Genomic DNA, 72,089 nt, shown 5'->3' on the forward strand with positions numbered 1-72,089 from the left:
TCTTATGCAAGCACTAGACTTGGTGGAAATGGATACTAAGGAAGAACACAAGCCTCCAACTGTGTGTGGACTTAAATTTGTCATGAAAAGGCACAAGCATTTTTCTGGTCTAGGAGAAAGACAGGATTTTATACAATGAGTTTCTTGATTGTTGGAAATAATTTTTTCCTTAATTTTCTCTTCTACCACTACTCTCTGCCTAGAAATCTTAAGATGGGGACATGGAATAAGTACATTTCTTGAAGTGAAATCATCCCAGTTATTGTGTTTTATATTAGCAGACAACCTAAACAAGGAATCACTTAAAGTAAATTCCAGTCAGTTACTGTATATCTCTAGACTCTAAAACTAGAAAGGATCACACTGATTGTTTCATCTGACATTCTTATAAATAAACTGTGGAATTTTCCCCAGATGTGGAATTAAAATAAATAATTCTAAAAATTCAAACAAAAGCAACAGAAGAGACGAAATCCAATATAATCATCCTGAGCCAAGCTTTTTTTAATAGCTGTTCATCTTTCCCAAGGAACATGTCATTAGGAGCAGTAAAGTTATGGCTGGAGGACAATTCCTTTATGAAGTATGATGGTTGCAAGTGGAACTGAAAATGTTGAGGAGAATCTACAAAAAGATCACCGTATGAATTTTTAGTGGACGATAAAAGGAAGAGATTGTTACAAAGTACAACAATAGTCCTCTAACCATAATGATCCCAGTCCAGCCACATGCTGTTGAACACACAGTGCTGCATAGACAGTTTTCACAGCATAAAATAGGATGGAAATTATGTCATATTGCTCACCTCCCCGTGACAGACTACTCACCATGATACTCTGTTTTCCATCACATATTTCATAATTTAATGGCAAAATATGGTCCTTTGCTTTCACTAAACCAAAGACTAATGACTCAAGAGGATTTTAACTGTGAAACCATCTCCTTTCCATCTCTCATTCTTTCCTTATTGATTGGAAAACTAGGTAAATTTGAATCTAAGAAATTAATTTAAAAAATAACAATAGCAGCATCATAACCCCAGGACATTTAAGAACAACCACTTCTTTTTCCGTCTAAAAACACAGCTGTTCTACCCTTTATCTCTCTGAGTGAAAAAGGGACCAAAATATTGCATTACTCTTCCCTCCTTGGTATCTACATCTCTGCTGTGTATGGGCCCCAACTCCAGATTTCCACACGATGGAGTTCAGTCAAATAAAGCATCATTGACCTTGCATTCTCAAAAGCCAAAAGGTCAAGTAGAAAAGGATCATCACCAAGAAATATAAGGTTCTGAGACAGGAAATCTGAAGCTATATTTCTTTAACCCCCAGCTTGCACCTAAACTACAAGGGAATTCTCCTTATCAAGACATTAAAAGGTTTAGTTAGGTAAGTAATACGGATAATAATGATCTGCTCACAGCAGAACTCATTTGCCTATACCAATACATCACTGAAACGTTCTTATGATGGAGAAGGAATTCTTACCGGTTATATTAATTACAAGAGTTAATCTATAATACCATGGCAAAGACCCTTTCAGACACAAATTCAAATCCTTTAAATATCATAGTCTCATTTCAATATTTGTGCAACAAAACATACATACATGAAACATTCATATTTACAGACGGAATGAATGTTACTGATGGAAAAAAAGAGACAGAAAATACCTCTTACCTATACCAACTCCTCTATTAGTTTTTTTGATGGCCTTCAAGATAGATCTCTTTTTGGGAAACCGGCTACTGTTACATGATGCTATTTAAGTGAATTGTCTATCTAGCCTAGTTAATACCCCCCTATTCATTTTTCTTACTTTTTAATGATAAGGGAGGTTCCTTTGTAGTGACCAGATTGGCCCCACTTTAATCATTTCCTATTGTTTCTGTAAATGGGAAGATTTAACAATTCAATGACTATGTTGACTCATAATCGGCATGGGGGAAACAATGTTGTAACTCATCAAATGTAATCAGCTGCTAATTGAAAGGAAATGAAACTTCAAAATTATGTGTCACCTTCCAATGAGTCAGTATAACAAAGGCTGTTTATACCTTCTGTGAGCCTGAAGCTCTTCACAGACTCCAAACTGTCCTCGAAGGTGGACATCAGTAGTTATTCAGTACCAGAGGATACTGCAGATATTCCTGGGAAAAGCATACGGTTTTACTAGGCAAATAATTTGACTTTCCGAAATGAACAATCACAGGAAACAGACATACCAGAAGGATGCAATTGTCCTGAATTTCAGACAAAAAGAATAGACCTAATAGGTCTCAATAATAACATGCCACTATAAATATACATGTGTAAATATGTATACATTTACACAAGTTATTCTGCATCTTCAAACTAATTTCTCTTAATATAAGATCTACCTCAACACTCTTAATATCAAGGGACAAGACAGCTTCAGAACACACCATCAGCTCCACTTCTCCGTTTTTGTGCATATACTAAGAGCTATCTCTACTCAATAGCCGAAAATCATACTGCATACCAATAGCTGGATCAATACATATACCGTAATCTATTTTTTCTAAAACTACTGTTCTTTCTTTGGTCAGATTTAAAGAAACATTTTTCAGAAATCTCTGCGAAATTCCTATATGAAAAATATGCACCTTTAACATTCATCACCTTAAGTACCAAAGGACAGCAGTTACATATAAACTTTTAGAGCCTTTTTCTTTCATTTTTCCATATTTCCTTGATTCGTGACTATTCATGCAGACTAATTTGCATTCATGAGTGAAATGTTACCGGCCATAATGTTAAAAACAACAAATTGTCATAAAGCAATGTGATCTGCTCCTCAGTTTATGATTATTTTCTACAAGAAATAAAAAAAAAAAAAATCCCAAAAGAACTAATTCAGGGAGTCCTTCAATCTGTATTTCTCTACTTAGAATAAATATGACATGCAGAAATAGCAATAACGACGCTATTGCAGATGTTCTGTCCTATATCAGGTCTTGGAACCAAAGACACTCCATGTGGTAAATGTGCATGTTGCTATGTATATATGCTAAACACATATGATGTCCTCAGACTAGAATGTGATGTGAAAACTGTTGTGGGAACAAAACCAAAACTTTATGCAATTTAGCTGCAATGAAAACTACAGTAAATTATAGCCTGAACTAGAATTACTCATTGTGTCTTAGTATTAAAAGTAATCACTTTCAACTTTGGCGAAAGGGTAGATTTTGAAAATGCTGCTATATCAAATGTAGAATGCAGGGATGCTGCTGGTTCAACAGGCAAGTTTTGTGTGGAAAGTAAGAAGAGGGGTCTTCAGACACCCTAACCTATACAAGCACCTTTCTACTTTAAGTCAATTAAATTTTTTAAAAAGTGTATTCAGGAGATTTCTTTTCACTCCATCGAAGAACATATGTGCTGAAACTTCAGATGTTGCCACAAAATTAGATTTTCATCCTTTGGTCAGATCTACCCATAATTTCTTGCCTGAGTCCTTTTCAGTGGCAAATGAAAACAAAAATGTTAATTATTACATGTAAATGTCTTTTTTTTTTTTTTTCTTTTAAACTGTTGGCAATTTAAAGCCAGAAAAGTTAGGGGTGTATTTCTGCTAACCAAAATTCATATGCTGTGTTAACTTTTACTGCATGACTTCCTGAATTTTTTAGAAGGGGAAACTGCTTGAGACAGTGCCCATAACCACACCATTTCTGAATGAGTGAGATTCATATGCAAGTAGCTTTCTTGAGCAAAAACGAAGGCTGGTATTTTGGAAAAAGGGCAGCTGTCTTTGTGAACAAGAGAAGACACAGATATAAGAAATATTGAGAACAGGATTTCATAGGTATTTCAGCAGAAGAAAAATCCATGCAAAGTTAAATCTATAGTGATGTTAACGGTAGTGTAGTCTTCTCTCTAAAGAACACATTAAAATTTACATCATGGGTTGATGACACAGGGAGTTCAGTAGCAATGCTGGTTTAAAATCTCTGGGCTTTTTTCCTGTCTCTTGGCAAAATTTGCTGCCAGTCTCATTGTGTTGACAACTCATGGAGCTGTGCTGTGAGCATTTCATAGAAGCTGAAAAAACAACCCTCTCCCTCTTTCTTTTTCTCTGCTTTTATTTTGTTTTGTTTTGGTTTTGGCTTTGTTTTGTTGTTTTTTGTGGTGTTTATTTGGGTTTTTTGTTTGTTTTTTGTTGTTGTTGTTTTTTTTTTTTTTTTTATGGCTGACAAGTTATGCACTCTGACCTCCTGCAAGGGACAGAAAACAAGAAGCAAGTGCAAGACCCAAACCCATGATTCACAGTAGTGTCTTCAAACCCCAATAGATATTTAGTTCAGAGGCTGACAGACACAACATACCCTCTGCCATTTCATACAGTCAACCTGAAGAAATGGGATGATCATAGCAGATTGTATGTCAAGAAGCACAATTCTGAGAGCAAGCACATACCCAAACAAAATATGCCATCCCCTTTACTGAGCAAATATCACCCCATAGTCTCTCCACAGAAGATACAAGGGCTAGGCTTTTCCATCTGCTGCTCTTTCAAAGGGGAAAGGAAAGAATATCTGCAGCTAACCCCAGGACAAGAGGGAAGAGCCTAAAAAGGGATGGTGTGAGATGAAACATCAGGAATTTTTTTGGAGAGTCCACTAGAACGGATGGAGGCAAAGATTCAACCAGCACAACGAGCTTCTGACAGCAGAGGTAAAAAGGCACTACTTGCACTCTTAAATTTTACAGGCGCCATCTCTCTTATTCCATGTACTCACCTGTAACCAGCTCTTGAGGAAGCTGTTTTTCCACATATGCAACAATTTTTGTGAACAACAGGTGAGAGAGAGGACCCTCTCAGACCTAAGCATTCCAAAAGAACAAGTCCCTTTGAGTTTGTATCAGAAAGTGAAAAGTAAAGAAGGGTTGTGTGCAGGATAAGAATAGAATTGTATTGCATACTAGCGATTCAAGTAGAAGCCTTTGTGACATGGTTACCAAGATCAGTCCCAGGAAATGTCTCAGCCCAACCAAAACACAGATATGACTGTATAAATTACTGTGATTAGGATTTGAATTATAATGGAAGATATCTATAATGATAATTTAATTAGGGTTCTCTGCAGAGGATACCTGATAAAAAAGTGTATTCTGGCCTGAAAAACTGAAAGTGTCGTGCTCTTGGAAGACTGTTTTAATATGCAATGAATCTTTAAGGTTGTGATCTGGAAGTAAAGCACCTTTGATGAAGATGATTGTGATAGGCTTACAAAACTGTTATATTCGAGATTGTTATAAGTCTCTTTAATTGTTCTCTACAGCCTCTGTATTAAATAATCATATAAGATTATTATTATACTCTCAGCTAAAGGTTCAAATTAGGTTAACTTTAAGTATACATTCCCTTTCCTTGTTTGTTTCTCTTTTCCTCAAAGGGTCAATTAAAACTAGAATAAAGATGTTTTAACTGTCAGAAATCAGCAACTCTATAGCTACTGGCTGCATCTTTACTTGAAAAAAAGTGGAAATCAGTTTGGTACAGAAAGTTTTCTTTTAATTAAAAGTAACTGGGAGCAACTTCAAAAGACAGTTATAGACAAAATAATCTGTCAGGAGAACACTACTTATTGGCACGCACTGGAAAAAAAAAGCCCAAGTACAAAGAGGTGCCACTATGACATATTTCAGAGGGAGGGGTTGGTTTTGTTTTAAAGTTTAAGATGTAAAAAGATTTTACTTTAAGAGTTTGAACAACATCCATCATTTAATGAGAATACAACAACAAGGTCTAAAACATAGAACAAAGAATCCATTCCTAATTAAGTTTGTAGTAGTTGATCCTATAAATTTTACACCACAAACTCATTGTTCTATAATCAGAAAGAAAACACTGTAATTTTGTTGTAGATATACTTCTTCATATCTAAAACCCAGAATGTTGCCTTTAAATTAAAAAGCCAGCTCACTGAAAAGGGAATGGTGAGCGGGACTTCCAAGATGCAGCTGAAGGCAGTCATATTAAAGGAGGGACAAAAAGGAAAAGTCTACTTTGTAGGACCCTTTGCAGGAACTAACATGCTGTGACATATTCTAGGAGATTTACTGTTTATGCAAAAGACCTATTTGCTAAATACTAATACGTTTGTCTTAATAGCTTCCATTTCTCTTAAGTGCTCCTATGTTTCAAAAGATTCTGACTAAGTAAAGGACAGAAGATTTGTTATGATGAAAGTGGTCTAGCTCATAAATGCCTTAATTAAAGGAATATGATCAACTTAGAACAGTTTGCACATAGGTATATAGTAGAGTGTTTTATTCGTTCTCCTAAGCAGCATTTTTCTAAATATAAATTAAAGCTTTTTGTGGGAAACCACAGTGTATATGTTTTGTTTACTTTGTATATTAGACTGCTGTTTGGTTTAAATTAATTTTACTAGATATCTTCTGTGTGGCACTGCATAAGTGTGCTCTTAATTTCTCATCTTTCGGTATAGCTTTCAAAAAGTAACAATGAAAGAACCTTTTTTTTTCCAATAGAAAAATTACCATAAATCAGCAAAAAGTGGCACACAGGCTAAAGGGCAGAGACAGTACCTGCAAGTTCTTTTAACAAAATTGACAGTATACTTTTCATGTCACAGTAAATTTCTACTAAGATAATTAAACTGTTATTTTTAATGTTTCTAACCAATGTATGAGAAAAATACAGACTAGACTGCTAGCCTGAAGAATAGTGTCCAGAAGCATTTTGTCACCCTTGACCTTGTCTGAAAGCTTAGTTTCCAGAGATTCCTTGTTTTCTGAGAACTTCCTAGCAAAAATGCATTAACAATGAGTTCTGGTCTGTATCATCCTGCAATACCACTTGTCTTGCACAGAAATGAAAACAAAAATGCTTACTTGCATAACCCACAATGCCATTTTCTTTTTGTTCCCATGGTCTTTGGTCTTGGTTAATATGCTTATCAAAAGAACATTGGAATGTTACCAGCTTCGCTTGAAATAAGCAATATGGCCTCTTAAAAGAATATGACTGTTCACTTCTTTGATTTAGTATTTAAAGACTCTTTTTATTTTTATTATTAAGTAGCCAACTAAAATCATAACTGACAAATCAACAGGGTAGGGTTGAGGCTATTAATGATAGTTCATCACAGGTAAATTTGGTCCAAACACTTCTTTCTGTTATTTGTGAGAATGTGTTCCAAATAAAAACTCTCTGCAGCTTTAAACATCAACTACAATCATTTCCACTGACCTCAGAGTTTGATCCAGAGCCTGTTAAAACCATATAAGTCTGGAGGCCCTTCAGGAGCAAGTGTTCTTCGTAGCAGTCTGCCCTCTTTTTAGCCACAGAATCCAAACAACATCTTTTCACATGCATTTCCTTCACAGGTAAGAATAACACGGAGGAGCAAGCCAGCACACCCAGGGAACTACTCCTCTGGTCAATTCATTTGTCTGAATTCATTTTCATGCTGTGCTCTTTCCTTCCTTCCTCTTTTCACCCCATCTTCATATGAAGTGAATGCATCCCTTGGATGTATTCATTGTATCTTTAAAGCAAAGATACAATTAATTTGAGATCATAAAGATTTCCTAAGAATTTACATAATACCTTGATCTAACATATTTTAGGGGGGAAAAAAAAAAAAAGAGAAGAGTCCAAGATACTGCAAAGGATTTACTTAAATAATTGAAGGGTGCAGCAGTTCGCCTTGAAGCATCTGCTTTGCTACTATGTAGGCCTATAAGGTTATATATAACTATATAAGGTTAATGCCATCTGTGTGGTTTGATCAACATTTAGAGAAGAGATTATTCCTTCCCTGCATCCATGTTTCTAAGAATTGGAACAATCTAGATTCTACAGGCTTGGAATTGGAGGATATAGTTAGACTTTTCCCCGCCCTCAGAGATCATTCCAATGTAGCACTTACACCATCCTGTCTGGTATGGCAGATTTTTCTGACCTATGTTTAAGGAATAAGACATGACAGGTAGTGCATTTTTTGAGGATTATTATATGCCTTAGGTAGTGTGATAAAGCAAGAAGTTGAAGAGTTTCCTTTAAGTGTCTTTTTGCTATTATGAAATGGAATTTATAAATCAAAGGAAAGAGAAAGAGAGTGTCAGAGTCCTGCCCTTTAAGGGCATTACTGACATGGCCATGACATCAGTGACAGCCAGTGAGGAAGCTCTGACTATGTTCAGACTTTTAAAGCCATCCCATAACCACAATCAAAGGAGAATTTTGCCTTCAAAGTTTGCATCAATATTGTAGTGATAATTGACAATGGACTCTCTACCTAATATTATCAATGAATCTGGATACAACTAAGAAAAGGTTTTGACTACTTTTGCTTTAATAATGAGAAGTGATCACAGTTTTAATGTCATTAATATCATGCAAATGATCTCGAATGCACAGGTCAAGTACTACTAAACAGAGGATAACAGGATGAAGCATTTACTGGAGTTTCTGTTGAGGTCTTTTACAGAACTTGACCATACTTTTCTACTTTCTAGAAAATTACTGCTAGAAACATCCAAAGCAAAGGGTTGGACTAATGAATAAGCAGATAACTGTGTTTGTGTGCAGGGAACTTATTTACCTATTATTTGCTTTATTACAAAATTTCAGTTTAGTTTTCTTTTGTTTACCTGTTCAGCTATGTATGTTTGCAGATTTCAGTTGAGTTGTTTTTCAGATACTGTGATTATAAGTTAAAAACAAGCTAGTTTTTTTCCTGTTCACTTTTATTCGTTATCAGCAATATAACAAAATTTGAGATTTTGAATATAACAAATTCATTAATCAAATTAGAACCTGGAATACTATAATACGAAGTACTTTCTCAGATCTGTACCCAGATGACATCATAGCCTAAATTTACCATAAAGTGTTGGAGATGGTTTTGTTGGTTTTTTGTGTTGGGATTTTGTTTGGTTGGTTTTTTGTTATTTGCAGCGTAGAATCAGACAAAATTTAGAAGACAAAACTGCTTCCAATTGGGTTTTCAAGCTAATACATACCCCCCTGCACTCCTGTCATTTTCCCATCACTCCTCAGTCTTTTATTGTGGAAGGTCAAACAAAACTTCTCCCTTTGGTTTATGACATATAATTTTACCATCAGGATAACCTAAAATTAAGCTTGTAGTCTGCAACCTCATTTAACCAAAATAAATTATCCTGCAATGAGCCAGCATTTCCATCAGGGTTCTATAGCCATTATGCAGGACTTGGCCCACCACAGAGTTAGGTCATGATGAATGGTGGCCACAAACATTCTAGGAGTTCAGCATCCACAAAACCCAGCTTCACTGTGGGACAAAAATATTGTTTTCCTACAGTTGGTAGTGCTGGCTTTCACTTCTGACACTTTCCCTGAAACCTGCCCACAGGATGGATGTGTGATATCCTGTCACCAAACAGCAGCTTTACAAGAGGAGGAGCTTAATTTTCTGTAATGTACGATTAAGGAGTGCTTTCCTAAACATAATGTAGCATGTGAGAATGTAGAACAACAGGAAACATTTCAATTATATGCATGCTTCTCTTGATGAATACTATTCTACAAAGAAATTCAGCTTGTATCATGCTTCCAGTAAAGCACGAGTGGAAGAGAAGAGAGCTGAAATTCTAATAACATCTTTCAAAATACAATATCTGTTTATCTGTAGACAGGCCAGAATTCTTGGCAATTTTCAGCTGTCAGAGTTTAGGAAAGAAATTGCCTCAATTACTCATAAGTGAAGTCCCAACATTCTCTGACATTTTAGGGGGTTTTGTTTGGTTTTGTTTTCAAAAGAAGGAAACTAAAGTGAAAATGAATCTTTGGATTTCTATATGGTTCTATATTTATAATTGTTGAAATTTTTTCACTAAATTAACATGCAACAATCAAAACAAAAATCTAAGCAAGTTGAATGAGGACTCTGGTAGTTACCTGGAGCATATTCACATAATTGAAGTGCTCCAAGAGACTTCTATTATACTGTTATATCTTAAATAAAATTGTCTACTGCAGAACTTCCAAGCTAAAGTTATGCCATATCAGGTTATGTCTTATCCTTTCTTTAACCAACCTCTCTAGATATTCCTCTATTGACTGTCTCATTACACTGAAAATTATACAAGATTGACCTAAGATGATTTGGCTTAAAACAAAGAGCTACAGAATTAATTACTGGTCTACATGTATTTTAAGAGGAGAAGCATATATTGTGAGAATTATTGTGAGGCGAAGAAGAAACATGAGATAACCAGTAAAAAATGGTAACACACAAGCAAGAAAAAAAATTAAGTGGAATATAAGGAGAGTTTTCTGGGCTACCCACTTCTTCCTCCAAGCTACTACTTTGGGTGCCTCACAATTTTCTCCCAAATAAGAGAAACCTTCATGATTATTGTCTTACAGAGATTTATCACAATTCATACTGATTCTGTGCCACACAAAATTCCAGGAGGGGAACATTCATAATATTTTACTTTGAATCCATCCTGAACTAGATACAGTTTATCAGATGTTGTGAAGCGTAACCAGTCTGCTCTTTGTAAACCAAAGGGAAGCCTCCCTAAACAGGCTCCCTAAATGTTCTCCTCTCACCGTTTTGCACAGGATAGTGTGTTTCAGATTAAGTCTAAGCTGCCAAATGCCAGGCCTTAGCATTTTAGATCCGTACACGTGATACACAGTGTTGGAACATCTATTAACATGAACTGCATACATCAGTTGTCATTCATTTATGTAGGAAGTGGATGGATCAGAGTCTGACTCTTAGTTACTTCTTTATAGACATGAATTTTACATATTTTCAAAATGAACGTTCTTCAGCACCAATAGTGATTTAAGGACATCACCATAACACAAATTACGCATATGAAGTAAGAGCCTTAGTAGTTTGCAGTGCAACACCCACACTGCTTCACAATTCAGCAACAAATGGGTTTTGATCTAATTTTTTAATGGTCCTTTAATGATTGAGGTATCTTTTATCTGTATTTTGTTCCTTACAAATACATTACCTTTGGATTGGACAGTGTGATGAAGAATCTATTTTTTCAGGCTTTTTACTTGGATGAGAACCAGTGTATTCCTATAGAAGAGCACTGAGTAATCATGTGCAAAATAGGACCACCCAACATCTGTCTACATTCACTTGGAAGTCAGTTTTATATTCCTCTGCTAAAGGAATATTGCAGGAAATTTATACCGAATACATGGGTGGGGTGGGATAGAATCCTTCCTCTTCGCTTAATCACATTCAGGGAAGAGTGATGATCCATTTTGTCTGGTTCTCTCCATTACTCTTTCTAAAATTAACTCACATCTGACATTATAACATATGTTAAATATTATGTAAGTGGTCTGTTCTATATTTGGTTTATTCAGTCATAAATCCTGGCATGCATGCAGCACAAAAAAAGTAGCGCTTTGAGGGGAGGGGGGGAAGGCAAGAAACCCACACCAAAAACCCCCACAACCTTGTGCAGACAAAACAAAATTGGTAAAAGTTGGATTATTCCCCTTTCCTCCCGAGTTCATAAAGAAGCTGTAATAATCCACTGACATGAAAACTCACAAGACTTTATCCACTAGGGAAAATATTTTGCAGGTGAATATGTTCTTTTACTTTGTAGAAATGGAATTTTCACAGTCCAAGAGAGCTTAAGAGCTACAGTTATTTGTGCTGAAATAGGTTCCAGTCTGGCATGACCAAGGTGTGTCTGTGAACATGTGAAGGTCAATGCGTAATGGCCACAACAATGAGTTAGAAGCTCTCTCCTTGCCTTTCTTACTGCTCTTATTTTCTACTGTTTTGTCAAGAATATAAAGATATCCCTATAGCTGGGAAAATAAGGTTTTGACTGGTAGTAAAATTTGGGTTTTGAGTCAGTCTTTTTGCTTTCCCAGCATATTTCCCTGAAAGTTGTACACTGTTTAGTACAAAATTTCCAGCACTGTCTTATATCAATATTATTGGTATCATACAATTTGGTATGGCTGAAATAAGATAGAGGCACTAAATTATATATAGAACACCACTTTTATTTTGAGTCCACTGACTTTTCTTTATACCCACTGGTTTGAACTATTTAAGAGCTGAAGGATTTCATACCACAAATGCCTACATAGCTGTAGTGAACAGAGGGTCTAACAGCTACAAAAATGCTTTGACAGTTAGAGGTAGTGTAAAAAGTGTATCTTCCCTTGTGCTCCTTAGATACTATTTTCTGAAAATAGTTTGATAGTGTCAGAGACATGACAAGTTCAGTTCTGAAGAAACTTGTTTACAGGTGTTGCCCTCAAAAGACAGACACAGACAGCTCAAGTGACGATGGTAGCAACACAAAGGTTTGGGTTTTTAAAGAAATTTCAATCAGTTGACAACAACGTACCTAAATATCTTCAGCAGAGAAGTTAGATTGTCCAATCCTTTTATTTCAGGAATTGTCAGGGGCAAGAACAACTCAGAAAGTGGGATACTGTCTAACAATGGTGCTTTACCCACTCACCTCTGAAGCAAGTGCCAATTATGAAGAAACACTTGCTTCCCAGCTCTTCTCCTGGCAGCTCAAAAAGGCCCTGTTTCTCAGGAAGGTGTGCCTGCCATTTCCTTATACTTCTCCAGAAAACAGCATAGGTATTTCTTTGATATTTTTCAATAGCTATGGCTCTAGATTCACTCACTTTTCAGCGCTTTCTGATGGTATGGAGGACTGATACATTTGCTTATAACTCAGGAAGATATTTTATGGACAGCAACAAGGGCAGAATATGAAGATCTCTCACAGAAAATTCAGCAAGTAAAAAGTTGTAAATCATCAGGAAGGATAGCTCTGTAATTAATTCATTCCTCCTATCACAAGCCCTGAACTGAAATAGCTGTTCTTAAAAAGTGAACAAAACCACAGGTAAATAAGATTTTTTTTATGTAGTAGAAGTTATCCAAAATCTACATTTACATCTCCCTTATATCAAATTATTTCATAGCTATAATTATCTCCTAATTACATGTTTATTTCTGAATAGAAATAAGTCCAAGCCACATACAATTACTTCTTGGTCACTGATGCTGAAAGAAAGAGCTTTATAACATTTAAAGCCACGATGAAACTTTGCAAAAAAGCACCAAAAGATTTACTCTGACCTATGTAACAAATTGTGAGAACTTGACTACATTCAGCTGCAATTGGGGCCTGAATGGATGGTTCATATTCTAAAGTGATTCTATCATGTTGAGCTACTGAAAAAATATTGGAAAACATTACCACCATTGTTCTGAATGAGAAATATTTTGCTTTTTTTTTTTACTACAATATGACAGACGATGGTCTAACATGATGGCTCAGAGAAGCAGAGATCAGATGTTAGTAGCACAGGCTGCAGGAATGAGAATTAAGTGTGTAATAGCCTGCTTTATCTTTCTTGACAGGCAGCTGGGCCTTCAACAAATGTTATTCTCTTACCACCATACAAGACACTTCAAATACAGAATATGTAGATTTCCCAGTCCTGGTGTACTGGTTTTTATGAATTGACATTACCTAAGCTATTATGCAAGAACAAAAGCTACTCTTTAGTCACTGCTAAAAGCTAGTTTTCCATTCTCTTGTTACCCTTTTTTCTTGAGTATGCAGAACACTGACAATTATTACTAACTGACCTAACACTGATCTAGACTCTGTTGCTGCCTAGTGAGCTGAGTCAGAGAGAAGAGAGCTAATTATTACAGGAGGGAGAAGAGAAATTAAAGATATAATATTGGAAAAACAATGCTAAAGAGCAATAGCCTGAAAGAACAAGATAGACAGATACCTAGTGAAAGAAAAAAGGGATCAAGAGTCCTGCTTTGACTTAAAAATGAGTTTGCTACTGTTAAGAAATCTACTGTAGCATCTTATGAACAAATTTCATCATATCAAAGAGACTACACATTTCAGTTTTACGTATAAAAATATCTTTCTGTTCCAGCAACATTGCTGTGGAGAAAAAAAAACAAACTCTCACAAACTTGTAACTTATAATGACACAGTAACTTAAAATGACACAGTAAATTATTTCTTTTAAAGCCCTTCAAAGTATATTTAATGCACAATTTGAAGTCACAGGAGGAATTAAAAAATGAATATTTGCAATATGGAACAAATGAAAGGAATAAAATTAAGACTGGGTGGGTAGCATGAGCAGGGTGGAGTGACAATGATGAAGAATTATACAAGGAAGAAGGGAGTTGACTGGGTTCCTAAGCAGTTCACATTCATATGCTTCAATATTTAGATTTCTTTCAAATGTATAGAAAATTTTTAAAGCAAGTGTAATTTTTATTGAAGAAGAGGGATGGAGAGAGCAGGAAAAGGAGTAGAAGCAGCCCTTGGGTGGATGCCACCTAAACCAGGCTTTTTAGACTTGGTTCCTTTTCATGGGAATTACCCCTCTTCACCCTGCCCCCAACTGGCAATTAATAGGCATACATGAACACACAGACAACATGCCAACACACAGAGGATGCTGTAAAAAAGCTGCAGTCATGGGTGTTATTCCAAAACATACAGAAGGGCCTTACTAATAGCTTTGTGAACAAGTTAACAAGGAGCAGAATCACAGCCTTTTTGCCAGCTATTAAACTTAAATCAACAAAGCTTCTTTAGCCCAAGCAAAATAAAATCACAATCAAAAAATAAAATCAAAAAACAGCATTATAGTTTCATCTACTCCAGGATCTCAGCTAAATCATCCTTCTACTGATTTAAGTTGCTCCTCTTTCAGTTATCAGCTACTTTAAGACATAATTGAATATCTTTATTTAAGGTTTTCTCTACACACAAAAATTGTACTGCCTCATGATTCTGGTGTAAGAAAATGGTGTAAACCCCCTCTTCCTCAACAGATAGACACACTTTCCCTGTACATATGTTTTTATCAGTCTAGCTTCATGTCAAATAGGAATGAACACCTGAATGTCAGCGGCATAATTACATTCACAGGCATGAATTATTTCATTTGCTATCACCAAAAAAAAAAATCAAACCTGAAACAATCCTACTGTAACCCTAAATAGCTATACCAGAATACAATGTACACAGACCACCTCAGGGCAGATGAAGTTATATGTATGAAGATAAGTATCCTAAAACCAACAAAATTTCATTTTCCAGAAAAAGGTTAGTTAAAAATGAAGAAAAAAATTAAATTCTGCTGAAAAATAACGCAGGAAAACAACGATGCCCATTGTAACATTTTTCTCCATAGAAATCTCCTAAAACACAACTACAGAGACCAATAATCACATTGGTTATAAAATACTCAATAAGAGGTAGATTTCACAAACCCACACCTAGAAAAAGAAATGTTATCCAATATTTGCAATGCTTTACTTATATACCACATCCCTAAAAAGTCTAATCTGCTGAATAGGTGTAATTCACTGACAACAGCCCAATGCCATCTTCAGCTGAAGTCCAGCAGTTCAGAAAATATGCAAACCACATTTTTGCATTTCTCAGTAATAATTTCTAGGTAATTATGATGTTCTTGGTAGATTTCCTATTTTTACTTACATAGGAGTCTTGGAATATTGGATTCCTATAGCACAGTACAGCACACAAATCTGTTCACGTTTGATCTCCTCTTCACTTGCACAACAGAAGTTTGCTGAAAGCAGGATCAAAGATTACCCAACTTTCTTTTTTTCCTGTTTTCCCTGATGACAATTCCACACCAGCAGTTTGGTGTTTTTTTTTTTTTTTTTTGTTGGGCAGCAAGTTATTTTGTGCTAGTCAACACCTGATCTGAATTTGTGTAGCTAATTAGCAAAATGTCTTCAGGTGTAGAGGAAACTAAACAACACAGGTTTTAATTTCCCAAGAATGTTAAAATTCAGGTAAATTCCAGAGAAATCAAGATCTCAGAGGCAAAGTAATCCCATTAATCCGAATCTTACTATTTTGTGTTGGCATTATTAAAATAGGCTTCATCTAACATAACTATACTTTGCACTGGTTGAGTTTTGTTTTTCTCTACTAGAATGTGAAATATAAAGGTTAAATGAAGACAGGGGTAAGCAGTCACTTTACAGTAACATGGTCTGTGTTTATTTTTACACTCTTGTGTATTCATATTTAAAAAGCAGAAAACTGTGGATTTATTGTTTCAGTAGCTAAAACAGAATATTGAAAACTAGTTTGGTTCTGGTTATCTTGCAACAAAATCCAGTGGTTCTAAATGACCACAAGATGAAAAAAAACCAGCTTTTACAGATATTATTCAAGTATAAACAAACACTGTAAACAGACTCAGGAAAACTGTGCTCTGAGAGGGTCTAGAAATAAATTTTTTAAAGGAAATAATTAGAAAAGCAAAATAAATTTTATTGTGTCTTTCAAGTGTGATACCTCCAGATCCCTAGTAAGCTTTAAAATCATGGCCATTGGTGGCTTGCATTCAGCATTTTTGATGTATTTCAATGAATAGTACAACCCTGTAACAGAAGCATTTCTTGTTCATATCCATTGCTACAAATAAGAAATGTTAAAATAGAAGAGAGAGGGGAAAAAGTGGATAAAATGTAAATTACATGAAATAATAAATCAAAGACCTAAAGTCTGGCATTTAGATTTCTGGTGGTCCATATGTTTTACATATTATGAAACCATCCCTATAAACAATTCTTGCTAAGGAATACAATTCACATTCTTCCTAAACCATCCTATCTCATTTGTTTACAGTTTTCTTCTCAACAGCTTCATTAAATTGAAGACAGCATGAGCAAGTTGAAACAATTCATAAAGGAAAAAAAAATCTCTATTAAATAATGTCAACATCAAAGGCAACAATAAGTAATCTCCTGCAAAGGGAAGACTGTGAAAGCATCTTTTGAGCTGGTTAAAAACTGGCAATTATCAATTTCATTTTGACATGAATGAGAGGGAGGAATGTTCTGTACATGCTTTAATCTTCTAACATACTTTATAACAAAAAAAAATTCAAAACACCTTAAGATATATTTGGTGAATATTTAACTAAGTCTGCACTAGCACAAACAAGTTTGCACCATTGGAAGCATTATTCTTAATGTGTTTGCTTTATCCTTTGGTTTTTATAGAGTGCTACTGATTTTGTTAGCAGACAATGGTCTAGTATTCATTTCGAAAAAATATGCCAGTTGGGAAGAGGCTTCCCCTGCAGGAAAATAATACAGCATTGCAGCCTTCTCCAGGGCTGAGTCTGAGGTTCTGTTGCAAAAGACAGAGGGCAGGGCAGAGAAGCATCAGTGCCCTGCCCATGGCAGACTTCTACGGAGGAGCTCCAGCAACCAAGGAAAACAGAATAAGATAAAGAAGACAAGGAAGTCTTCACTGAAGATTACAGGAGAGTAGCACTTGGCTTATTTGTCCCCTTAGGAACACTGAAACCACCATTTCAGAAAGCAGCAGTCTTGTGCACGAGTGCAGATTTGTCTGCGCTTGTGGGCAGCTGGTTGGTCCATGTGACAAGGAGAAAACACCAGTGTATCACCTTTCCTTGTCAGTGTAAGGCCCGTTCCTCTACAGAATTTAATAAAGTAGTCATGAAATTTCAGCTATAACCTATGCTTCACTGTTCACAATACACTACTGAAGCAGATTTATCTCATGTACAAACCAGCTGATACAAATTTTTCTCATTTTTTAATCTTTCATGATTATAGCAGAGTGAAAAAGAGAGAGAAATACAAATAACTGTTTTTGCACTCAATTCTAATCACTAGTTTGTAATAATATCCCTTTTTATTTTCATTTTTTTCTTATCTACAGAAGAAGGATAATCCAAGACAAATATATTGATCATAGTTATCTAGAGGACTTTCAAGTTTCAAAAATGTTGCATTAAAATTATGGTCAAATAAGTTAAATGTTTGCAAATTTAATATAGAACAAAACAATTGTAAATAATAAAATTATTTATTTCCAATTGGGAGATGTTAAAGACCACCATATACATTGTTCATCTTTCCCAGGTTGTTTAACATAGTTTTTACCTGCTTTCAAATTGTATTAAGAGAGATTAATACTAATGGTACCAGTGTCATTCTATCTCCTCTGCAGATTCATGTTCATATAATACAAAAGATTCCCCTAGCAAATGTACTTCTGTAAAGTTGATGGGATCGGTTCAAAAATTCAAAAAATACTCCAGCAATATTTAGCCTATTGGAAGTTTAGAAGAAAAGAATTTACTGTGGAAGTGGAAAAACATGGTGGTCAGCTCACAATCAGATCTGAGAAGATTCATTTAAAACAGCCCTCTTGAAGAACTCGTGTATCTAAGAACTGCTTTCTTTTTTTTATGCTTCCTCAGGTCTTTTAATAAACGATATTTTCTTTTCCTACAAGCCTCACTAAGAAAAGGTGCCAAACAAACCTTGCACCCCAGTCATTGCTTACAGAGAAATAATCTGAAATTCACTATCCTTTTCATTTGACATTCAAAATGTATGGGATTACTTCAGTCAACAAAATAACACAACAGAACTTCTTGCAGAGAATAGTCACACTTTTCTTGATCTGATATATTTTTATGAACATATAAAGGGTATTGTTTTTCAAACATCTTAGAATTTTGAGATTTTATGCTGCATTTACATAGGACTAAAATTGTTTTAGGTATTCTTTGATTAGTGATGTTTTTAAAGAAAGTAATACCTTTATAAAAACTGAGAAGATCCTCTCTCTCCATTTTTTTCTGAATCTGAAAAGTCATGCTTGTAAAAGAAAAAAGCACAAAATTGTCACTTTGCCAATCCATATTCAGAAAGGCATCTTATGTTCCCCTAATTTGTGTATATACATCCTACATATTATGCTGGGAGGTCAATCTGAATTAAAAGATGCTTCATTACATGAACTTTGTTTAATATGCCTTAAAAAAATGATTTTAAGTCAAATTTGTGATCTCCATACGATCTAGGTCAAGAATCAGCAGCCACTCAACATAAACACATTAAGTTTTCAACCATTTTGTCTTTAACTCCCTCTATATAATTATCTCCTCCTTATTTCTATGCACACTAATTGATTCTCTAAGGATCTATGTTTCTATTTTATCACATAGGCAAGATAAAATGAAAAAATACAACAAATCTTTAGTTTTTCCTAGATCTTTCTCTTCCTACAGTATTCAGTGCTACTGTTTTCAAAGCTCAACCCAACATTTAGAAATATTATTATTACTACCATTTATGGATCTGTAGATGTAGCCCTTCTGTTCTCCAAGTTTAGCCACTTGTGTATCAAGAGTGAATTGTTTTAAGAAAAACACTAAAACCGGCAAAAATGTACTGCAGTAGTCACAACATATGGATGAAATAACAAATGTTGGCAAGCTCAGAGTAAATAGTGATTTATTTATTTTTTTTAAGTAGTAGCTACCAGACTGAGAGAGGTAGTGTCTTTTTAGATTCCCCATTACAAAACTGTATCCTATATGTAACAAATTTATCAGCGCTCTCTCTCCCTTGTTACCAACTCTGATGTTATGTGTTCACCAGTCCCTTCATCGCTTTCCTTTGTGCAATTACTTATAGAAGTGTAGAGCTTTACATCCCATTTATATTCATGCAAATGCTTAGGATAGGTGGCTGTAAAGTTGTGTAAAATACTTTTGTCACTGTATTACCTGATCTATTCCAGAATACAAGTGAAGAATAGATTCAAGTCGGACAAAGATGCAGAGAACATAGCTCTAAATACTCTTAGTTTGAATAAAAAACACTCAAAGATGGAGGAAACACTTTTGTGGTATTTATGTTTAGTAGAGTACAGCACAGCAGGAGCACTGTAGACTCTTCCACGCTGCCTGGCCAACATGTCTGTTTCTCACTTAGGAGACTCGGAAAGTTCCATCTCTCGGGCTATTTAATCCTCAGCTTCTTTGCCAAGATCGCCAGCAAAGCTATCAATTATCACATCACAAAAAAAGAGTGAACAACCATCCTGCAGAAGCTGGCATAAAACCATCAACTCTTTTCACATACCTCTTCATAGCTATCAGATGGTAGTAGTTTTGGGTTGCTACTGAATTAAATATTTGAAGTGCTCGATTTCTGAGGAAAAAAAACACAACTTAGTCACAATGATGTCACAAGGTCTTACTAGAAGTCTTTTCCATGACATTATCCAAAGTCATTATCTAAATATGGTTCCCATATTTAGACATATCAATTTCTCTTCTTAATGCAGTATCCCGGTCCTTCACACTAATTTTTAGGTGGGAACCCAGTGGGTCAATGCCAGGAAGCGTGTTAATGCTTGTTCACCGGAATCCATAGTGCTGGCGAACATTTCGCTGAAACTCTACTTAAGGGTCTCAAGTGTATTTCAGCACACTCAGGGTATTAGAGCTTTATATCATTTGAAAGAATCCTTTATTTTTAGTGCTAAATCAACAAAGCTGTTAGTGTCATTTTCAGTCAGACTGTCATCTACTGGGAATTCAAAATTACACTCAGCTGCAAACTATTGACACTCCTCTTAACAAAAAAATGTTTTTAATAAATCTTTACATTAGCCTATGAGATAAAAAAATCTTTACCATGAAATATACAAGTGTATAAGTGTTTTATGAAAGTTTTATTAACTTTACAAAAGAAGAATTGGCAGTGAACCATGAACATCCTGTACTCCTAACACGTGGTTATAAATTACATGTTCTTTCCAATAACATCTGAAAAAGAGACTGTAATTTAAATTTCAAAACCACTTGGCATACCTACTATATAGTGCTGACATGAAGTAAAGGGAGGATCTGGAGAGACTCAAACAAAGAGTGAAAATATAAAGACATCCTTAGCTAAAAAGCTGCTGATGAATACAATTCCTTTCCAGCTGGACAGGGATCAAGTACTTGCTTGTCATATCATTCAATGCACTGTTCAATCAGGGATTCTTCCTTTCAACAAAAAGAAAACTTAAGTGCTGCTAATCATCCCTTGTAGAACTTTATCTTGCAGATACCTTCTTTATGTCAGGATTTCTCAATGACCATTGCCAACAGTAGAAGGATCAAAGTTGTTATTAAACAAAAATGCCTTCACTGATGGGGAAAAGCAGTTATCTTCTGTTCTCACATACAAGATTTGCAGCTACTAGCAGCTTAATGATATTTAGTGTGAAGTAAAATAAAAAAATCCATATGAAGACTCTGAAGAATATCTATAGAAAACATTTTATTTTCCATTTCCAGATGACTGTGACTGCTCAATATAACCTATTTATTCTGATTTCCTGTAGGAAGATATATGCTACTTCATCCATTTAAGGGTGTACTTTAAAATCATACCACATTTAAACCTGACTTTTTTGAATATACCTACTGTTTGTCACGTCACATAGCAAACTATTCTCTCAAAAGGTGTCATATTTTTAAGTCCTAGAAATGCCTTTAGTAATAGACAATGCATATGTTTACAAGAAATGTAAATTTTTTTCAAGCAGACTGGATAAGTAATTTCATGCAACTCATCCTCACAGTGCTGTCTGGATAAAACTGGTTTTTCTGCCTCCCAGCAGTATGTGAAAACTTGGAGAGAAGTGAGCTGCCAGTTAGTTTAGTGGCTTGAATGGAACACAAACCTATAGAGAGAAAGCCAAGCCGCAAATAATCATGCAACATCAAGATTCCTTAAGACCAGTCCTTAGCACAAAGCAAACACAAGAGCACTCTGAAAAGAGTAAGAGGAAAATTAAAAAGCCCAAAGGAAAAAAATATTAAATAAGTCTAAGAATAAAACAAACAAACAAACAAAAAAACCCCACTACTGCAATGCAGCTCTTTTGACAAAAAAAAAGGGTCACAAGACCCCCAACATTTTCTACCAACATACTCACAAATTCTGCTGAAATTTTCGTAATTCTCAATTGCAGATCTACTTTTGCTAGAAAAGGGTAAAAAGGTCAAAATGGTGAGAGAAATGACTTAATTTAGAAAACTTGAAACAGATTGGGCAGGCAACTCTTAACTTACTCCTACAGTGATGTAATATGTTCTCAGAAACATCTAGTCTGACGTGTGAGAAAATACCAGGAGACAGGACGAGTTCATTGGATAGTTTGGCTCAGGTAGAAAAACAAATTATAGAAAGAAAATCAGTATTAACTCTGAAGAATGTGTTGGGAAAAGTGATCAGCATGCAGTAAAACTAGTGCACCTTGCTGTGGTGGATCAGAAACATTATGCTGAGAGCTGTAACGAAATTCTAATTCATAGCAAAGATTTGCAGCAATCTATATAGCAGCTATAGGAAAAGCCTGGACAGCAACTGAAAATACAGGCAATTTTTTTCGAAGTCTGTGTTTATGAGAGACCTGATGTTTATAGTCCTGCAAATAACTGATGTTTATATGGATTACTTATTTTGAAGAAGAAAAAGAAATAGCTCAATTTCAAACCGAATTTTTAGAAATGTGTGTTAATCAAAGAGTTGAGGTGTTTTTTAGTCTGTAATGTTTTGTTCAACTTCAGGATTGGATCAGTTTTGCAAAGCTATCAGGGTGATACATATTCATTTGTGCAAAAGTACTTAGGAAAGTGAGCTCCCTCTCTCAGATCACTCACATTAAGACAGGGATTAGAGGACAAATATTAAGATGTGATTCACAAAAGAGACAAATATTAAGAAGATGTGACCCACAAAAAATTATCTAGTAACAGAAATAGTTTCTCTGATGTCTTAAATGAATTATAGGGCCAACAGAAATAAATTGGATATTAATGGTATTTTGATATAATACAATGACATAAATTGGAACAATAACAATGAAATAAAATATATAGATATTACTCAACCAAAATGCTTTGTAATTCTGGAACACTTCAAATACATAGCTAAAAGAGAAGAAAAATGTTGGAATGTTCTCAGAATATAATTTGTCTACCTCGCTGGTTGCAGTAGTACTGCATTTTCCACCAGAGGACCTGGTAATTTTGCTTAGTAAGTATTGCTTTTTTCCAGACCACATATGCCTCTGTCTTAAAGCGTTTGTTGCAAGTTTAATTTTAAATTATTATTAGAATAATATATGTTGTTAATGTTAGAAGGTCCAGTTATATTGCACTGGAACAATGATGTAAGATTTAAAGAAATATTTCCTAATTTATTTAACTTGCAATAAAATGATACTTGATCTGTATACAGAAGGTGATATTTCTTGATTTCCTGAAAAAATCAATCCTATGTTTCTCTCATTTCCAATATATTCAGTTAATTTACTATTTGCTTATACAGTCGTCAGGTCTGCAGAAACAGTTTGAAAATACAAAACCAACTGGAATGGTTTTTATACAACTTTTTATACAACTGTTCCCCTTCTGAGCTGTGGTGCTAAAACAATTTTGGAACTGCTTTGAGACAGATTAGAGAATTGATCTAGATTAAAAAAAGAAAAAAAAAAGGACTGAGGTAACTGAGGACAAAAGAGGAACTATTTAAGCTAAAAGATTGAACTGGGGCTTTGCTATGACTACCATTATTCCTTTCCCTTTTTAAATCTGTCAAGAACTGCATTGAAACAATCAACATGGACAAGCTGGCAAGTGTGTCTAGTTTCCATTAGAGAGCAATGACATTTAGTCTCTACTGGGCTGCCAGGGAACAATTTGCAACTGCTTAAAGATGACAGTACATGTTGAGTTTAATCTTTATTATTATTATGGTATTTAATGTTTTATTTACTCTCTGCTCATTTTTGAGAGAAACAGAAAAATGCTAAATACATAAGTAAAATGGAACAAAGCATAACAATGATCCACTACTTGAACTCTTTGTGACAAAAGGATTCAGATGCTAAGAAACTGTCTGCCCTGCACTGAAGACCTTGGAACCTTCGACCAAATAAATTAATTTTTTCCAGTTCTGAATGAGTGATACTTGCTACAAAGTAGAACTTGCCCTTCTATGAGATGTGTTAAAGGAAAATATCATGCATATAGTGAGAAGGTTGGATTACAAGGGCATGATGTTAATCATAGCAGATCACAGTGCTATGGCATGGACAAAAATAAAAGCAGCAAAGACAAGGAGAAACATGTACACAATTTAAAATAGAACTCCCACGCTTACAGTAGGATGACACTAATGTATCAGACACAAAGAACTTCTGGTAAGTGACCTCTAACAGTTATTATATAAAACACTGTATACAGATTGTCGGTAAAGGAAGATGCTAAATAGGAAAACCAACCCTTTTTTCAAAGTCTCTAGCAAAATTACTATAACAACAGATTGGAAAGAACATGGCTAGCTTGAAGATACAAGTGATAAATAAATTAGGTCTGTGCTTGGTCACATGAAACTTACCTTGCAAAAGAAAGAGAAATATCATAAAATTTTTTCTCATTAAAAAAAAAAAAAGTGAATTGTATGGAAAGTAAACAGTCAGAAAATGCAGACACCAAAAGGTCTCTATGACCTTTGGTTTCAAATTCCATATCTTCACATCTGAAAATAGCACAGTGCCTCTTAGCTATTTCACCAGAAAAAATAATTGGTAAATGACAATGGTGTAGTAATCCCACTAATGGAAACAGGGGTCATTACAAAGTTTTGAACTAAGATGAACTAGACATTTCCTTGCTATGAAGATAATCTTGTCAACATGTGAGATTTATGACTCTTTGCTTCCTTAGACATGGACATTTCACATGTGAACAGAAAGAACGAAAATTATGTGAGACACCAAGAATCTTCTTCCAGTCTTGACCAGATGATTAAGATGACTGCAAATCTGAAGAAGAAAACATGGCACAGAATATCCATTGATACAGAAAACACAGAGGATTTACAGTACCACAAGTTAATTTCTTAAAAATGGCTAATTACTATTTTTAAGGAATAGCTAGGTAAGACTCTTGGTTAAAAATTCCTCCTCACTCAAACTCACAGTAAAATTATTGCAATGTCTTAATAGAAATATTGTAGGTGAGATTCCTTCTGATCTCCTATTTTGGCTTTTAAATATTTCTTTTTATCTTCCTTCATAGGAAGCATGTCCTGGACTTCACTATACAAATAGCAGCATCCATACACTAAATATTTAAATTTGTTATAAAATGCCAAAAATAATTAGATTCTAGTAGTATAAGTAGTCTGGACTAGAAAATTTTACTACTGTGGCCATTAGCCAGATTGTAAGAAGGTACTGACTTAAGGAAAATAAATTTTTTTCAAATCTTTCAAGGAAAAATATCTTGATAGTTTAAAGCTTGGTAATTATCAGTGTTCCAAAAGGAAAGTAGATAATGGGGGGGGGGGGGGAGGGGAAATAGCTACAGCTTTTCTAGGTGGCTGGACAATACTGCTGCATAAAAATGCAGTCAAATATTCTAGAGACTGTTCATAATTATTCTGCGAGGAAGTTAATAATGTTTTCCTAAACCCCTGACTTTTTTCTCAGTGTAAGATTACAATAGAGCTCATAACGATTCCTTGTAGGAAACTGGGTAGCACATCATATATCAATGAATACTTTTAGCAGCTTCTAAGTATTTCTACTGTGTATAGACCACTCCTGGATTTCAAAAAGAGTTGGAATAAATCCCCACTTTTACAACACAGTGATAAAGAGAGGGATCTTCCAGGAATTCAATTTACAGCTATACAGAAAAACAGAAGACAGAAAAATAAGTAATCTGCATCAGGAGGAGTTGGAATCATGTCTAGAGACATGTTCTGTTAACAGTGAAAAGAATTCTTTGGCTGGTCCTGTGCAGGGCCAAGATTTGGACTCGATCCTTGTGGGTCCCTTTCAACTCAGGATATTCTCTGTTTATGAACAAAGCCAGACCTACTCATGTACTGATTACTTACCTCACTGGCATGACATGCATTTTATTTGCCCTCCATAGTATTACTGATATAAGAGCCTGTCCTCTTTCCATCTGCTTCCTATCAATAGATATGATAATTGTAATGAAAATTTTACCTCTCTTCCTAAATGGATTCAGATTTGAACATCTACAAACAGAATAAAAAAAATATTAAGAGAAGGCTTTCTTATTATAGGTACTCAAGGGACTGTGCCCAAAGACTTGAAGATATCTTTCATGTTCATCTTTTCCTATCAATAATGTGCTGAATGACATTACAATAGTAATAAATATCACCAACCTCAAATTACAGGCAAGGCTGTGCTACCAAAGAAAATCACAGACCTTAAGATTTATCACTCCTGACCATTTTAACATGAAATAATCAAAAGTATTTACAAGAGTTCAGTTTTGCTTCCAAGGTACTTTTTATTTATGATAACAGAGAATCACACACAAAAATTTCTAACATCTGTTAAATACTTTCAAACAAGTATTAGATTTGATAAAGTTTTGAATAAGCAAGAAATTTTTTTCAAAGCATTGAGAATAGTTTTTGATATAGAATAGAGAATGACAATATGGCAATTACCACCTCCTCTGAAGAATTAACTGTTTCAGGCTTTTTTTTGTCTACAATCTATGAAAACGGTTCCTTTGACTACTTTTTTTTTCATGTGTCTCCAGCTGTACCTAGCATATTTAGAGCTTCTTATGATCTTCAACATTTATTGCAGCTGTGAGGTTATTTCTTCCCTATTCTTTCCAGGTGCTTTTATACATTTTCTGGAAAGATACTACTTTCCAGAACATTTGATATTATTTATTTTTTTGTAACCTTCCACCTCATCCTTTTTTTCCTCTGTTTATTCAAATCTGTCCACCAAATCTTTCAATAGTATCTCTATTTTGGGCACGCTTTTACATCTGACAGCGGACATTAATTCCAGAGCTTTACGAATATGTTTTTATTTACACCATGGGAGTGTAATGCCCTAGACACCTGTCATATCAAAGGAACAGCATTTGTCAGCAATAAAAGAAAACTTTCACACAATTTCACTATCTTTTCCTTGCAGAAGAAGACACAGGCAGGGAAGAGAGGAGGTAAAAAACCCTACCCTAAGCAAAACACAACCATGACTGATATTGCTGACTTCAACACTACAGTGACATTTTAAAACAATAAAAAATATTCTGGAAATATATATGTAGCTGAGAACCTTAGTGAGCACACTGTAATCTCGAAATGAAATTCTGTTCTTCCACATTCAACTGGAGTAATTTTGTCTCATATGTGTTTTGCATAAGATGTGTCATATGTTTTAATCAGCTGAGTATTTTTTCTGTTTTTTTTTTTTTAACATCATATACAATAAAATACAGAAATTAAACATTCACTACTGTAAAACAACTAGAGATATCATAATACTATGACTAATAGTATTTGTTCTCCTTAATTTAAGTCACTTCAACAACTTTATGCCATTTAATCAAGAACATCACAAAACTACTTAATTTTATTCTATTCTTAATTTTATTCTATTCTGAATTTTATTCTATTCTTAATTTTATTCTAGATCATATTAATGGAGTTGATTTTGCCATCACCTTAATGTGTGAGTCACTTTAACCACATCAGCAGACCCATGCTGTGAATCACAATTTGTAACCTTCATTCTGGTTCCACTTGCATTAGTGTACAAACCAGCAAAAAAAGCAGCTGGTAGCTTTAATATAAGTTACTTACTAGCAGAGTGAAACTCTTATTTTTGGAGAAAAAAATGTCCAGAGAGTTTGAAAAATATTTCTTCTAAGGAGAAATATTTGCCATTAAAGGCCTGGAATGGAAACAAAAATGTTTCATCTTGCTTCCCATTATTATCTGCATATAAACTAAGTTCAGAACCTAGATAACACTCCCTATGATTTAAGTTATGGAAAACTAATGTTCTTCATCTTGTTTCTGTCTCCTGCTACCACAACACTGTTCTGGTCTTGACAGTGTCAGAAAAGGCAAATATGCAGGGCAAGATATTTCTAAAATCCAGCTATTACTATAGCAAGAGCAGGACACAGAGAGGAAGAGAGTTTCAAATAAACAGAGAACACTGAATCAAAGTTACAGATAATTCTATGTAAGTTGTAGTAAATAAGTAGCATTTGCAGCTGTATAAAGGGTCTGGTACTAGTAGATGTTAATAAAGTGACGCATTCTGGTTTTATACTAATTTTTCCTTGCAAATCTCTCCTCTTTGTTTCATAAAATGGTTGCATTTTTTCTATATATAAAAAATTATGTCATTTTAAAAATTTTAATTTATAAAAGCAATTTATATTTAAAAATGGTCACATTTTGGGGATGTATCGTGTTCAATAAAATCACAAGTTTGAACACAGCTGATCAAACATGAATATTTACTGAAGATAAAGAACTTTGAATAGAATAATTCAACAAGGTATAGCAGTAAAAGGAAACCAATATCTTCTAAACTTTGCTACTGTCTTATGAAAAAATAATTCCAATTGGAAAACTCTTGAGTATTTTTGAGGTAGCTCTCCCCTTAAAAATATAGGGGACATTTTAAATTAAAAATATGCCTACTAAGTTTAGACATGCAAACATACCAGTATGAAAAATGCTTTATGCATTCAGTGGTGTGAAATTAGCACTTTGTTATGTTTGTTAAAATTATAAATATAATTTTAAAAGACTTGCCTAAAAGAACACAAGGAATACTGTCAGTTCAAAAGTGTAGCCACTTTTATTAATCTACATCCACCAAAGGCTGCTTCTTCTCCTTTTTGTGAAATAAAATATTTTCATTTCCTTTTGCTAACTTGCTAATGGCTTTCCCTAACAAGGTCTAGTTACACTGTTAGGAAGGAGAAATTGAGATATACAAATACAATATTTTTCCCCCTGTTTTTATGACAATTGCAACAGAGGGGAATGGAAAAGGAAAGAAGGGTAATATGTAAAATAAACTTTGCAATGAATGACAGACCTTATGTAGTAAGACAACCTCAGTATGCTTCTGAGTATTTGGTAGGGAAACCTACAGTATATCCTACTGAGAAAAACTCATTGCTCCAGCAAGTTGAACAGAAATTCTCAAATTCTTCTGGAAGTTTACTCTAGCAGCCTCTGAAAGAAGCACTCTCCTCTATTTTCCTGGTCGTATACCATACAGGACTTCACCAGATTCATAAGAAGAAAAGACAATTTTTCTGAATCCTTTAATTATTGCATTTTCTTTTCTTTATAATAACTTGAAATCAGCTCTCCACTGGTGAAAAACCACATGCTATATCAGTCCAATATTTCAAACTTACAAGTAATTCAGTTAAGAAACGTAGAGAGGTAAAAGAAGACGTAGAAAAGTTGAAAGCAAAGTACCCACTTTAACTTCTGTTGAAAGCTTTAATTCCTATAGATAGCATTTCCAAAGCCTGCTGGCCATGGAAGTTGACATATGCTGCGTTCTGCAGATGTAGCTGCAGTAACACAGCTGGATATAATGTTCTCTGCATCTGGTGCACAGATGTTTGATTGTGTCCTTGGTAGTTAGCCAGATTTTGAAGGATCCATTTAGTTCTTGGAGCAATATTGAAAGAACAAGGGAATAGTCCACTGGTAGCAATAATACTTCACATTTCTCTTAACTGCCTTAACCACTCTCACATTCCTTATTAAGCTGAGTCATGGCAGTTTTCTATTACCTTTTCTGAATTCAGGATCTAGAAGAGAAAAATGAGATGGAATTAAGCAGGCAAAAAAAATAATAAAAAAAAGTTCTTTGCTATCACAGAACCCTTGCTTTCAGCCTCTTTTCAGGAACAACTCAATCCAAACCTCCTTGGAGGTAAGGGGAAAAAAAAATTAATGAGCTCCGGAATCATCCTGAAAAATTGGGAAATCATTACTTAACCTGAGGAATTTTGGTGGTGTTATCACCACTCAATTCTGCCAGAAAGAATATATCCTTCTTTAAGTTATATGCTCATTTTATCCTGCACAAAAGACATTTTACCAGTGTCTTCACAATGTTTCAAACTTTGATTTCATGTTAGTTTTGGCTACAAGTTGTATTTGAGCTTTACAGTGAGCTATATGCAGCATTCCAGAAATATGTGTAGCAACATTAGAACATCAGGTACATGTCTGCTCCTACTAATAAAATTTCTTATTCTATTCCTCTCTCCAGAACTGAAGAGCATGTAAAAATGGAACAAATAAGGAATGAAAACGTAGACTTTAAAAAAGACACACCTGGCTCTAGGAATACTTTTTATGTTTTGGATCATCCATTCTTCAGCAGGATACCTTTATCCATGTGATCATGTTGCCACTGCAGTAGCAACTACAGTTCATTTATTAAACAGTTCCAGTGCCAATGAACAGAATGATATAATTGTATGGATATAAATGTTATACAAAAATATATGCACAATGAGACGAAATTCAAGGTGTAAAATCAAAACAATGTCTTTTCATCGGAAAAAAAAAAGCCGAAAATTACTTATTTGGTCTTTTCGTATTACAAATATTGGCAAAACTGAGATATTTCTGGTTTAGAAACATAATATTTTTATTTCAATAAAAACATAATTTTGGATTAAAAATTATCAGAGGAAATACTTTTAGCTTGCTTTTATTAATATAACTAGTCTTCTTGATCCCAGAAGTAATACTAAGATCATTAGGAATATAAAAATTCCCAAATTTCTTCAAGCTTCTGCCAGCTCCCTGTCTCTCACTTCATGCTGTCAACCTAGAAAGACAGTAAAAAAATCCTATTGATCAGTAACGAGTGTCAGTGAGATTTCCATGCCTTTGTTATCCATCTTGAAAGCTGCTTCCATTGCTGGCTATTGAGCTACATTGGTTGAAAAGAAGAAAGTTTGTATTTGGAGCTGTACAGCTCATGTGTCTGACCTGTCCCTTTACTACTGCCTGACCCATATGCTGAGATAGAAACCAGATAGCTGAGTGGTTAAAGGTTTGCTGAGAAATGAATCTTGAGTTAAAAATTGTGACTTGGCACTCATGCACGTGAGATGTATCAGTTTTGAAATTCATTCAGCCCTCAGACTTTAAGAGCAGCTGAAGAACATTGCAGTGGTGGCTTTCATCCATAAATAAAGTTACACATTTAACAGCTGAGAAAGCATGCTAAGTGAATGCTAAACATTCAAAGGGAGAGGGAATTTTTACAGAGGGGAATCTTTTACCTCCCTTCCTGAGAACATAAGACTGGTAATAAGCTTAGAATTTATTAGAGCATAATCTAAAACCGAACTTTCATATTCTGATGAGAAATCTTCTCCTTTCACAACAAAATCAATGACAAAATTCCATTTTTCCTTCTCTGAAGTTCCAGGCTTAGATTGCATCATCTAATTCAAACAAGTATTTACAGTCCAAACCATGAAATACAACAGATAAATCTAAGTGATGACAAGAAAGCTGCAGTAGCACTTCAACAACTTAAACATTCCCCAAATTTTACTCAACTGATTTGCAATGGTAGAAACTGAAATGCTATATATATTTCCCATTTATATATCTCCCAGAGTGAGATTTTGTCCCATTGAAGCCAATTTGAAATGTGCCATTGTTTAAACTGAAAAAAAATTTCACTGCATAGCAAAAATAATTGAGTTCACTCATTGCATAAAATTTCAGACAATATGGATGTGTTTACACTTTTTGTCTATTATTTTGTATTTTTAATTCATATAGATACTTGCAGGGATAAGCAAACAAATTACCTTCCAGAAATTAAAAAAAAATCCCATGGGTGAGTGAAAAGTGTCAAAGCAGAAGTTGAGAGAGTCTTGCCTGCTTTTGCTGCACTACTTACCTTTCTCATTTTCTCCTAAATTCTTATTTAAAAGAACAAACTAAAAATAACCATAAATGCATAGCAAATTGAAGGTTCTGTTGAAGCAGAGGGTCACTAAGGTTGTCAGCAGGACAGATTAAAACAGTTTGCATACCATATAAGACTATAAATAATTTCTCAGATGAAAAAGAGATAGCTGATGAGAAAGGTTTATAGATACATGAATTAAGAAGAGAAAGTGAAGAGGAAACAATTACCTTCTATTTCACAAAACACAAGAATGCAGGAACAGCCCAGAAAATAACCAGGCGGCAGATTTAAAATAAGTCAGGATGCATTTCCATACAGTACATAATCATGCTGCAAAACTGATTGCCATGGGATGTTATGGAGGTCAAACGGATAAACACATGCAAAAATAGATTGAACAAGTTCATGGAGGATAACTCCACTTATGAGGCAGACAGTATGTCTTGCTCAAGGCATTCCTGTATCTTTGTTTGCTGCAGCTGGGAGTCTGTAATAATGAAAAGGTGACTCTACAATGGTCCTTTATCTAAATATTTTGTAGATGTCTAATATTGGCCATGCTTAGAGACTTAAGAATGGTTGTACAACCATGAATCTAATCTCTTAAAGTAGTAGACTATGGGCATAGTTTTAATTATTGCTGCCATTTCCTCAAATAAGTGACTGACAGCCTCCTCTTTCAGCCATAGCAAATTACAGAATCACAGAATATGCTGAGTTGGAAGGAACCCACAAGGACCATCTGGCCCAACCCTTAGCCGTTCACAAGACCATCCCCAAAGGTCACACCATGTACCTGAGAGTATCATCCAAAGACTTCTTGAACTCTGTCAGGATTGGTGCTGTGACCCCTTCCCTGGGGAGCCTGTTCCAGTGCCCAACCACCCTCTGGGGGAAAAACCTCTTTCTAATATCCAACCTAAACCTCCCCTGACACAACTTCAGGCCATTCCTTCGGGTTCACCTGGTCACCACAGAGCAGAGATCAGTGCCTGCCCCTCCTCTTCCCCCCATGAGGAAGTGGTAACTGCGATGAGGTCTCCCCTCAGTCTCCTCTTCTCCAGCTGAACAGACCAAGTGACCTCAGCTGCTCCTCATACAGCTTCACCTCAAGGCCCATGGCAATCCAAAATGAAAAGAGATGTCAGTATTTATGGATGGAGATGGAGTATTTATTCCATTTATATGCATACATATACAGAACACAACATATATAAAACTTCAAGTAAGTTTTTCTCCTCCAAAATCTGTTCAATTACACTAAAATGAGAAACAGCACGCTCCTCTTTTGAGCCTTTGGAGTCTACAAATCATTTGAGAGCTGTTCTTTTAAAGATATGGGAAACCTACCAAAATACCAGATGTTTAATCAATACTCTTAACATTTTGGAAGTCTAGAGTGTGGAAAGGAAATGTCAATTGAATTGCTCTGGAAAATCGGATCTTTTGATTTTCACAGTCTGCAATGCACAATATTGACAGTGAGAAAAAGTTGGCTTCTTTTTCAAAAATATAAATCTGTGAGCAAAACTTTCACCATCTCCATACCATAAATATATTTGCTTAAAAAAATCCAACACTATAAACAAACAAGATCTTGCAGATTTCCTTTGGAGATTTTGCCTGCATGTTATAAGATATAAAATACTCAATCTCTTATTTCTTGGATGGACACTTGATTAGAAAGGAATGTATTTTTGGCTTCTGAAGGTTAACATTAACTTTTCTCAGTTATATATCTTTATAGAAACTTACAAAATATAAGTCCTGACAGCTAATTTTGTACATATATATATATATATATATATATATATATATATATATATATATATATATATATATATATATATATATAAATGAAAATATTTTTTAAATTAAGTTTGAGAAGTCTTCTTCTGTGTTAATGCATAAACTGATATTTTGGTCAACACTAAACTGCAGCCTCATTTAATCATTAGCATTGCAATTTTTTGTGAAGACAAGTAGTTCTATTATACAAATTTTAATTAAAAATGCCTTTTAAAAATATTTTTTATGATGAACTTTAACTCCAGGATATCCTCTTATACTTACTAATAGATGTCAAATGGCAGTCTCTGATTTCAAATAGGTAGAATATATCTTTGCTGTTTCAGAGTATGTTTTTTTCGGAAATATCTCTACATCAAGAATGAAATTCAAATGTTTCCTACTCTCTAAAAACAAGCCCTATTTTGAGCTTATATATTCTTCCTTCTAATACTGAAGCATCATTACTTCAGTCATTTGGTATTTTCTTCTTCCACTGATAGCATGCCAAATGATATCATACTAGATTTGTATGAAGCACTAGAAATATCTTTGTTACATCTGCATTTAATCAGCATAGGAAGAAGAAAATATATTTCTTTATTCAACACATCAAACAAATGCCTAGAAACTAAGGTACAAATGAAGAGAACAGGTTCATTGTGTCCCCTTGCTGTGCCATTTTAACTTTTTTGTCTCATCTTTTCAATGTGTAATCCCAGTTCCAAGACATCACCATAACTACCTTAAGTAGGATAAAAGCTAGAAATGTTGATACTGAGGTTCTTTACTGGTATCCCCTAAATAACATGAGAGCTGTCTCAAATTTCCTGATTTTACTATAAGCATGATTGTTAGACACCCTAGAGACTGAAACAGGTTTAACACAAAAAAAATGACAATTCTTTATTTACATCTATTTATGTTTGCTTAAAAAAAAAAAGGTATTTTTTCCCAGTAATTTTAAGCTGTATTGTGGCTCTCACTATTTATTGGGCTTTTTTTTATTTTTCTTTAAGAAATGGACTCTGAAACAGTTTAAAACAAGCCTAATTTAGGATTGATGGGATACCATCCAGAGGGACCTGGATAAGCTAGAGAAGTGGGCCCATGGGGATCTCAGGAGGTTTAATGAAACCAAGTGCAAGGTGCTGCACCTGGGTCAGGGTGACCCCTGGTATCAAGCCAGGCTGAGGATGAACAGATCAAGAGCAGCCCTGACAAGAAGGATTTGGGATACTGGTGTATGAGAGGCTGGACATGAGCCGGCCATGTGAGCTCACAGTCCAGAAAGCCGATTGTATCCTGGGCTGCATCAAAAGCAGCCTGGCCAGCAGGTCAAGGGAGGAGATTCTGCCCCTTTCTCTGCTCTGGTGAGATCCCAGCATGAGTGCTGCATCCAGCTCTGGGATCCCTGGCACAGGAAGGACATGGACCTGTTGGAGCGAGTCCAGAGGAGGGCCATGAAGATGATTAGAGGGAGGAGCACCTCTACTAGGAGGAAAGGTTGAGAGAATTGGGATTGTTCAGACTGGAAAAGAAAAGGCTTTGGGGTGACCTATTTGAAGTCTTCCAGTACCTGAAGAGGCCTACAGGAAAGATGGAGAGAGACTATTTAAAAGAGCATGTAGTGATAGGACAAGGGGGAATGGCTTCAAACTGAGAGGTGGTTTAGATCAGATATTAGAAAAAAAATTCTTTATTGTGAGGGTGGTGAGGCACTGGAGCAGGTTGCCCAGAGATGTTAGGGATGTCCCATCCCTGGAAGTGTTCAAGGCCAGGTTGCATAGAGCTCTGAGCAACCTGGTCTAGTGAAAGGTATTCCTACCCATGGCAGGGGTTTGGAATGAGATGATCTTTAAAGCCCCTTCCAAACCAATCATTCTACAATGTTATGAAATATAGTTAGGGTTGTGGTGCTATTCTGTGAATCTATGATAATTACTACTATACAGGTATTAAGGAAGTAAAGGGTGGAGGAATCTAGTTAAAAAAAAAAAAATCCTATCTATCTAGCTTCCACCTCACTGCTTACATTCAATGTCATTTAATTCCTCTCAACAGTTACCAAATCCCTGTAGGGTCAAAGATCCCTGTAATTCTACCACCAAGGTTCTAAAAAAGCCTTCTACTGGGCATGTTAAAGCTGTCTGCATTGTGGTAGCAACCAACACAAGAATTTCACCAAGAATCTCAGTTCTGTGCCCTTACTCTTCTTGTCTAAGATCCTCACCCTAATTGAAAGATGCTCCTTGAATACAAAATAAGCACCCATAAATTCTGGAAAAAAAAACTTCACAACGTCTTCCAAAATTCAACTGCAGTTCCAACTGGGAGACATTTAGGTTCCAGGAGGCTAAATCTCATCATTAATCTTAGCATTTCCCAAGAGAATTAATTCTGTCCAGAACTCCTGTTAGCCATTACAAGCTTGTGTGAGTGCTTTTGCTTGAAATCTGCAACAGACTGCTTCTTATCCTGAGTTTGCTTCACTATCGTGTAGGCTGCAGCACAGCCCAAAGAGGAAAAGGCAATGTTCACCTCTATTGCTAACTGCTCTCAGTTCTCTGAAGCAGCACTGCCTAACTACATGAACGACTTTGGTCCTGCAGTCTTTCCCTCCTAAACCTATCTTCCCCTAAAGACTGTGAACACAATCATGCCTGCAACTTAAAAAATGGGTTTTCATATCAATTGATAACCATCCACACTTTATGATTCTGGATGTTGCTGAAGTCATCAACAGTACATGTACAGTGGCCACAAACTTGCTGAGCTCCAATACCATGCTTGACTAAAAAAACCTGCAGGTTCCAGTATTTGAAAAATGAAGGAGAAAAGTTACGTCAGTTGATGCAACTACCTCGGTTTGATTTAAAAAATTCAGAAATATGCCCCCCTACATTCCTGACTCTCCTCAACACTAATTCAAACCCCCAACCCCCAAAAAACGTAAAGCAAGGAATTCATCACTGCATAGTAATTAAGAATCAGACATGCATAACTGTTGATGTCAAGACCTCAATTTACATCACAGAACCCTTCAAATTACTGCAGTAGTTCAGATGTGTGATCATTCTACTAACAAACACAAATTCAGTTCTCAAAACTTGACCTAAGCTTCTTCAAAGAAGAGCAGTCCAGGCTGCCCAAAATTTTAAAATAAGTTATCTAAATCTTGCTGTCTGCACATAGTCATGTTCATGCATTGCTGAAGTGAGTAATAGTCCATGTTTTCCAGCTCCAAGCCTGCTTAACCATAATCCTTACTCTCAGTTGCAGTACTTAAATATTTAGTAGGCATTTCCCTCTTCTTAATTAGACATTGAAACCCACTCCAATCACTTTCAGTGTAACCTGCTAGAACCTCTAAAATAGAACCCCAAATCTCATCCTCAACTACAAAAACATGAGAGAGGGTTACCTTTGAAACTTATATTCAGGAGATTCTGAGTTCTAAAAGATTGGAAGCTCCATTAGAAGAGAAGGTACGGACTTGTTATAACAATAATAATAATAATAATAATGATAATAATGATAATAATAATCATTATTATTCTAAGGGCATGGTAACCCTGACCTCTTCATTTCTCATGAAGATAACCTATTCTGCCCTGTTACCAGTTTGTTTCAAGGATGCTTGACAATTTACGTTTGTATAAGAGAACTGTAAATGTACTTTACATTTGTCAGAGAACCCAGGGATTTTAAGTCCTTTTGCCAAAGGGCTATGAGTTTGCAAAGAAGAAAACTCATAATCACTTTTTACAACAGATTCTAAAGCTGATTCAGTTAACTGGTATATATGACACAGTTCTTGTATCATGTAAATCTGTCCAACCCCTTTCCAGTGTGCAGTTACTATGGCCAAGTGTAAAGAGGATCAAAGCAGACTCCCAGAATGAGCTGTGTTTTCTGATACCAAAATTCAACATATTATAATACTACTTGGGTAACCCCAAACAGACAATCTGGTGAGCCAAGCCTGGCAGAAATACACAACAAAAACAACACCACAGTGACACTGGCATCCTTAAGTTTAAACAGATTAGTCAGACAAATGATGACAAAAGCAGTTTTCAAGACTTACAGATGGAATGTGTAAACACACAAAAAAGGCTTATTCAGTCAAGTCCAAGTATTAAGGTAGTGGCTAAACCCGAAAGTTAATCCATGTTTCTTTGGTCTATATTTATAACAGATATCTAATCTAGTCTGATCCCGACAATTTAACCTAACAAATCTAATGCCCCTTTTTTTGTTTAAAGGCAGTTGTAGGTGCCTGTGGATTGAGTGAGGCAGTAGCTAAATGGGAACTTGGAATTATGAGTGATAAATTCTTTTTTATTTTCCTTTATTGGGAGCCACATTCTGCCAGCATTGAGCAGTGAGAGTTAAGGAAGCACTCCTCAGTTCATACTGAACTTTGCTTCACCATAAAAGAGAGGAGGAGGTAAACTGTAATTTCATTCTCAAAGCTGGTAGCTGGAACTTAATAACTGAAACAGAGTGGACACAGGACTGCACTCCTCCCTTATGCCTATGGGAGGCAATGGTTTACAGCATCCATTTCCCAGAGGAGATGAAATTTGCCACTTCAGCAATGAAGAAAAGGAGATGTGTGCACTTGATTTTGATTTCAGCTGAGAAGTGGCACCTAATGGCTCAGAGGCAATTAAGAGCATCTCTCAAACGTGACTCTTGGCTGCAACTCAGCAGCTGTTCAAAGAGTAGAACAGAGCTGAATGAAGTGGACAAACTCACCACTCACCGTGGGACCCACGCCAGTAAAAACTATAACGAGAGCTTAGGTAATCTGAATACATGATAAGTTAGACTACAAACTCTGTCTGTCTGTTGGGTTTAGCAGAGGACATAAAGTTTAAATCTCAGATCAGTACCCTAACCAAAACACCTGTTTCCTCTGGCAGCAGCACTTTGCTTTATAGTACCTTGACAACCAATCCTCAAGAGAACTCAATATGCCAACTTCATTATAAAATTGATGAATCAAAGGCATTCAGCACCTTATAGGACCTATGATTGGTAGGAAAGATTTAGACTATCTTCTTATTATCATGACAGACAAGACACTATTAAAATCACAAGGAGAAAACAGATCATCAGGCATTCAGTAATTATATAGCAACTGCAAGGCCATTTTGTTACTGTGGGATAAGCAATAGAATGCTTAATAATTTAACCAATTACCATTCATTATAATAGCCAGGTTGGCATTTGATGATTCACAGGGGTCTTACCTGCCTCTTCATGTACCCAACATTTAGTGTTGCCATAGAAATGTTGTTCACACCTCTCCAGTTCTTCTGTCAGTCTTCAGTGTAAACTCCTATTTCCAGGTCTATCAAGAAAATGTTTACAAAAAAAAAGTACAAATTATATAATACCCTGCCAAAGGCCATTTTTATGGCACCTTTTGATTCTGACAGGTGTGCTATTGCCTCATCCATGGGTCCAAAATTTGTTTTCCATGTGCTATACTTATTTGACTGATATATTTAAGACATAAGTTAGAAGGTATAACTATGCTGGCCACAAGCCTGAAATCTACTGTGCTTGCACGATGGTGCATTAAAATGACTGAACAAAGCATTCATCATATTTTTTTATTGGCTGACCTAAGCATAATGATAGTTTGCCTTTTTTTTTTTTTTCAATGGCTATAGTCATTACAGTCACATCTGGTGCATAAATATCGTATTGCTGTTCTCCTATAGAAAACAGCAGTTAAAGAACATTCAGAAATCTTCGAGTGTATCTATTAAACCTAACACAATACAGCAGTGTGTTGTTTTGGGTTTTTTTGGTGTTTAAATTTTGGGTTAGATTTTGGGTTTTTTTAATTATTTTTAGTAACACAGCCACAAAAAAGGATATATGAAGCCTGAAACACAGCATTTGTACCCAGATCCATTTTCTTCAGTAGGCTTAGTATGACATTTTCACTCAGGAATAGACTTTTGAGAGAAAGAAATTATTTCAATATGGTAACCTCTTATTCCAAATAAGAAAGGCTACCTGTCATTCTTTGTAATTGTATTTACATTCTCAACTCCAATTTGCCGTCTCATCCCTTCTGTTATACTCATTTGAGCCTAAAAAGCCTGAAATCCCGGACAACATTATTTCAGGAAAATTTATGTCTGGACACTGACTTAGATATTGTGGGTCATTTGTAGTTCAAGGTCTGTTACAAACCCAAAACTCAGGGCAAATCGGTGAAAAGAATGTATAGAGGCTGAATTTACCTGGTCCTAACTTTATTAAAGAAACTGATTCAGGGCTTTGATTCAAGCCATGTGAAAGGTGTGGTAATAAAGGAATCCATTATTTCATTTAACTTTAACCTTTTAGGTAAAGTTTAAAGAAAATGGGGGCTGTGAATCCAGAGAATGAAACTAAAATAAACAACCAATAAACAAAAACACTAAAGAGTATATTTTACTTTAACATCTAGTTACTCTAAAGAATAGCTTTTAAGATTATTCTCCAGTCTATGGAGTTGCAAGAGTCAGAAGAGACAACACAGTTACTTAATCATGGCGAGATGAATTAGGTTCATGCAATCCCCCTGGTTTACATGCATTGCACAGTATCTTACCTACAAAATTTAGAGCAGCAGCTCGTATCAAAACACAGTTTTGATATAAAGAATATCAAAGGATATATAAAGAGCTAAACCTAGGTAAAAAAGGCAGTTTAAAAAGGGAGTAGGGAATGTGAAGAGGGAGATGAGAAATAAATTATTTAAAATATAGACAAGTGCAGGATCTCTCTCCCACAAGCTCATTCTGGCTTAAGAGATGCTAGCAGGTGGCAGGTATGTGACTGTGTGGTTGTCAGTCAGACCAGAACTTTTCCTAGAGTTCCTTAAATGAAGTATCTCTCGGAGGAACCATACAAAGCAATTATGGTAGGTACTTAAGCAAATGGACTGTTAATAACCAGATAGAGGTGATAAGCCTCCCAGGCCAGCTGGAGACCTGCTAGTGAAAAAGAGGAAGAAACTGAAGAGTAGAATCTCTTTTAGTATGGAAAAGGATTCTGTAAAATATTGTCTGATCACATTTGTACAAAAAAAACGAACAAACAAACAAAAAACCCCCATACCACCAAAAAAAAACCAACTCCACAAACCTGTCATCACCAAGTGATCTCATTGATGCTGAAATCTGCTGGCTATCTTCAGTCTCCTGCTTCTAAATTGGTGGCTGAAATAATTGATCAGTAATTTGTTTTGTTGTCCTAGAAGAATTGTTAAGATAATTTATTTTTTTTTTTACGTTGATGATTGACACGATTTTCAAAATTTCCTCTGTTCTCCACAGTATATCCTTAGTCTTTGAGGAACTATTATTGCTCTCAAAGATTATTTCCCCAGCACAAACTTGTGGTGATCTCTCTAATGGGCCATAAATTTTCAGAAGAGGCTTTGAAGTACTAAACCTGGAAGTACTGGGAAACTTTTTCAATGTAGTCCTTAATAGCAGTGGAGAAAAGAAATGAAAAATGCAATGACATTCAAGTTCACCTCACGAAACAACAGATATTAGAAATATATTACTATGCTGTCTGGACACTTTATTGAACTACAGAAGGGACACAAGAACATCCAAGACTGGGGTACTGGATAGGAGTCAAAGCTATTATCACAATATTATTTCCTACTTGTACAGATTACTCTAGACAATCTGAATAAGATTTTTCTGGCTCAGTTTCGATTAAGTCAGACTGGGAGGATCTGGTCACCAAAAAAACCCCAAAACTTCTCCAACTTCAAACTACAGGAGTCTACAGAAACATTTTCTGTTCGTTGAGCAACCCAAGGACAAGCTATGGATCTTAGTAATTCTTTTACACAAATCAAGTTCTTTCTGTGCTTGCTCCACACTAGCCAGCTACAGTTCACATCACACTCTTTGCTCCATATTCAGTCAGTCAGCTCTGCAGACAACCTGACAAAACATATTTGAGCAACACAAAAAACTTAACTAAACCCCATCCAAGAAGTGTCAGTACAAGAAGAGGCCCACTGTGTGACCTTTCAGTTGGTTTATAAAAGTATTTATTTTCTGCCCTTCATCCTCTTCCTCATTATTTCTTCATAATTCTCTCACTATGCATTCTGTATCCCTACTTAGAATAAAACAATTTTATTAAAAAAAAATGGATGGATGTTTGTTTTTTATTTCCCTGCTTCTTTCCTCCAGACATACATGTGATGGAAAGAGTGATTGCAGTTCTCACTACTGTTGCTAAATTTGGTCACATCTGATACACTTTCTAAGTGGTTTCAGAACAGTAACTTTTATGCAAATATGCAATAGAAAGACTGTGGAATTTGTGACCTCATTTGGCATTTCCAATTTTACTGCTTATTGTAAGTTAATGCATTGACAACACTTGGACACTGCAGTATGTAGCCTCCTCCTCTACCTTCAGTTTCTGAATACAGAGGAAAAACTAGATTCAGATAATATTATTACATGTAAAAAGCCAAACATTCAAAGATAAAAATGTTAAGTACTAAAATATGTGATTTGTTTAAAAGGAAAGAGGAACAGTGTGTTGCCTTGTTCTTGAATATGGTTAAATATTTTAAGTCTATCAGTTTATGATAAATAAGAAAATATTTGGTATGATGCAGGCAATCAGCATGCTGAACATCAAATTAAGCAGTTGATATTTCTTTAAAATTTAAAGTTCCCAAAATATTGTCTCATAACAAAACATCAGGTAAATTTTATAACAGAGATATGACAGAGATATCAAGCAACATATACAGATGTTCCTTGACAAAGAGATTACAATGGAAATAGAAACAATAAATACAAAAACTGTGTATTATCCCTGGAATTTTAAAATATTGCCTGGGATTATATGGGATATGGTGAAGCTAGTAGACTTTGCCCCATACAAAATTCTAACACTTTTCGGTCTCGCTGTTATATAAAAATGTCTGAAGCAACTCATGTAGTTACAGTTTTGCTTAGACTGGATGTGAGGGTAGGAGTGGATGGGGGAATGGGTGGGAAGAAGGGCTGAAGTTGTTACAGTGGTCAGCTGTTATGTGACAGTAAAACAAAATTCTATAGGAGACTTATACACATCAGCACAGCCCTAACTATATTTCATAGTATCGTAGGATGGTTTGTGTTGGAAGGGACCTTAAAGATCATCTTGTTACAAACCCCTCGCTGTGGGCAGTGACACCTTTCACTCTAGACCAGGCTGCTCAGAGTCCCATCCAACCTGGCCATGAACATTTCCAGGGATGGGGCATCCACAACTTCTCTGGGCAACCTGTTCCACTGTCTCACCACCCTCACAGTAAAGAATTTCTTCTAAATATCTGATCTAAACCTGCTGTCTTTCAGTTTAAAGCTGTTACACCTTCTCCTATCACTATATGAACTTGTCAGAAGTCCATCCCCAGCTCTCATGTAGCCTTCCTCCAGGTACTGGAATGCTTCTATTAGGTCACCCCAGAGCCTTCTCCAGGGCTGAATTGCCCCACCTCTCTCAGCCTGTCTTTATAGCAGAAGTGCTCCAGCTCCCTGATCATCTTCACAGCCCTTCTTTGGACTCACTCCAGCAGGTCCACATAATTTTTATGTGTGGGGTCCCAGAACTCAATGCAGCACTCGAGGTGAGGTCTCACCAGAGCAGAGTAGAGGGGCAGAATCACCTCCTCTGACCTGCTGATCACACTTTTGATGCAGTCCAGGACACAGTTGGCTTTCTGGTCTGCGAAACAACTTGGCCAGGTCATGTTGAGCTTCTCATACACCAACCCCCAAGTCTTTCTCCTCAGGGCTGCTCTCAATCCATTCTCCACCCAGCCTGTACTTGTGCCCAACCCACATGCAGGGCCTTACACGTGGCCCAGTTGAATTTCATGAGGTTTGCACAGGCCCACCTCTCAATCCTGTCAGGGTCCCTCAGGATGGTATCCCTTCCCTCCAGTGTCTCAACTGCACCGTACAACTTGGTGTCATCAGCAAACTTGCTGGGGCTGCTCTCAGTCCCACTGCCCACGTTGCTGACTAAGATGTTGAACAGCGCCGGTGCCAATACTGACCTCTGAGGAATGACACCCGTCACTGATCTCCACCTGGACACCCAACTGCCAACCCGACTCTTTGAGTGTGATCATCCAGCCAACTCCTTATCCACCAGTTGACCCATTCATACACTTCCTTTTTACTTTTCAGACTGGTCAGGGTTCATTGTTCAGGTAAGATGGATTTATGCCACTCCTGCTCATTTTCTTGTCCACTGGAATGGATCGCTTTTGTGCTTTCAGGTGGTTGCCTTTAATAATTTACCAATTTCTCTGCCCTGAAGGACAGCCTTCTGTGGCACCCCATGTTCTACTTCCTTAAATAACCTGAAGCATTGTGGAAACCAAGGTTTTCGTTCTGCTACTTACCTGTACCACTTCCTTCCAGATCTTAAATTCTACCATTTCCTGGTCATTGCAGCAAAGGCTGCCATTGACTGTCATCTCAACTAGTTCTTCTTTATTTATGAGTAGCAGACCTAGCAGAGCACCTCACCTAGTCAGCCTCCCCAGAAGATGTATGAAAAAAAAAATCATCTTGTACATTATTCAGTACTTTTGACTTTCTGTCTTCCTTTGAAAAGCATTAAGAAAAAAAGCATCTCATTTTTTAAAGAAGTTATTTTGTCAAAAACAGACAGTGCTTGTCTCATGTATATACTTTTCAACAATATAAACCTCTGGGTTTCCAGGGAAATATTTCATGAAGAAACCTTATTCTTTGTTTTTATTTGCATGTTGAATTGTAAGTGGATTATTTTACTTTTCCCTCTGAGGTTAGTACAAAATCAGCATCTTCAGTGGGGCTGACAAGGAACACAATAATACATATGCTTATCTCTCCCTTCCTTCAGGATCTTGATCTAAATGAAATTACAACTAGAAATTATTTGATGAAACTGACAGGACATTAGTTGTGAAAAAACTTTCACATTGTTTTTACACATCCCAAAGTAGAAATGAGTAAACAGCATTATATATACACACATATATGTATACATACACACATATATGTATATATATACAGAATGGTCTTTGGGTTTTTTTAATGAATTTGTTTGAGCCAAACTTGGTTTATTACATGTTGTTCATTCCCTAAGGACCATTAAGAAGACTCAGGCATAAGCAGGCACCCACAAAGCAAAGGATCAGATTGAAGTCATCTAAACAATGCTCTAATTCCAAAGATGTTCATTCACATGAAATTCTCATTTAAGCATTGATCTTACAAATAGTGTACCTTAGTTTAGACTATACAAGTTTTGACAGATTATATGGAATGCTTATAATTCATGTCCATTACTTTTCAAGGTATGCAGCATTGTCAACACCTTTCTAATTAAGGATTTTTAGTCAGATTTTTGAGTCAGACTTAATGATATTAGGAATTTAAAATTTTGAACTAACTCTAATCACATCTTTTCTATCCTTCTTATTTTGCCTTTTCTAGTATATCCTGTATTCTAATACTTATACAAAGAAAATTTTCAAGAAATACTAATTATTTATCTCAGATTTTAAATCTCAAAATGATAGGTCATAGAAAAAAAAGAAAACTGGGCAAAAGTTTCAATAAATATTTCTGACTAATGTATACACTCAAAAACTTTTGACCTTCTGCCCTCCTCAAACCTTAGGAACTTTCCTTTGAAAGGAGAAGAGGTAAACAAAGAGACAAAACTTCCCAAGAAATCATTGTTTTACAAGCTATTTCTTCAGCTTTTGCAGTGGACTGAAATAATATAGACTATGCATTGCACTAATATTTCTGGAGATCAGTGTTTCTGACACTGCCTTGGAGAACTATTTCTATCCATTCTGTGTTTTCTGAAGTAAACACCAAGTAGCTGCCTGTGGGAAAACTTACAGTCAGATGTTCTAGAATTGTTCTTCCAGAGTATTGTAGATCACTTTGTAAAGTAAAAGCCTGAAAATGCTAGATAATTTAAGAGGCTCAGCACTGGCCTGCTAATATGCCAGGAAGAATAAGCAATTATGGTTTTCATCTAAGCAACATATGCTGTTTGCTGTCCTGTTCTGAACAGCTGTAGGTTAGATGCTGTTAAGATTAGGCCCCTTCTCTCCTCCATATTTCAAAATTCAAATTAAACTAAAATAACAGCACCTGCTGAACAAAAACACTATTTCAAAATGTGTACTTGCACACAATTACTATGAAGAGGCTGGCCACCATTGTTACCAGTCTATTCTTTCTGAATGGAAATGGCAGAGAAGTTTTCGATGCAGCTGCAGCTCTTCAATTGTATAACTAGTGCTGGACCCAAGCCAACCCTCAAGAACTCAAGTGGCACCAAAAGATACTATATTGATTTGCAATCGAACATAATAGGCCATCAGCTTAATTATTACTGAAGTGACAAGGTTCTGGATATTTCATATTTATATTTCTGAGGCCTGTGAAAGATGAATGTAAATCTTTTAAATGCCTACATTTGCATATCTTCAGAAGGGTTGAGTGCTCTTACTGTATTCATAGCCTGTGAAAGACCTAAAGGACTGGCTATTCAACTCAGGTTGCTAGATCACACAGTCACTTACTTGCATAAGGAAACAGAGCTATAAAACTAAACACATTCCTCTGGGAAAATATCCCCAGATCTTTTGTAGACTCCAAAAAAAAAGTATGTTGATCACTAATATCATCCTTATGGACATTTTCCTTCCCCTGTTACCTTTGGAAAAAGATTGTTTGAGTGCAAGAAACTGAATTGGCATCATCTAGCACTGAGAGCATCTCCCAAAATATCTATTGCACTGAATTATGGCTTTCCACTGAGTCTCATTACAGCTTTATGACAGAAGGTCTGCAAACAGGACTCAACATTTTGAGGAACTGTTTGTTAGGGGAATGCAAGAACATTTACTGTCTGGAGAATGAGACCAAGACCCAGGATTTCAGTGCTGTCACTGGTCAGCTCTATCACACTAGTTCATCAGCTAGCCATCTCCTAGTGATATGCTTCTCTGTTTCTTAGTAGCACACATTTTTTTTGCACTCAGATCCTATAATCCTTACTCATTTAGAATCAGAAAAACTATCATTAAGACATGTTGTTTTAATTATATGAAGAACCATTTCTATTTTCATGACCCTAAAGCCATTTCTACACTTTCCCTGTGCCTATGCAGGTTCATCTATGGCTAGGTCACATTTTTTACCGAGCTCATATATACACCAAGGGCTGTTTTCTCTTATATCCATAGGCTCTGAATTGCAGTTGTCCCCAAAAACATTCTCTTTTGCTTACCACTGGCATTTGCTTTAAATTCCTGTTGCATGTTGTATGTGGACAGCCAAAAAATAAAAATTGTTTCTCCCATTCCCAGGGAGATAAACAAGACATAAGTGAAAACATAGTTACAAATATGACAACACTCAATTTTTGATTTGTACAGTGGGAGAAAAGATTTGTTGTCATGCTTACACTCTGTCTCCTGCTAACACTATTCCCAAAAAATTCAGGTTTATATGTTCAAGTATCAATGCCCTCTGCTGGAGGGAATATGCCTGCACTCATGATAAGCATCTTCTTTTCTAGTGCTATCTATTTGATGACTTAATCACTACTGGAGGAGGTGGCCAACAGATGGCTGGCAAACATGTTGTCTCTGTATGCATACTGTATCCTATAAGACAATAACTTTGTTAAACTTCTTCATATTAAAGTAGTTCTGTACTTTATATTTTCAACTTCTGTTAAAAAAAAAAAAAAAGTTAGGGAGCAATGTTTGCCAAATAGAAACGGAACAAGTTTGGAGGAAAACACCTTTCTTCATTATCTGCTGTTGTGCTCAAATGCAACAACCTCCCTCCTCCTCACCAAATAAAAGTTCCAACAACACCCCCCTCCACTTGCCAAGCCCCCAAACTCTAATCTGTATAGTCCAGGTTTCCCAAAACAGGTAATGATGGTGTGTGCTTTGTTGTTTGGGAGTTCAGTTACGATACTTCAAGACTGTTCTGAGCAGCAGATCAGTTTGCGCATTTCCACTTGCCTGTTAATGTAAATACAAACAAGTTCATAACTGAAATCCCATAAGGAAAAAAAAAAGGAAACCAAAACAAGTTAAAAACACTAGTAAGGAATTCAGCTTTGCCATGAGCAGGTATTCACTAATTCAAAATTCCTGATGCAATGCTTACAATGGATTTGGGAAAACAGGATGAATTTTAGTCATAATGTTGTAGTGTAGGGTTGTCTTCCCTTTATTTTTTCCTTCCCTTTCTAGTGTACATTGATGTTATTTGATTGCTTCATCTTAACAGTATTACAGGCAAAGCAGCTCACAATGCACTTGTAATCACTGTTCTTTATCAAAAGGATTTAAAAAACCCAACATTGTATGAATAACTTAGTCTTCATGTAAAAATGCTTAAATAAAAACAAAGCATTCCTGTGAAGAAGTCCCAAGGAAGAGTGACCCCGATACAAGATTAGTTTGAAAATTTCAGCAGCTTTCCCTTTTCAAGCCCACAGAGTTACAATCTAATAACTGCTCTATAATTTGTGAAGTGAATGTCTGTACTCCACCTCCTGGATATAGTACTGTGTTTCTGTCTCAAAGACCATAGACATATTGTGTGTTCACATGAGAATTCAATGAGATCAGAAACCACTGATCTGGGTCAGGACTGGGGTGTATTGCTAGAAAAATTTGTGGGGTTTTGTGTATCATTTGTAATACATGTAATTACTTAGGTAGAAATGTACCTGTTAATACATTAATAGAGGGTACTGACATAATTTTTCTCACTTATTATGAAAGTAGAATGTGATTTCCCAACCAGAAACACTCCATTTTTCCTGTCCTTTTCCTGTCAATAAGAGGATGGTAATAAAAGAAAACAGTTGAATGTAGTGTTTTGGAATGTGAGGTCTTTTCATGATCAGTTTTTAGCCATACATCTGAAAGACACAAGAAGGGGAGGAAGAACACAGAGAGGTTAGGAGAAAGGGAACATACAAGGTATGGACCTATTGAGGAAAAAATAGCTTTTTAAAATTGTAGGCAATGGTCTGCAACTTCATTTGGACAACCACTTGTTTCAGAATCAACAAAGTAAGGTATTTGAACATTGATGCCAAGAAAGCTGCAAAGAACAGACTTCAACAGCATCAAAGGGGCAGTCAGACTTACTACTCAGGCGCTGGCAACACTCCTGCGGGATGCTGGCAGTGGTCAGCAAAGAATCACTCATGACAGACTTCAGCTAGTGTAATCCCTGAAAAGAGGTCTGGTCTAAAACTAGATTGATAACAAATCACAGGCATTATAGTTGTGGTAAAAAAGGAAAAGAGCTGTACAGCAACCACCTGCACAAGCAATTTTGAAATGAAAGGATGTGAAGATGAAAATTGGGCCATTGTTACTAAGTAGCTGAGGATCCAGCTGAGTTTTTTGTTGTTGTTAACAGGAACAAAAGCTCACTTAAAATACAGATAGGAAGTATCCAGAAACCAATAAGAAATTATCAACATGTTTTCTATCCTATAGGGCCAAAAGGTATCTGTATGATATGAAATAAGACTGCTTTCTAATTATAGAAAAATTTCCTGGAGTAGCACAGAATAATGATTCTTCCCCTTTAAAACAAAGAAAAGGAAAAAAAAACCCACCCCACTTCCTTATTAGACTTATTATTTGTTAGTAAATAAGAGGTTGCTTCTTTAAATAATTCATCAATTCATACCTACACAGTGTTGTCTCTAAGAGATTTAGATTTTCTCCTTTTCTATTCAGAGTGACATATAATAGCTGATATGTACAGTTCAGCACAGAGAAGCATAGGTAGTGTTGTCTGTAATGGAGCTAAGCATTGTTAGAACATCAAAATACCCCAATCAGTTTTGGGATTTGGGTTAAGAATCTTCAGAATTGAAGCTTGCAATAAAATTTAAAGGTAGGATTTTTCAAGACATTGAAAGCCAAATATTGAAAAACAGAAACATGATTAATGAAACCTTTAAATATTTTATTATAAAATGAAACAAAAAATAATGGACCATCTCAAAGTTGTAAAACCATCCCCTGTCTCCTCATGGAGACCAAGACCTCAGGACCAGGCTGGATCTAGAAACAATCTCTTCATACTGCTGAGTAGTTACTCGCAGGAGTGATTTCAATAAGTCTGTGTGATTTACTTGAGACAAGGGCTCTAGAATGAACATGAAAGTTTCACAAACTGACCCTAAAATAGCCCAGCAGAAACCCTAAATTACTTTAAAACAAATTCTATATCAAACTAAGAGGTACTATGAAGTAGAGAAGAGCAGGTGTCTTCCTGGATCTCTAGATTTTATAATACAGAAGGTTTTATGTAATGCTTCTCTCTTGTTGTTTAAAACAAAGATATCTGGTAGAAGAAGAAAACTTTTTAAATTCAAAAATATCATTAACCTCTATCATGTATGCTATAGAGGTATTTATGAACTTAATTGATACTTCTTTAAATTAAAATTATATAATTAGTATTAATCCCACTATATTTTTTCTGTAGGATTTCTCTGAAGGTTTACAGAGTAATCATGTACTCTTCTCTGCACAAACACATGCTACAGGTAAGAAACAAAACTAAGTTAGTCCTATTCATTCTATCAGAAGGCTCTACAGTCTTCCTCCTTATATTCTCTAGGATGTATTTTCCTGACAGATCTGCACAAAGCATTGTATGTCGCTTCCCATGGCTGCTCCTCCAAAGTTACTTCAAGAAGTGCAAATTATGTAACTTCTAGCAGTATTAACTTTCCTGGATTTTTGAAAGGATAACATGAATAAACTTTTTGCTATGTTTTTTCCTGCTCTACAGAGTTGGAGTAGATAGTCTAACCATATGGGAGGTGGGCTGGGAAGAAGGACACAGAGGCATCCAGCATCCTCCCACACACACAGTATTAGTACAAAATATAGGCATGGACTCCATTCTCAGCCCTGCCACTGGCTTCCTGAACTACTATTTTTTCCTCTTTTTCTAATTTGTTAGAGGCACATGTCCATAAAGCACTTAGCACAGCAGAAACCTAGTCACGACTGAGATTTAACTGCAGTTGGAATGTTAATACTAAAAAGAAGAACAGACCACAGAGGCAAAGCCATTTGGCAGCAAAGCCAGCCAAGCCTAGGATTCACCAATAAAGGGATATTCTCTGCCTATGGAGGCAGACAGGCTAAGAGACTGTATATTTCTCAGAATCAAATACCAAATTCTTTGAAGTTTTTTCTTTCCCATGAGGACAGGAAATAAAGGAGTGGTATATTTACAAAGCAAGTAAATCTCTGAAGAGAAACTTCTGTTATCCTTCATTATTAGAATTAACCTCTGTTTAACTGAATTAATGAAGTACATAAAATTGGTTGTCATGATTTTTTCTTTCCTTCAGCACCCCAAACTTATCGATCTTAGATTCATTCCCAAATGTTGCTGACTGAAATAGGAGCTCAAACTAAATAATTGATTAAGAAATATACACTCAGAAGAATAGTAAGCATTGCATATACTGGAGTCCCTGAAATTGGAACAGTTGTAGCCTATACTTTCCTCTGAGAACGAAAATTGGTTTTGCCCTTAAAATTGTAATTTATCTTCAGTCTTCGCAGAATCACACAATGGTTGAGTTTGGAAGGGACCTCTGGAGGTCGCTTTGTCCAACTGCCTTGCTCAAGCAGGCCCACCTAGAGTGGGCTGCCCAGGACCATATCCAGAAGTTTTTTGTATATTTCCAGGGATGAAGGAAAGACTCCACAAAGTTTCTGATCTGAACACCTAGATCAGCATTCAGTGACCCTCACTGTAGAAAAAGAGTTTCCTGATGTTTAGATGAAAACTCCCATGTTTTAGTTTGTGCCCATTTCCTCCTGTCCTATCACTGGACACCACTGAAAAGAGCCCCTTTATGCCTTCTTTATCCCTTCAAGTATTTATATACATCGATAAGTATATAAACCTTCTCAAAATATATATAAGCACACAAGCCTTCTCTTCTCTAGCTTGAACAATCCCAGCTCTCTCAGCTTTTTCCTTGAACGAGATATGTTTCAATCCCTTCATTATTTTATTAGCCCTTGGCCATTAGGAAACAGATCCAACTCTCTTTTGTACTGGGAAGGCCAGAACAGGACACTGTTCCAGGTGCAGCTTCACCAGTGCTGAGAAGAGGGAAAGAATCATCATCATAGACCTGCTGGTAGTACTCCACCTAATGCAGTCCAGGATACCATTTACCACAAGAGCACACTGCTGACTCAGAATGGGACCAGTGTAGATTAGTTTGCTCACTGGTTGAGCTTATGGTGCCATATATAGTCATGTGTTTTCACCTGTTTCCTTTGTTGAGTGTAAAATCTACCATAGGCTTGATTTACCTATACTCTTTCTCCCTTTTTTTTTTAATTTAAACCTTTGTATACATGGAAGTTTTATATCTTCATGTATCAAAACAGAAAAAGTAACCACATTCTTAGGCCCTACATTAGGGATGAGGGCAGTCATAAATCTATAAAAGTATTACTCTATATATGGTGTAAATATGAGTGGACAGGAATGAATACCTTGGATAAGGCTCTCTGTGATTAGTTATCTTATGTAATAACTACCATCATTGCACAATAAAGAAAAATTAGGAGGAGTAATCCTACTGTGAATTCTGTTGCACAGGTTTAAACTACTAAGTCATAAAGAACTAAAAATTGCAGAGCATAATGTATTAGTCGCAATCATACCAGTGAAAAAAGGTAAAAATCAACTTTACATTTTCTGATTGTTCATAAAGAATATGTTCATTCTGTCCTCAAACTCTGGAACTTCTGAACTGGCATCAACTTTCATCAAACAGCCTAAAGAAGCAAATATTATACATCCCCACACAGGCCAAATGTGTATTTGGCATATTGTCCCTTAGAATCAAAGAAAGCAAAGCCCAGACTCATCTAGTATGTTGACCTAAACTAAACTAAGGATGAAATTAAGTGGCATTATAATATGTGGATGTGCATGCAAATAAGAGGGGAATGGATTGGACATTATCTTCTCTGTTTACTGTGTAAACCAGTATCTTCTCAGTGAATGACAAAAGTCAGAATATATGACATAAGAATGAAATTTCTTTAACTGCCCCTGCAGGATAAAGTGTAATTTAGCAATAGGAACTAATTTGCCATACTTCCTATCTTTCCTGAGGGGGAAAGGGATAATAGATTTTCTTTAACTGTCCTCTCAAGTATTGTACTGAAGACTGAAATTACCACTGAGTCTTTAAAGTATGTACTTAATATCCTGAGAAATACATCTACAGAGAGATGATAATAAGGAATTATATATATATACCTACACACACTTATTTTATATCTGGTTCATAACATTATTAAACTTCATATAAAGCCAGCATCTAAGTTATGAACATTGAAAAAACAATGACACACGAGATCTCTTCTAATTCCGGCAGATAAGTGTATCTGAGGAGTATGTCTGAAGGAATCCATGCACAGCAGCAGAATTTCCATTTTTTTTTAACAAATACATGCATTTCCTACAAAATACCAAACATATACAGTGATAACAGTATATTTTTCATCAACTCTGCCTATACTAGGAGTCTTCCTTTGATAATACTATTCTGAATCAAAGATATGTGTAGGGAAGTTATCAGGTTTCTTTTGATATATTGAGAATTCCTGTCCATACAAATCCATTATGTAGAACTCTTTTCAACCCACATGAAAATTAAGTCCTCTCTGCAGTGACATTTTGGTTTGAATCACAGCTTCACGAAAATATTCTCATTAAATGGGTTGTAGATTCACGGGATTCTCAATATTCTCAAATGTTTTTCTCAGATCTGATACCATAGAAGGACTCTGCTTTAAGATGTCTTGGCATAAATGGGAGACTAAATTGCACTGGGCCTGATAGGGTGAAGAAGCACATACTGAGTTTGCCTGTGTATGCAGCAGCTAGGTTTCTCTTCCTGGAAGTAATTACTTAAAATGTAGATGAATCCAACCTACTTTCTCTACATTAATTAAAATGAACAGGAAATATATAAAATTAAGTCCAATATGTGCAAAAATATTTAGAAAGCAAACGTAGCCTAAAGAAGAGACATGCTGCATATCATATATTCTGTTTCAGATAAAGCATCTTTCTTTTAATCCCCAAATTAGGAACATGCAGAATCATAAAAAATTTCTAGGATATGCAGATTCTGTATGTGTAAAGTGTTCTAGTTTTAATAATTTCTAATAATTTGTGGGTCTTACTACTTCAACTAGAATTCCTCTACGAACCTATCCTCCAAATAAAAAAAAATTAACATGTCAGAGGTATTTTAAGTGTGAACAACTTTAGATTCAGTATTTGCACAAGTCTACAGAAAAGGGAGAGCGTAAGTCGAACAGCAGCATGGAGTACAAAGGAAATAAGTAAGCAAGAAAGCAGAAGAGCAACATCAAAAAAACAACATATTATTTTTTCCACCTTATTTTTACTTGGGTCTATTCCTAACCTAGTTTTCAAGTCCTTCTTGAAGGAGAAGAACGTATTTCATATTTGTTATGTGTCCTGTAAATAGATGCCTGTTACAATATATTGTGAGTGATGTTTGTACAATGAAATTAAAAAGAAAACAAGGCTTGGATGTATCAGGATCTTAGTATTGACAGAATCCCCAATGGAAAACTAAACAAACCCATTTTTTTTTCTACCCTCTTCATAACTACCTGTGATAACTTCAGGTAACTATAGAAACTCTTGGCATTCCTGCTTTCTTGTTAGAAAAAGGCAAAAAATAATGCTTTTTGAAAAGTCTATCAGTTTTTAAGCATTGTACAAAACCACAGAATATTTTCACTGATGCTGACAAAAGTAGAAACTAAAACACCATGGCAAATTGCCCAAATTGACCTTAGTGAATGTGGAGAACAGTTTATGTTAAACTTACAGAGAGATTAAAACATATGGGTATGGAGATCTCTTGATCAAAAATCAGGCCAGAAAGAGAAAATCATTTTCTAGATAATATATTCTTGATCTTTCAACAAGCAGCATAGAAAAGTGATCATCTATCAGTGCCTTTCAATTTTCTCTTCCTCTAGTGTTTTTTTTTAGCTTTCTTGTGGCTGACTAGAACTAAGATCAGGCAGCAATATTCTAATGGTCTGAATGTATATTTTTCCTCAGATGTCAACAATTATCTAAAAGTGATGAAGAAACAAAAAGAAAAATTTTACAAGACAATAACAAGTCAAAAAGAATTCTAAGACACAGTCTGCAACAATAGGAGTCTCTGTAGATGCCTGTGATTGAGATATGTAATATGAAGTTGCCTTGGTGAAACACAAAAAAATATAACACAGTATTGTCCACAAATGTACATTTGCAGGCATGAAAAGCTGTATTGACAATTTACAGTTGTTGAAAAAAATTCAACAACTTTCCAAGTGGACAGATCTCTAAAACAATCTCAATACAGATGTATGTGGAGAAAAAATATGAGAAATTATGATACATATTCTACAGCTCTAACAGGGGACTCTACAGGGACTAACTCCAGGCTAAGAAAACATTAATATCATTATGATCTCCTCTCTTCCAGGTGTTTTTTGGGTTAAACAGAAAAACAATAATTTTAGCAGGTCACCCCATGAGGCCTCTGCCATTTAAAAAACACCATTCCCCACACTGATATTTTCACAAGACTCAGGTGCACATACATCTACTCACACGTCAGGTAATATGACATCCTCTGTCACAGGAGAATGGGATTACCCAGCACCTGATAGATAGAACTTACTGCTAAGCCAAGGAAAAGTTATATACAACAGGAAATCTTCATTGAAGGCAACAGAATCAGAAAAGAGAGATCAGATACCTGCAAGCAGAACATTCCTAAAAGGCAAGTACAGTTGGAATGAAGAACACTGGTAAAGGTGGTGAAGCAAGCTTTAAATAGGCAACCTCGAATACTACAAGCTGTATTAACATGGTAGCAGAAGAATGGAGTAGCTTTGTGTGGTGTAATGGCAGTCTGTCTGGCTCTGGATCATATGGAATATTTGGATCTTACTGCAGAAGTTTGGAGAAGGTTAATTCACTGTGCTCCTCATATCCTTAGCTAGACTAAGACACCACTTTAATTAAGGAAGCTGTGTCCATCTCTATTTCCTGATGTGCTGAGTTTTGTATTCTTCTTATATTCCTCAAAGGTTTTCCTCTGCTGCTGTAAGTTTTTCTTATCTGCTTTTTGTTTAACAAGCTACAGAACAAATGCAAAGATACCCATGTTATGACTAAAATTGCAAGCTTGGTTTTGCAGTAAACATACAAATGCTTAACATTCAATTTACTGAACCTTCTACAAACAATTTCATGCCTCATTTTCCAGCTCTAAGTTGCTACAATGGATGTCTTCACAAAAAAAAAGAAGTAAAGCTCCAGTGTTAAGTATTCATTATATACACTCTCCTTCTAAATTTCTTTGACCATCACAATATTTCTTTGATGTCCCAGCATTTTTACATTTCAAAGACTAAGATAACAATGTGATTTTAAGAAGTCTGGAGGGGAATAAAAAACAGAATACACAGCTATAGTGTGCAGCAAAAAAAACTAAGACAGTTTCAGTACACTACTTCAATTGTCCTGACTTAGTTTTGATTAATGTTTGACAATTTGGGGGGTTTTGTCTTGGAAATCCCCGTTATTAGCAGAGAAAAAGCAGTGTCCTGGTAAATCAACAAATGCCTATTTTATTTTTTTTTTTTATTCTTTTAAATCACTGGAATTGTGACACTATGAAGCAATCTTCTCACTTCACTTTGAATCCTCCACAGGCACAACGATTAAAGGAGCTCTCCTCGCTCAAGGGAGCCTCCTTTTTATATGCAGCTCACAAATGGACTTTATACAGCTGGACTGAAGACCTCAAGAAAAGAAAGCAACTGAGAACTGGAAAGATATGGAAATAAATATTGTTCAAAGAAATACATATATTGTCACTGCAGAAATCCACTTACATACATGCAGTTTATGTTGCATATTGTCTGTCCCTAATGTATTTGCTTAAAAATTAGGATCTCTAAAAATAGACATGTTAATTTTCTGTATTGACATGCAAGTTATTTGTGTGGTTGATTTCCATATAATGGTAGTGAAACACATCTTTTAGTTAGAAAAAAATATGCCAAAATAAGTATTTTTTCATTTGTTAGCACCTTGCTACCTGTTCGAGCTATTTTTACTTGTTCCCAACTCTGAAATCTGCTAATGAAGGAATATGAAGTTTATTGAAGGTCATATAAAATATATATGTTTATCTATTTAAGAAAAGCACCAAAACCTTTGCTTTATTTACAGACACAGAGGAACCAAAATCCCAAATCATCATATGTTAGTAATGGAATGATTTTGTCTGCTCAAAATGTATTAATTCATAATTGCAGGACACTGTTAGAACAGCAGCATATTACTACGGATGTGATACCAAACAGGTATCATCATCTAGGCCTTACAACCTTAGGAATTGTGAGAATTTTACATGTGGTTAATGTTAAGAGGTATTTGAATAAAAATGCAAATGGAAGGAAGACATCAAAACACACTGCAAGACATTACTTAAAAATGCTAATTATCTTTTGACTACAATATTCTAGATGATAGCAATTTCACAGCAGCACCCACTCCAAGGGCCATATGAGATCAAAATACAAGTATTACTATTCTCCATGTTAGAGAAGGAGTTGAAGCACATACAGACTTTTTCCTGATTCAACTCAGCAAGATCCAGATAGAGTGGCAGAGGTGATAAGGGAATCTCTCTCTACAACTTTATACCCAAAGACTTCATCTCAATGCATTCTACTTTCTCTGTATTTGAAATGTCCACAGAACTGAACTTTCACTACAGCAGTTCCTTGCCTGAAAACTGCAGAACATGGTCCAACATTTTAAGGATATTTTGAGCCATAGATTTCCTCCCTCAGATCTTGAGAAATCTGAGCTGAAGACATCTTGTTTTGTCTGCCAGAACAATATCATAACTACTTCTTGTTGAATCTTGTTCTTTTAAAATGTCTATTTCCATTTCCTTGCAATTTTCTAAAAAAGTAATTTCTTTCAGGTTGTTGTATTTTATCTCAACAATTTTCAGTAAAGTCTCTCAAGCATAAGAAGGTGGTTTTTTTACAGTATCCTGGGGGCAAGGAGGTGTGGGTGGGGAAGATGGAGAACAAATATCCCTCTCAGAACTTTGTGACTCTTTTCTGATAACCAAAATATTCAAGAATGAGTAGTTTTAAAGTCACATCTTTTTCTAGACTTACTTAATGTAGCTTCCTGCAGAAAAAACGCAGCAACCTGAACAACACATTTTGCAGAAATAATGTAGTTTTAGACTCTTCCTTGCAGTTTTCTCTTGTTCAGAGATAAATCAAATGCTCATCTTCTCTTACTCATAAAAACATACAGTGCCAGTGCTTTGGAAAAAGAATGCACAAAACCATTGTAGACTAAATCACAGAGGTCGTAAAATTACAAGAAACAGGGTCTGAATTTCTTTTGACTTTTGTGAGAAAAATATGTCAGTGAGAGGGACAAAAACCCCCAGAATTCAAGTTCTAATTAACTTGCCAAGGCCAGATTTTGGTCTTTATTATACACAATGTTTATATTTATCACCTAGGGGAATGTAAACTACATTTAAAATCTACTAAAAGCTGTTAGAAGTGGTTTTATTTTTTTCAAGTGTGTGAAAAAATCTAAAATAGTTAACGAAATATGTGTAATTTGGGAATCTTCGGCCCACAAGTCAGTATATGTTAATTGTTGCTTGATTTAAACATAGTGTATGTTGGACTTTCACTTATGTGTTACTTGCCTTTAACGTCAGAAATCTTTTACATTTCAAGATAAAGTATTAACAGTGCCAGAAGAGTCGATGTATAAATACAAGTTTAAAATCACTAATTCGAGCTGCAGTGGTTTACTTGGGTAAGCTATAATAGAAGAATGCATAAATTAGCAAAACATAATTCCTAGACTTCTGTCTATATCTGATTACTGCATGTTTCTAGGTGTATATTCCACAGCAACATAGTTCTACTGAATAGATACCTGCCTTTATATTTGAAAAATTTTAATAGAGTAAAACAGTTTCTGTCTTTAGCTTTCAATTCAAATAAGCACTTTAATAATAGATTAAAAGTAAAAAAAAGTCAGGGGAAATAAGCATGAGAAGATCAATTAAAGTTTTATCATGACAAAACAAACTTAGGACAAAAACCCTACAGAGTAAGTTTGTAACTCAAAACAATATACTGAGAATGGCTTATGTCAACAATTTGATGTTTCAAATGCAAATGATCCCTCCTTAAAAACAGTTTCATGACAGTTCTGTATAGTAGATTAGTCCCTATGAATGTTCACTAGTTTTTGGTCCATAATCACCATTGTTAAGGACCGGGGCACAATGTTGTACTCCTGGATTTTGGAGCTCTGATGGGAGGAGAGAAGAGGAATACAAGATAACAAGGATGCATCTATTTGTGGACTGCTTTATGGCTAGTAAATAATTATATCTGATGAAAAGGACATTTTCCTCTTTTTCCTGAGCTTATTGATATAGTACACATTGGGTTAAAGTAACCCAGCTCCCACACTTTGTTACAGTAGAAATACTGACTTGTTTGGTTCAAGCTGAGAGCTTTTTTTATTACTGTTATATGACTTTATGTAAAGGGTTTGTGACATGCCACAGCAATTACAAGATGAGAGAAGATGAGACAAGATCACACTCATTAACCTTAATAGTTTCAAGCCAAAACAAAATCAAAAATTTTTAAAATTACTTGACAATATTGTGATGCGGTAATTTTGCTGTCTCTGGCACTTCTCTGCATCTGGTTTACAATTTATTTTGCATTAACCATTTTTGGCTGAAAGTTTTTGTTTAACTGTTACTTACAGCATTTTTCAGAATTCCTTGGTGTGGCATTATGTAAACATAAAGTAATACACAGCTGGTTACTTTGGCACCAGGTATAAGAAAAACATAAGCATACTAGAAATAAATGCAAGCAATAAACCAATAAGACACCTCCCACACTTCTTGGTTTGGTCATCATCCTCCCCAACTAACAGTGGGAAACAGAACTCAATCTCACGGTGTTATGGAGCACAGAATTTACAGTCCTTAAAAGCCACACCAAACCATCCTGGCCCTCCTGAGAAACAAACCACTCTGACAAGTATGATATAAGGAACAACACTTGCCTCACTTTCTACTCCAGAGAACTCTTCCACCTCCTAAGCAGTCAAGAGCTACACATTCAGCACTCTTTTTGATCCATTGCACTCCACACACATGTAATCACCACGCATCCTGACACAGGGTTGGCAGGAGGTACCGAAGGTAAAAAAATATGGAAGAGATTAACTGAAAATTTTGAAGTTAAAACCTTTTAACCTCTCCTGCCCTCCCAACAGCTGCCTCTGTGCCATCTATGACTGTTTGGGGAATATTGTATCGATACAATGATTTTGTTTGACTGAAAATTCTGTGTTGTCTGAAAGTTTGGTCCTTGCCTTGACTAAAGAACCTATGAGATGCTTTGTAGAAATGACGAGAAGTGTTGTAAGGTAAAAACATGTTTTATCTGCACAATGAACTCATCCATACCAGGTTGCTGCAGATGCTGTGGCAGAGACAAAGAGTTTCTTTACTTCTTGGAATATTTGGGAGTAAACCCTGCAGATGTTTCTGTCTAGCTGTTTCCTGTACATCTCAATGTACAGACATTATTTAATCAGCTTTACCTAGGAGAATGAAGGCTCCAAAGGTAATCTAAGTGTTCCTCAAACAATGATTTAGGAAAATAAAAAACCAGGAAGTACTCTCTCGTCGTCAAAGCTATGTATTCCCTTCGAACCTATTTGCAATGTTCTGATACAAAAACCTTGCATTTTTGACCATGAAAAGGAATAGTTCTTGTGGACATTTTAAATATCCATACTTCATAATTATATTAACAGTAACAACAGTAATAATAAGGTTACATATGAGAAATGAAGATTATAGGGATCTAAATTCTGTTCTGAAGCTCACAGTAACTCTGGTTGGTGGGGTGGTTGTTCTCTGCAGTAGAAATATGGGAGAATCCTTGTACTTTGAATTGGCTATAAATATCTATATTACCTTTTATCTGATAAAATATAACAAATACACAAGTCCTATTGGCTACTGGCATGAGCAACAGATACCTAGGACTTCAAGGTGATTACAAATGTGGAATTCTCCTCTTCTTGCTACAGCAGGTGATCAATCTGAGTTACAAACACCATTATGTGCTTGCTAAGCATTATTTAGCCATGATTATCTTTCTGATGCATGCAAGGCTGTATTTCCCATATATACCTAAAGTACTGATAGCTGATCTTCACCTGACAATTTGTTCTGTTAAGAAACAGAAAATAAGTTGCACCAAGCTTAACAGTCTTATCCTGGATTTCTAACTTCTATCTCCTCCAAGATGCACAAGTGGTGATGATGATGTTCATAGCCTTAAAACAAGAACCCCTTTTAACATCTCTCTGTCGATGAGTGCCTTATCGTTCCGCTTATTGAAACTGTTAACAGACTCCTTCTGTATTATTTGTTGTAAAATGTTTCAGGAAACAAAGTAGAAGCATGTCTGAAGTTTTCTAATCATATCTGTGGCACATTATCCCAAATCAGCTTATCAACCACACTGTAAATAAGTTTTGATATGATACTTTCTATATCAACATATCTAAATGAGTGAGTTTTAATGAACACTGTTAATTCATCCTTTGGAATCCTGAACAAGAGCATGCACTGAGCTATTCTGTCAGTCCTTTAATATGGGTCAGAACTGCTGACATATTCTTAGCCTAGTTTTTGTGTTTCATGCAGAACCATGACATTTCCTTCTCCTGTCCTGAAAGAAGTGGTCTGTTTGATACCAAGAGATGGAAACCACTAAGACTTAAAAAAAAGAATGTGTGAAATATATTGGAAAAGTAAATTTGCTGACACAACACAGAGAATCCCTCTCAGTGGAGTTTAGTTCACAATTTCATAGGTGTTTTCTGTTAAATATATGCAGAGCCTTAAAAATACAAGTTTTTTTCTTTTCTATTTTTTCTTTTTCTATTCTTCCAACCACACAAAATGAATTTGAACTAATATCTTTCCCATTTCTTTATTAATTTGTTCAACCTATAGTTCTTTCTCATTTCACTTAGGCTCTTGGTACATAGATCCATTCTAAATGTTTTCACAGCTGCTCAGAATGTGTTGATTCTTAGTGTCAACTCATTCACTCAAGTTAACATAATCATTCCTTTTAATGAAACAGTTAACAGGAGACTGACAACTATCATTTTACTGATGGGGTCCGATAGTGGGGAGAGGTGACAGTGGTGTAATTACCAGGGCTGACACACTTTGTTCACTTTTTCCCACATTTTTAGGCAGATGAGGCAGTACTGTGCAATGTCAACAATCAAAATGGAAATGCAGGCAGTGTGAAGACCCGGGTGAGTAATTACCAGGGGCTGCAGACCTGTGACTATTCCCAGTGTGGCAGGGCTGACAAGGTGCAGATTGTTTTTTATCCCCTAGTGTGAATCTGGCTGTCTTGCTGTTGATAGATCCAGGTGGTGGTATTAATTAATACACCAGCAGGAGCTGGTTCAGCTCTTGACAATGCATTATCCTTACTGAAAAGAGAAGGAGGCAGTGTCGCTGAGAAAAAGTCATTCTTATTGACTTCTTTCTATTAAGGTTGAAAAATATATTACAGCTTGAGAAGTAAGAATTTATCATGAAAGATGACTTATACTAGCAGAACTAGTCTTACTGTATTTCTGTCTTTGAAAGTTGGATGCAGGCAGGGCTGCATTATTTAATGAAATCGCACTCAGAAATGTCAATTCCACTTAGGTTGTTCATATAAGAAACATTCAGCTGACTGTGTGTTCAAGGACTGTATGTAGACCCTAGGCTTGTATTGTTCTGTTTAAATTTTTTAGACCTGTGAACTTTACATCATCAGTTTCCTGCCATTTGACTTGCAAATAAATTCCAGAGGAAAATACTTCTACTAAATGGCAATTAACTGAAATGCAGACTCAGATTGTGGGTGTAGTTAGCACTCTGGATGTCATCTAAATGTACAGTCACAGCTATCATTGTTCTAATCACCTGTAAACTATTAGTGTTCCCACTACTTAGACCATTTGCTATTTTACATTCAAAATTTAAATTAAAATATATGTAACAATATATGCTCCACTCAGATGGCAAACTGTTTTAGCAAGACTATTTCTTGTGGTAAAAATTATAAGCCCAAATCCTGGTTTTGATAGTAACTTTACATTTTTTTAGGTGTCTAGTAAATCAAATGTATTTTACGGCATAGGCATGTGCAATCCTCCATCTTTAGCTGGGGTACATGAAGGGGTAAAAACTTCAGTCCTCAGCTGCTTAACACACTCTCAGGTGTGTAATATCTCTGTCCCCTCTGGTCCAACAGTGGCTTACTCCTGGGAACACTCAATAATCAGTTTCAGCCAATATGAGTGAACCTGGCAAAATCTTATTTTTTAAGTTTTTAAAATACATTCATTTATTTTTAACTTCACAGCGGGTTGGTAATGCTGGCAAGATGATAAAGTAATGCTGATGATGAGCCTCAGAGGTATGTTTTAGGTGAAGTTAAAAAGAAAACATAGCTGTGATCTTAAATTTATAAAGTTATTTTTGAAAACAGGTCACGAGCTACTAATTCATTGGGTGCTTCTTAAAAGTTTATAGTTTAAGTAATAACTACTCATGTGAGCATACTTTGTTAATACCATACTTGCAGTATAAAGTATGGAATGTTAAACTCTTTTTAATAACATGAATAATTCTCTTACATTCAAATTTCAGTGTCCAAGTCAAGAACTTCAAAAGTATGGGGGAAAAATTGCTTGAAATGTAAAACTTTCAAAATATTACACATGGATCAGTATATACACACCTGAAAATGCATGTCTTAAAACATGCACAAAAACTCACAAAAAACCCCCCTACCTACAATGCATATCCCCAAGTGGTATTATCCAAAACCGACACACAAATTTATTGCTGCTATGTCACACATACAAACCCAATTTTACTGCACTAACACCCAATATTAAACTTCACCCCTCAAAATTTTACACTCTATTGAAAGGAAATAATAGTGTTAAAGAAAAGCTAATCCTGTGATCTTTTCACATTTGGCTGCAGATGTTATACTGTATTCAAGGGAAATATTTGCCTGCCTGCCTTCTTACTCACTCAGATAGACACACTGGGTTAGACACACTGCAGTCCCCTTGAATAAAATACCCTGTTTAATTGAATGCCTGACACTCAGGATTGAACTGCTGAGACAAGCCTGCACATGCAGTAGTCAGAGGCAATATTAAAAATAGACTCTACCAAATAGCAGAAAAGCAACATACAACAACAAAAGCTGATAATCACTGTTGAGAACTTCTGGTGATGGATCTGAAAGCGTACTGGAAAAAATGCAAATGAAATCTATGCAGGAATGCAAAGAAAGAAAAATAATTTTACACCTACAGGCTGTAATAAGATCTCTGATTGTTGGTATCACACCTGTAGACCTCGGAACTAGTATGGCAGAAATACAGGGGCCTGACTCATTTACTGCAATAAACAGCTTGCTGACTGATGAGAAACAAAGTAATTTGTATCTTCTATTTAAAACTCCAGTAAGATGAAAGGCAATTAGGCACCCTCTGCTATGAGGTGGCAGTGCAGTCCCTTGTGAGATGCTGATGCCCACAGCTTCATGGATTTCAGCGGAAAAACTGCATCTATATGATTATTATCAGATATATCCCTGAAACAAACTTCTGTGGCATCTTGAAACACCAGTCTCCTGTGCTGTGCATTCCACAACAAATGTGAAATAATGCAGGCCACATAATCTTACAGTGAAAGAGGTAGAGCTACTGTATAGGTACTGTAGAAGTAACAGGGGCAAGGATATACATGTAGACTTAAGGTACTTAACGCTTGTGAGTTCACAGAAATTTATCTGTCTGTCACAACTAAAGAGGTGACAGAATCTAACATACTATGCAAGTTTTAAAATGACATATTTGAAACATAGGTTTCTTTCTGTGTTTTTCATGAGAGCATCCATCTCTAACACCTTATTTTCACTTTTTTTTTTTTCTGTAAAAAGTGAGTATAGGCACACCTACCTGAAAGCCTACCTTGCCAATGCTTCCAAAGCTAGTTTCCATGAAATGCATCCCAGAAGTGGGGAGCTGCATCTTTATAAAGACTACCAATTTTGTTTCTGTGGTTTATACCCTTCATGGTTACTCTCAGCTTTCTGGTTTACAAAGTAAAAATCAGTACAAAAAAGCTAATATTTACAACATGCAATGATTTCCATTTGATTTTAAAGGCTCATTTTGGGATGGTAAATGTATTTGCCTGCATCCAATGATTTATCAGAAGAATCAGCTAATTTTCTTCTGAATCCAAAATAATGCATTTTGCAGTTCAGTTAAACAGCTGCTTGTTTGGACAAAGCAAAATCTTTCACGTAGTGATTCAACTACATATTTTCCAAGTCCTAATGCTGATTTCACCACATAAACATTTGAATTCCAAGTTTCTCAAAATTTGGGTTTCATCCTATTCTTCAAATTTCTCAGTATCTTTAGAACTTCACAGTCTCTTGAAACTCAGAACTTAACTTTGGCCAATGAGAGACTGAAAACACTGGTGTGGTGGGTTAAGCTCGAAAACTTGAATGTAAAGTAAGAAGGGTCATCTAATTCCTAGCTTTCAGATCAAGCAAACCAGAACCACAAAGAAGTACAAATTTCCAAATCTGACTATAGTGGAACTACTGATTTTCTAGGAAAGGCATATGGACATGACTATGAGCTAGGGAACTGTGCCTCACCGACGTCTGACAAAGACCACAGCCCTAATAATCATAATCAGAAAAATCTATTGAGAAGAAAACTACAATGATTTAGTAATTAAAGGCAAGAATTGAGGTCTTTGAAAGAGATTTAAGAGGTACCACTTTTATTTCTTCAGCTTCAACCCAGCTTCAACCCAGCACAACTTTAAACAACCAAAGATGTGGATTGAAGTATCTCAGACTGGAAAAGTAATCACCTTAAGTTGTCTCACTTTCCCGAGCAAGTGCCTCTCATCATTTTTCTTCTCGTGAAAGGAAGGTGTGTCCCACTACAACTGAGAAAAAGTACAGGCCCTAACCCTAAAGTTGGCACTGTATTTAATGGACAGATGCAACTCATTTCAACCACAACTGAAGCATCAAAGCCCTGAAGGAGCAGCAAAATCTTAGACTTGTTAATTCTCTACTCTGTCTTTGAAATTTTGAATCTCACTCTGGTTTTCTTATACATTACACTAAAATATCTAAACTTCTAACTGAAGGCTCAACACGAGGGAGCAAAGTACCTAAGCTTGAGTACTGCACTGAGCTTAATGTCTTCATAGATTGGGCTAAAATTATCCACATGAAAAATATAACTTGGAATTCATGTACCTATTGTATACTGATAGGAAACTAATGTGCTTAAATAATGAATGCCTAGGAATCACTTTGAGAACCTCCAAATAAAAAAAAAATAGACTAATCTAAAAGTCTCTGATTAATTAGAGACTTCATATAAACTTTAGAAGTCATTAGTAATGTGAACTTAGAAACCTACACATAGTAAACAGTCAAGAAACCCATTTTTGAACAAAGATGACCAAAGATAACCACTAAAATCTAAAAGAAATTGAAGTTTAAAAGACTTCAAATACTTTAAAAAAAAAACACCTTGAAAGACTTTAAAAGACTAAAAGACACTAAATGTCTAAAGTGTGGGAATTAGCATAGTTTACTTTATAAAAAATCTTAGTTGTTCAATTTTTACATTTTCTTTTCTGTACATATGAATCTGTAGGCAAGATTCTGATATCCTTTTTGAAAACCTGGATGGCAATGAAAAATAAACCTATATTCTACTTTGAACATAGGACAATTTCCTTCCCACAAAATTTTTTCTGATGCATCATTATTTCTACCAGTTCAAAACCTGGTAGAAATCATGAGTTATTAGAGCTCCTCTGAAATCTCTATTTGAAAAAAGTCTTCCATCCTTCACACTAACCTTTATCATAGAAGTGTCAAGTATGGGCTGCAAATATGGAAGACAAGACCAAGTTTAAAGCATTGTCTTAAAGCAGGAAGAAGAAATTGTGAATGCTAATAATATTTTGATTACAGTTTAATTTATATGGTCTTAAATGAACATTAATAATGCATTTTTAACAGAGGAATAAAATAAAATTATTTATTAAGAATCTATGAGTGTATAACATGCAATTCTGTAAAACTGTGATTAATTCATGTTCAAGCAAACCTTCAAACTGAAATGGTCTCTGGCCCATACACATATTTTGTCCACACTTTATGGATTTTCTTAAACCTTTGTCTCCATGCTTCGTGATCCATCTACATGAAATTCTTCTGAATAGACCATTATGATTTGTTAATAATCAATTGACAGTGAAAAGGGGAAAGACCCAGTCTAGGCTTAAGTATGTTCATTGTACTCATACAGTTTCTTCCCCTGCCCCACAATGAATTTACACAAAAAGACTATTTCGTGTGAATCAACAGGTAAATCACTCTTTGTTAGTATAATCACACAACAATATCTACTTTGAGAGTTTTCAGATAAAAGGTTTTTGCATTCTTAGATACCCCTTGCTGAAGTTTAGTTTTCTTATAACTTAGGGTTTCATTTCTTCAGATATAACACAGAATTTCCCAGCAAAATTGAGAAATCATACTCAGAGTCACCCTCTCCCCCCCCCATTATATTATATACCATATATTAAAAGACATGTGACTTAACATTATCCTGCAAGCTCAGATCACTTTTTTCTGTAGAGGAAAATATAACACAATAACTGTTGCACATGGACACATTAGTAGTCTCTTTTAATTAGATGCTAATTAATGACTCACTGGCTTTAATCATATCAGTCTGGTAATACTATTTATGCCACACAGAATAATGATCTACTTTATAAGAAATCAACGTGGCACATGTTGACATAGGAACGCATCCAGCCATAATTCACTCTGTGTAAACATATCCACCCATACTTGGATTCTGAGCAATTCAGAAAAGATACACTAACTTAGCTGACAAGCATGAAAAGAGAGAGGAGGGAAAGAGAGGAAGTAAGGAGTGAAAGAATGGAAGCAAAGAAAAATATATAATTATTTCCCAAAATATCAGCACTGTTTTATAATATGTGTCCATCGATATAGTTTACATTCAAATGATAATTATTTATAGTTGATCCATGCTAACAGAGTTAAAAGACAGAGATTCATGTGTTTAATTTTCATGAAAAGGTGTTTGGGTACTACAGCAGAAAACTTATATATTAGATAACTGACTATAGATGAAGGTGATTTTGAAATTATCATTCTACTGGAGGAATAATAGTATTTCAAAGTGGTCACAGAGCATGTCAGTTGTACTGAGACCCTAACAAAGCCCGAGTACCAGGGTAAATCAGATGGATATAAAGTATATTTCACTCTGAAATAGCATATGAGTATTTCAGTTTAAGATCTGGACTTCTGTTTTCTAAACATACCAAAATGACCAATGGTTGCTCCTCCAGATACAGTTCTACAGGAAAAAAAACCAAACCACATTGCAGTTGCATGAGAAACTGATGTTAGGACAGATTCTAACCATACAGGTATTGAATAAAATTGTAATCTAAATCTGGAACTGTAAGCTGTTCTGAGCTCTTTAGTTTGCTGTCATTTTATTAAGTTAGTTAGAATACGCTGCAAATTAAATCTCTGTCTACTAAGCCTGAAAAATAAAAAACAACAAAAAACCCCAACAAAAATACCACCCACAGCAAACCAAAAAGCAAGCAAGGAACATATATTGTGTTTTTCCTTGGGTTCAAACAACAAGAGGTATTCCTGCCATACCTACACCAACTGAGCTCTGAAGAATCAAAGTTTTCCCTCCTAAATACATTGGCGCTTTTATATAATTACAGCGCAGTATACACAGTGTTTCATGTCTGTTGTTGTCAGGTTAGTTCTTATTGCATTATACCATATAACTTAATGTACCTTAATATACAAAGTGCACTGAGTGATACATTTTAGAATGGTGTGTAATTTTAGTTGACAGCATAGAGTAGGTTTCACAGATAGAAAAAAAACCAAACATTTTTCATTCTAGTTATGTTCCTGGACAAACTGCAAACTTTGAAAGTGTCACTACCATAAATCTTTAGCTATTGGATACACTTTTTTATTCAATTGTCAATGCAAAGGAGCACAGACTATCTCCATTACCAGGAAAATTTAGTACCTTGTACACAGAACCAATTGCCATGCAAGTGAATGGACAACCTCTTACACATAATTTGCTTCATAGCCAAAATCCTGTTAAGTATAGTGTGGTTTTTCAAAATTAAAAGTAATCATGAACAGCTATATAAAATATACTCCACATACTGAAATATATTAAACACAATATTGTGAGAAAACAGTGATATGTGTTAGTCACTGCTTTTAATTTCCCTTTCAGCTGAAACAGAGAACATAACTGGACTATAGGAACACATATTTTTAGACAGACAACTGACTTATGTAGATACACTATATACATTCTCAACAATTTTACCATGGTTAAAAGGTATTTATATTCTGATGTGGCTAAAATTGGACATGTCAACACTAATGCATTTTTCTAGGAGAATCACTACTTTCACCATAATTTCCATGGAAAATTTGTGTGCACATGCAGTAATAGACACATTTATAACATCAAAAGGATTCAATTTTCTTTTCAATCATACTACAGTATGAATAGCTTTTCCTATTGAATTTAACAATAAGGCACATTACCACAGTCTAAAGGATGGGGTACTTCTGCTTGCTCATATGAAAGTATGTCAAACAATATATATCCCACAATAGTTCTAGGTTAACTGCTCCTTTATATAGGTTTGTTTCTAACACATTTGTGTCAGCAGATTTTTTTAAATATTATTATTATTTATATTTGTAAGAAGAGCAGCATTTCAATCTCTGTTTAACTCTCCATAATATTAAAAATATTTAAATATTTCTTAAATGTGTGGAGTGACTTCGTATAAAAAAATTACTTTGCATTAAAAAATCAACTGGAAATACATACTTGAATGTATAGGTTTGGATTTGTAGCACCGATAGTCATTTTACCCACTCACAGGCATCATTGTCTCTCTCACTGCAACTCATGAGAGAGAAAGGGAAGATTTTACCTGTGAGTTATTGTCTCAATTCTGCATCCTTGTATATGGCAAGGAAGAAAATAAAACCCAAATTGAGACCCAATACGGCTTTGTTTGAACTCCACATTTATTTTGCTGTCATGAAAGAGGATTCTTTCAGAGCCTTTAAGTCAATGAAAACACACAGACTTGTGCAAGTCCAACTCTGATAGTCTGAACTGCCACAAAGTGTTATATTGCACATTTCATGGTTTTAAGAAAAAACAGGTAAATCCATAAAAGACTACAAATTTCTCTATTAATCAACAATAATAACTAACATGCTTTTAAGATTCATATTTAAACTTATTTATTTTACAGCCTGTATAAGCAGGAACATGTAACAGGACTGTAAATCTCTTTGGAAGAAGTCCTCTTCCCAAACAAGTGTTGGTCATGCCCAGAAAGGGACTGGTATTTGCAAATTTAAGAGCTAAGGAAGACATTTTACTAAAACAGTAAGTGGATACCCGCTGAGCATCCAGGTGTGATTAGACTTAATTCCTCTTTCCATTTTCTGTTGTTAATTCACTCACTGTTTATGAGTAAAAAACTGTCCTGCAAAATACAAGGCTAATTTATCTCCTTTCTATTGCTGCTTTATTCTTTATTAGGGCGGAGCATTGCTCTGATGGGATCAAAAGGAACAAACTGCCAAAAGCCTGTGGCTTAGAAAATCCCAAAGTCCTTTCAGTCACTTAGACAAATATTCATCTTTGTGAACCATGAGATTTTGTTGATTTTTTTTTCCTGCATGTTTGAAATAATTTTTTAGAAATCCTTCTTCAGTAGGTTTTTCAGACTCCCGTTATTATAAAATGGCAAGGTTTGACACAAATTGTTTAGCCAAAACTAGCCAAGTTCCCTTAGAGTTAACCTAGTATTTAAGATTCTCACTGAGACATTCACCCTGTACCACAATTCTAGCTATAACTGCATTCTTCCAGTTTCATACTTGAGTAAGTCTGGATGGAGACAACGGTAAACTATACATTTGAATCTGAAGCCAAAAAGGACCTCAGAGATCTCTTGCAGCTACTACTCTTTGGCATGAAAAAAGAGATGTGAACCATTCAGCACAGGAAAGCCTGCATCAACTAAGAGCAACACCACTGAGTAACACCTTTCAACTATATTTCTCTTCACTCTCACTGACCATTTCTTACCACCATCATACTCCACCATTCTTGCAGTCCCCACGTTACAGTATCCATCTTCCTTCATTTCCCTCTCTGCAGATATCTCAGGATAACACTATATCCAGCTTCATATCTCAGGATATCACTATATCAAGCTTCACATTTCCTACCACTCACCCTTAGAAGGGGCAATTGCATTAACACAGCATGGACACATCTGTGACTGATCTCAGTAGTCCGTAGACTTTTGGTCACTTATTCCAGAGGGAGAAATCTGGGGACCAAACTTTGTGGAACTCAGTTGAATTTCTTCACCTGAAGTTCCTAATCTTAATGCTTGTTTTACTTTAACTGTTCTTTGTTTCGCATTAGTGTTTGTTATTCAAATGAATATTAGTTCTTAGATCCAGTCTGATTATTTAAGAAGCAATCCAACCTTGCAGCACAAATATTTCATGCTTTCAGTTCTGACAGTTAGTTAAATTACTTAATGGGAAAAAAAAACCTGAACAAAACCAACCACCAAACCAAACAGCCCCAAAATCCTGAAGAGAATAAAAGTACAGCAAATTCCTTCCAATAAAAAATATAACTAGCAAATGTTTATTAAACAGTCAACCTAAATGCAAACATTTGTGGAATTAAACATATATACAATTCAATTTTTTTGTGTGTATGTGTTTTCTTGGAAGACTTGTATCGCAGCTGTTCTCTGAAGGTTTCTGTGGGGAAGAATCCGCTTTTGAGATCACAGCACGCAGATGGAAGGACTCTCTTCATGGTTGAGAGATTATCTGCCATTTCCCTGAGATTTTAGTATGTAGGGACATTAGATTCATAAAGCAAGAGAGGCAACCGACAATCTACTGCTAGAAGTGCAAAAATTCCTAAAGATGACAGGAGGCACATTTCCTAAGGGCAG

The 72,089-nt window shown here is 35.6% G+C and overlaps 1 long non-coding RNA gene across 1 annotated transcript; it reads right to left on the reverse strand.

Moving 5' to 3' along the window:
* Positions 1–17,466: 17,466 nt before the first annotated feature.
* On the reverse strand, positions 17,467–20,196 carry LOC127478462 (uncharacterized). Its single transcript, XR_007907233.1, has 3 exons — positions 20,012–20,196; positions 18,681–18,739; positions 17,467–17,543 (listed from the first exon to the last, which is right to left on the reverse strand). It is a non-coding gene; the product is annotated as an uncharacterized LOC127478462 (long non-coding RNA).
* Between the last annotated feature and the right edge of the window lie 51,893 nt (positions 20,197–72,089).

The sequence above is a fragment of the Manacus candei genome, unplaced genomic scaffold (assembly GCF_025592945.1).
Source record: "Manacus candei isolate 608988 ecotype Guabito, Panama unplaced genomic scaffold, ASM2559294v1 h1tg000060l, whole genome shotgun sequence".
In the NCBI taxonomy this organism is placed as follows: domain Eukaryota; kingdom Metazoa; phylum Chordata; class Aves; order Passeriformes; family Pipridae; genus Manacus; species Manacus candei.